The following is a 72,089-nucleotide window of genomic DNA, read 5'->3' as shown; positions in this document are numbered from 1 at the left end:
TCATTATTGTGGCAATTCTGGACATAAAGTATTTACATGCAATTATGCCAAAAGTTATATTAGATCAAAATATGTTTGGATACCTAAACAGTTACATGCATCTTGAATTACACAATCCACTAACCATGAAGGACCCAAAAAGATTTGGGTACCAAAATAAATTAATTTATCCTGCAGGAATTCTGAGTCCAGCCGTACAAAGGGATAAATGACATTTTGCTTAATGGATGGTCAAGGCACATGCTTAAAGATGTTTCAAAGTTCATACATACTCTACAAATGATGAAGGAACTATTACATGTGATGGTAAAGCTTAAGTGATTGGTATCACTAAAGTTTATTCAAATTCCTTCGGATGCTTTATAAGGTGATACGTATCTAGTAATATTTTTTATGATATGTACAATTACATATTGCTTGAGTTGACTAGCTCCAACATACTACTATTATGTTTAGTGTTAATCTTATCCTTCACTTAGAGATTTGAATAAGAACGAATATCTTGCTTAAACCATGCCATTTGTATAAGCATTAGGATAAGCAAGCATGCATGCATGCATGCATGCATTCCTTTCATGTAGTTGTGAGCTTAAGATAATTTGTGAAGAGAATTACTTCTTATATCCATTCTCTTAGTGAAAGTTTCAATATTTCATTCAAATATGAGAAAGTTGTTTAAGCTTGATGCCTCGGTAACTTGTGCATGTGGAGATACTCGACTATTCTTAAGATATAAAATATATATATATATATATATATATATATATATATATATATATATATATATATATATATATATATATATATATATATACATTATTTTTTATTGCAAGAAAATGTCAAATAGATACTATTAAGACACACATCGATGATCACTGCAAATGCATTATTTTCTTATTAAAAAATATGACCTATGCAAAAGTATGGATAATTTATCCATACTTTTGCATAGGTCATATTTTTTAATAAGAAAATAATGCATTTGCAGTGATCATCGATGTGTGTCTTAATAGTATCTATTTGACATTTTCTTGCAACAAGCATGATCTTTCACATTTTTAGTTTGGCGCCTCAGTTGAAAGCAGACTTGAAAAGAAAGCATTATTTTTGCATAAATTGTCATCATTGGCTTATATGTGCTTTAATATTTTCGTTGGATCTTATCTTGAATGAAATTCTGTCTGAGCTATGGGAAGGAAGAAAAATCAATTTTTTGGTTATCTTATTTCCTTTGGTTGCAACTGTCTTGGTGAGACTCTTGACATATTTCTTATTCATTAGTTGTAGAGAAATATCATCATGCGCATTTTTCTTTATACTAATATTTTTCTGATCAAATTGTGAAAAAGGATGGAGAACTTACAGTGGATAGCTTGAAATAAATTGCTAGTGACACATCTATACTAGTTGAACTACAAAGTCATGAAGAAACATTAAACGATGAATGTTGGATTCTAGTAATACAAGATTTGTTGAGCGAAGCTGAAAGAATCAACAGTATGGAAATCCAGTACCAAGCAATAGGCTGCAATCATGGATATCTAAAGATAGATAAGATTAGTAAGATTTTGAAAATTATGTGTAAACTTGTAGCCCAAGGTTTCATAACAAGAAGGTTTGTTTCTGTCACGACCCTAAACACATACCCGGTCGTGATGGCGCCTCTCGTGAAGACAAGGCCAAGCGACACATTCCCAATTCATTTTAAAGCAATTAAAATAATACAAATTAACTCTTTAACATAATAATAATCCCAAAATAAGGTGAAATGGTACAATTGCAGAATAGACATAGCCCGTCATCGGGGTGTCACCAGTCATGAGCATCTAATAACCGATTAAAAGTAGGAACAGTCTACATAGTCTATTACAGAACTAAAACAAGATAAAGTAATATAGAGGAGAAGCACTGGGTTGCGAATGCCAAGCAGCTACCTAGTGAATCTCCGAAACCGCCTGAGCTGGAAGAAATCAACACTCGCTAGTGGGACCTGAAGCGCCCGAATCTGCACACAAGGTGCAAGAAGTAAAGTGAGTACTCCAACTCAGTGAGTAATAACAATAAATGAAGACTGAGCGATAAGAAAACATGTAAAAACACAACAATATGCTATAAAGGAGCAGTGTAAAGCCAATAACAAAGCAATGAGACAGTGAAAACATTTAAAGACACCTTAGTTCAGAATAAGCTTCTTTAAAACACCTTTTTAACCGTTAAAAATTAAATGAAAAATAGCTAGAACAGATAAACACATAAAATTCGCCCCTCGGGCACAATGTCAATAGAATCAGCCCCTCGGGAAATAACATGGAACAACACCAGCCCCTCGGGCTATATCTCATATCATAATGGGTAACTGCGCTCACTAGGGGTGTACAGACTCCGGGAGGGGCCTCATACGGCCCAAGCGCAATATCAAGCCATCGCGTGGCATAATCAATAGGGTCTCGGCCGCATATCAAGCCATCTCGTGGCGTACATCTCAGGCCCTCGGCCTCATAATCATAATCAGTGTATCACTACTGCGACGTGCAGCCCGAACCAAAGTATCCTCACAACACAGGCCCTCGGCCTTACTCGGTCAGAATCTATAAAAAGCCACTCGGGCTCAGTAAAATATGATGCTCAGCCCAAAATATCATTTAAATTACTAAAACATAGTAAATATGGCTGAGTTATGAACGCAGTATAATACTGCATGACTGAGTACAGATATAAAATCAAAGCAGTGAGGAAATAGCAGTAAAAATCCCCTAAGCATCCAAATAGTTGGCACGTGGCCCAAATATAGCATTCAACCCAAAACATGATGATAGCAAATAATTTTCAATCAAATACGCGGTAAAACAGTCATTCAGGATGGACTAAGTCACAATCCCCAATGGTGCACGACCCCACGCTCGTCATCTAGCGTGTGCGCCACCTCAATATAGCATAACGCAGGACAACATTTAAAATCATTACTAACCTCAATCCGGTCCGAACTCTAGCTCGCGATGCCTTTGCCCCTCGAATCGGTCTGAACCCGCGTCGAATCTATCCAAAATCAGAATCACAACGTCAAAATATGCTAAGGAAACGAAGCCCATGCGAAAATAATCAAATTTCAACTAAATCCCGAAATTAAATAAAACCCGAACCCCGGACCCACGTCTCGAATTCAATAAATTTTACATCAATAGATTCCTTATCTCCCCACGAGTTGATACATATCAAAAGTCCCAAAATTTGACCACAAATGGCCCCTCAAATCCTCACTCAAAGGTCTCCAACACCAAGCCCTAATCCCTCAATTTTCTTCCTTAATTTCCACTAATACTATGATTAAACAATGGAAAAATGATCATAAACTCAAATAATGAAGCTCAGGGAACTTACCCAACTGATTCCCTTCGATTTTCCCTTGATTTCACTGCCTTAGCTCGCTTCCCAACTTCAAAATGAAGAACTTAGCAAAATTTCGTGAAGGAAACATTATATACTTTCTGGCCCAGGGATTCCGCACCTGCGGCCCTTTAACCGCTTCTGCGGTCTTGACCACCGCACCTGCGGTTCCAATTAAATGTCCAAAGTCACATCTGCGATCAAATAACCGCACATGCGCCATCGCAGGTGCACTCGGCACTCTGCATCTGCGGCTCCTGCCCTTCGCATCCTTGACCGCATCTGCATTCCTTTCTCCGCATCTGCGGCATTGCACCTGCGGTCCCCAATCCGTTGGTGTAGAAACAACAGAAACAGAAAAATCTGTAGTTTCACCAAACTCCAAACTCTCTGTCAACCATCCAAAATCACCCCGAAGCCCCCGGGACCTCAACCAAAAGCACAAACATATCTCATAACCTTATTCAAACTCGTTCCAACCTTCGCAACGCTCAAAAAACATCAAAACACCAATATCACATCGAATTCAAGCCTAAGATTCCAAAATCTTCCAAAATCTGCTTTTGATCAAAAAGTTTATCAAACCACGTCCGAATGACCTAAAATTTCGCACACACGCCCCCAAATGACATAACGGACCTACTGCAACTCCCGAAATTCCATTCCGACCCCTATATCAAAATCTCACCTATCAACCGGAAAACGCCAAAATTCCAACTTCGCCAATTCAAGCCTAAATCTACTCCGAACCTCCAAAACTCATTCCGATCACACTCCTCAGTCCCAAATCACCTCCCGAAGCTATCCGAACCATCAAAACTCACATCTGAGCCCTCTAACACCTAAGTCAACGTCCGATTGATATTTCCAACTTAAGCTTCCTCAAAAGAGACTAAGTGTCTAAAACGTTACCAGAACCTCTCCGAACCCGAGACAACTAACCCGATAACACAAAATACAACTGAACAAGGCAATAAGAAGCAGAAACGGGGGAAATGGAGTGGTAACTCATGAGACGACTGGCTAGGTCGTCACATCCTCCCCCTCTTAAAAAAATGTTCGTCTTCGAATGAGTCAAGAAACATACCTGAAGCCTCAAATAGGTGAGGGTATCTGCTCCGCATCTCCCGCTCGGTTTTCCAGGTAGCCTCCTCCACGGGCCGACCTCTCCACTGCACTTTCACTGAAGGTATATCTTTTAATCTCAACTTTCGAACCTGACGCTCCAAAATAGCTATTGGCTCTACATCATAAGTCAAATTATCATCCAATTAAACCGTGTTGAAATTCAAAACATGAGATAGATCACCAATATACTTCCAAAGCATAGAAACATGAAATACCGGATTCATACTCGACAAGCTGGGTGGCAAAGCAGGCTCATCAGCCACCTCCCCAATCCTCTGAAGCACCTCAAAAGGCCCAATGAATCAAGGACTCAATTTACCCTTCTTCCCAAATCTCATAACACCCTTTATGGGTGAAACCTTCAACAGAACCTTCTCACCAACTTTGTAGGACACATCCAGACCTTCCTGTCAGCATAACTCTTTTGTCTCAACTGTGTTGTACGAAGCCTCTCCTGAATCACCTTCACCTTGTCTAAAGCATCCTGCACCAATTCTGTCCCCAATAGCCTAGCCTCACCCGGCTCAAACCAACCAACTAGAGATCTACACCGCCTCCCATATAACGGCTCATATGGAGCCATCTGAATACTCGACTGATAGCTGTTGTTATAAGCAAACTTTGTGAGTGGTAGAAATTGATCCCATGACCCTCCGAAATCAATGACATAAGAATGCAACATGTCCTCTAATATCTGAATAGTGCGCTCGGACTGCCTGTCAATTTTAGGGTGAAAATCTGTGCTCAACTTAACTTGAGTACCCAACACTCTCTGTACGGCTCTCCAAAACTGCAAAGTAAACTTAGTACCTCTATCTGAAATGATGGAAACCGGAACACCATGCAAACGAGCAATCTCTTGGATATAGATCCCTGCCAACCGCTTTGAAGAATAGGTACTATACATAGGAATGAAGTGCGCGAACTTGGTCAGTCGATCCACAATCACCCAAATAGCATCGAACTTCTTCAAAGTCCGTGGAAGTCCAACTACAAAATCCATAGTGATCCTCTCCCACTTCCACTTTGGAATATCTATCCGCTGAAGCAAGCCATCCGGCCTCTGATGCTCATATTTCACCTGCTGACAATTGAGACACCGAGCTACAAATCCCACATTGTCTTTCTTCATTCTCCTCCACCAATAATGTTGTCTTAGATTCTAATACATCTTTGCGGCACCCGGATGAATGGAATACCGCAATCTATGGGCCTCTTCCAGAATCAACTCTTGAAGCCCATCCACATTGGGCACACATAACCGGCCATGCATCCTCAACACCCCATCATCACCAATAGTCACATCTCTGGCATTATCGTGCTGAACTCTGTCCTTAAGGACAAGCAAATGCGGATCATCATACTAGCGCTCTCTGATGCAATCATATAAGAAAGACCGAGAAATCACACAAGCCAATACTCGTTTGGGCTCCAAAATATCCAACCTCACCAACCTATTGGCCAAGGCCTGAACATCAACTGCAAGACATCTCTCCCCAACTGGAATATATGCCAAACTCCCCATACTTACCGCCTTTCGGCTCAAAGCATTGGCCACCACATTGGCCTTCCTCGGATGGTACAATATAGTGATATCATAATCCTTTAGCAACTCCAACCATCTCCGCTGCCTCAAATTGAGATCCTTCTGCTTGAACAAGTGCTGGAGGCTACGATGATCAGTAAACACCTCGCAAGACACACCATACAAATAATGCCTCCAAATCTTCAATGTGTGGACTATGGCAGCCAGAGAGGTAGTTCTTCTCATGGGGATTTAACTGGCGGGAAGCATAAGCAATAACTCTACCCTCCTACATCAACACACACCCAATGCCAACTCTCGAAGCATCACAATATACTGCATATGAACCTAAAGTTGATGGTAAAACTAATAGTGGAGCCGTGGTCAAAGCTATCTTGAGCTTCTAAAAGCTTTCCTCACACTCATCCGACCATACAAGTGAAGCACCCTTCTGAGTCAAGTTGGTCAAGGGTGACGCGATAGATGAAAATCCCTGAACAAACCGATGGTAATAACCCGTCAAACCAAGAAAGCTGCGAATCTCTGTAGTTGAGGACGATCTGGGCCAACTCTGGACCGCCTCTATATTCTTCGGATCAACCTGAATACCCTTGCAAGACACCACGTGCCCCAAGAAAGCCACTAAACTGAGCCAGAACTCACATTTGGAGAACTTTGCATAGAGCTTCTCCTCCCTCAATCTCTGCAATACAACTCTAAAATGCTCCGCGTGCCCCTCCTGACTACGCGAGTACACCAGAATATCATCAATGAAGACAATCACGAACGAATCAAAATAAGGCCGAAACACGTAGTTCATCAGATGCATGAACACTGCTGGGGCATTGGTCAGCCCGAAAGACATAACAAGGAACTCATAATGACTGTATCTGGTACTGAAGGTAGTCTTAAGAATATCCGAGTCCCTGATCTTCAACTGGTGATAACCTGAATGGAGATCAATCTTGGAGAACACTCTCGCTCCCTGAAGCTGGTCAAACAAATCATCGATACGAGGCAAAGGATACTTGTTCTTAATTGTTACATTGTTCAACTGCATGTAATCAATGCACATCCTAATCATTCCATCCTTCTTCTTCACGAATAGAACAGGCTCACCCCAAGGAGACACACTAGGCCGAATGAACCCCTTATTAAGGAGTTCCTTAAGCTTCTCCTTTAACTCCTTCAACTTTGCTGGTGCCATACGATACGGTGGAATAGAGATGGGATGAGTGCCCAGCACCAAATCAATACCAAAATCAATATCTATGTCTGGTGGCATGCCCGATAGGTCTGCAAAAAATACATCGGGAAAATCCCTCACAATTGGAACAGAATCAATGTTGGGAGTCTCTGCGCCGACATCCCTCACAAAAGCTAAATATGAAAGACAACCCTTCCCAACCATACACTGAGCCTTGAAGAATGAAATTACCCTACTAGGAACATAATCAGTCAAACCTCGCCACTCGATTCGTGGCACACCCAGTATAGCCAATGTCACTGTCTTAGCATGACAGTCCAGAATAGCACGGCACGGAGATATCCAATCCATGCCCAAATAATATCGAAGTCTACCATACATAATAATAACAGATCCACTCGGGTCTCCAGACCCCCAATAGTCACCATACACGACCGGTACATACGGTCTACAACAATAGTATCACCCACCGGCATAGATACATGAATAGGTAAAACAAGAGACCCACGAGGTGTATCCAAATAACGAGCAAATTATGATGACACATAAGAAAAGGTGGAACCAGGATCAAATAATATAGAGGCATCTATGTGGCAGACTGAGACAATACCTGTAATAACAGCATCAGAAGAAATAGCATCGGGTCTAGCTGGAAGTGCATAGAAACAGGCCTCACCACCACCTGATCGACCTCCCCCTCTAAGGCGGCCCCTAGCTAAATGCGGTACCGCAGAAGTGGCTATTGTGCCGCAGATGCGGAATAACTGGGCAGAACATATAAGTTATTTCATTTTGCGAATTTGAGCTATTTCACCATTTTTGACTTCGGCTTGGGAGCTTCTTGGGCGAATTGAGAGAGGGATTTCAAGAGAACTTCACTGAAGTAAGGAATTTGGACCTAAAACTCGTTCCTATGCTATTATTTCATGGATTAGAGCTAGAAATTATGGAAATCGAAGGTTAAAATTGGGGAAACTAGGGCTTGGGAACTTAGGCCTTTAATTGAGGATTTGAAGGACCATTTGGGGTCGGATTTGAGAACTTTTGATATGTATGAACTCGTGGGGAGATAAGAAATCTATTGATGTAAAAATTATTGAATTCCGAGAGGTGGGCCCGGGTCAGGTTTTGGTAATTTCGGGATTTGTGCCCTTTATTGATTGTTTTCGCTTGGGTTTCGTTCCCTTAGCATATTTTGACGTTCTCGTTCTGATTTTGGATAGATTCGACGCGTGTGGAGGCCAATTCAATGGGAAAAGGCATCGCAAGTAAGAGATTAGACCGGTTCGAGGTGAGTAATGATTGTAAATGATATTCTGAGGGTTTGAAACCCTGGATTACACATCATAGTGCTATCTTGAGGTGAGGCACACGTTTGATGACGATCGTGGGGTCGTGCACTTTTGGGAATTATGACTTGGTCCGTCCCGATTGATGATTTTACCGGCGTATTTGACTGAGATCTATTTGTTATCATTATTATTTGGACTGAATGTCATATTTGGGCCTTGTGCCAACTATTTGAACCCTTTGGGGGTTTTTACTGGTATTTCGTCACTGTTTTGACTTTATACTTGAACTCAGTCATGTTATATTTCACTGTTTTCGTACTCAGCCATGTTTACTCTATTTTAACACTTAAATGATCTTTTAAAGGATATTTCTGGGCTGAGGAATATGTTTTACTACTGCCCGAGTGGCTTGTGAGAATTTTTGACTGAGTAAGGTCGAGGGCCTATGTTATGAGGAAAACACTGATATTGATTTGAGGCCGAGGGCCTAAGATATATATGCTATGAGGTGGCTTGATTGATATGAGGCCGAGGACCTAGTTTTGATGCCACGAGATGGCTTGATATTACGCTTGGGCCGTAAGGGGCCCCTCCAGGAGTCTGCACACCCCCAGTGAGCGCGAGTACCCATTGTGATTTGAGATTGAGTCCGAGGGGCTGGTATTGTTCTATGTGATTGCCCGAGGGGATGGTACTATTCTGATATGTTTCCCGAGGGGCGGATTTATCGATACTGTGCTTGAGGGCGAGCCTTTATGTGTTTACTTTTCATAATTAACTGTCGATTACCTGCTTAATTATTGAAAAAGGCTTTTCATGAAACTACATTGAGTTAAAGGATTTTACCTATCTTTCACTAGTTTACTGTTTTTAAATAGTTTTACTGCTTCATTATGGAATGCTTTGTGCCTTATGTGATTTCTTGCTTTCAGTTTTTATTTACATTTGTTACTCATTGAGTTGGAGTACCCAATTTACTCCCTGCACCCCTGTGTGCAAATTCAGGCGTTGTTGATCCTGCCAGTGCAAGTTGAGAGCTCCCGACGGACATTCGGAGTTCAGAGGTAGTTGCTTGACGTCTGTAGACCCGTGTTTCTCCCACTTTGTAATTTCTATCTCCATATCAGACAGTTTGTAATAGTTTATAGACTTCTCAAACTTGTATTAGAACTTGTAGATGCTCATGACTAGTGACACCTCGGTATCGGGCTGTGTTGGGTTGTTCTTCCGCGTATTTATGATATTATCTGCTACTTTGGATTATTTATTCATGTTTCGACTGTTTCTAAATGCTTAATTGTTAATAAATTAGAAAATGGGAAGTGTCGGCTGGCCTTGTCTTCACGAGAGGAGCCATCACGACCGGGTCCGGGTTTAGGGTCGTGACAAGTTGGTATCAGAGCCTAGGTTACATAGGTCTCACGAGTCATGAGCAAGTTTAGTAGAGTCTTACAGATCGTTACAGAAACGTCTGTATTTATCTTCGAGAGGCTGCAGAACCTTTAATAAAAAAATTCATATTCTTGAAGTTCTTATCGTGTGAACTTGTTGATCCGAGTGTTAAACTTCTTTTGTTCTACTCTCTATCACAGATGGTGAGGATGCGCACTACTGGTTGGGGTGGACGACCCCCAGTACCACCAAATATGTCCACCAGAGGCGAGGACGCAGCCGTGGTCATGGTAGGGGTAAAGTAGCTAGAGCAGCACCTGTAGATCCACCAGCTGCCCTAGTTCAGGATCAGGTCCTAGTTATGGACGCTCCTGCAGCACCAGCTGTGCCCATTGTGATTCCGGGTCTTCAAAAAGCCTTGGCTCAGATCTTATCAGTTTGCACTGGCCTGGCTCAGGTGGTTTCAGCCACTACAGTCGCAACTACTTCTCAGGCCAAGAGAGAAAATTAGACTCTCGCCGCTCACACACCTGAGCAGGTCGTGCAGGGACTTCAAATACCAGGGGCGCATCCAGCCCAGCCGGTTGCAGCTTCTTAGGACTATGTAGTTCCTGCTATGCCGGAGGATGAGCAACGTAGGTTGGAGAGGTTTGGTAGACTGCAGCCTCCGACCTTCAGTAGTGTAGAGGGCGAGGATACCCATTATTTCTTAGATAAGTGCTAGAGGATGCTTCGTACAACGGGTATTCTGGAGACCAGCAAAGCGACTACTTATCAATTTTTGGGAGCTGACTTTACTTGGTGGGAGGCTTTTGAGAGGCGTAGGCCTGTTGGTGTAGCACCCCTTACCCGGCAGCAGTTCTTCGTTCTCTTTCTGGAGAAGTATGTGTCGCAATCTCGCAGAGAGGAGCTGCGTAGGCAGTTTGAGTAGTTGCATCAAGGGGAGATGACCGTGTCGCAATATGAGTTTGAGGTTCTCTGAGTTAGCTCGTCATGCCATCTGGTTGATCTCGACAGATAGGTAAAGGATTAGGAGGTTTGTTGATGGCCTCACTTATCAGCTTCGCATTCTTATGACCAATGAGAGGGTGACTGGTGCTACTTTCGAGAAGGTTGTGGATATTGATCGTGAGATTGAGTCTATTTGTCGCCAGGAGCGAGAGGAGAGGGAGGCCAAGAGGCCTCCAGGATCTGGTAGTTATAGTGGTGCTCCTTCGAGGGGTCAGTTTCAGCACGGCAGAGGCCGTCCATTCAAGCATGCTTAGCCTGCTCGCCTAGGTTATCGTAGGGCATTGTCGGGTCATGGTTATCATGGTTACCAGCAGGGCCAATCGTCACTTAGTACCCTTCCAGCTCAGAGTTCGACCTGTACTCCATTAGTTCAGGGCTCTTCTATGCCGAGTGCATCTGCTAGTCACTCTGGTGCGAGAGGTTGCCTTCATTCCCCTTCTCCAGCACCTAGGAGTTGTTATGAGTGTGGTGAGATGGGTCACATGTGGAGGCAATGTCCTCGTCTTTTTGCTAGTTCGTCCCAGCATAGGGGTCAGTCATTGGCTTCAGTGCCAGTTGCTTCATCACTACCCGCCCAGCCAGCTAAGGGTGGAGGTCAGTCAACAAGGGGTCACCCCAGAAGGGGAGGTCGATTAGGGGGCGGTCAGGTCCGTTTCTATGCACTTCTAGGAGACCCGATGCTATTGCTTCAGATGTTGTCATTCAGGTATTGTTTCAGTCTGCCACAGAGATGCCTCTGTATTATTTGATCCCGGTTCCACCTTTTCTTATGTGTCTTCGTATTTTGCTCGTTATTTGAGTACGCCTTGTGAGTTCCTTGCTTTACCTGTTCATGTATCTACCCTAGTGGGCGGTACTGTTGTTGTAGACTGTGTGTACCGGTCATGTGTAGTGACTATTAGGGGTCTGGAGACTTGAGTGGATCTATTATTATTGAGCATGGTGGATTTAGATGTCATTTTGGGCATAGATTGATTATCTTTGTGTCATGCTATTCTGGACTATCATGCTAAGACAGTTACATTGGCTATACCGGGCATGCCAGGGATCGAGTGGCGAGGTGTGACTGATTATATTCCCAGTAGAGTGATCTAATTCTTGAAAGCCCAGTGTATGGATGGGAAGGGTTGTCTTTCGTATCTAGCCTTCATGAGGGATGTCGGTGTTGAGACTTCCAGTATTGATTATGTTCCAGTTGTAAAGGATTTTCCCGATGTGTTTCCAGCATACCTGTCGGGCATGCCACCAGACAGGGATATTGATTTTGGTATTGACCTGATGCCGGGCACTCAGCCCATTTCTATTCCGACGTATCGTATGGCACCAGCGGAGTTGAAGGAGTTAAAGGATCAGCTTTAGGAACTCCTTGATTAGGGGTTCATTCGGCCTAGTGTGTCACCTTGGGGTGCGCCAGTTCTATTTGTGAAGAAGAAGGATGACACTATGAGAATATGCATTGATTATAGCAATTGAACAAAGTAACAATTAAGAACAAGTATCCTTTGCCTCGCATTAATGATTTGCTCGACCAGCTTCTGGGAGCGAGGGTGTTCTCCAAGATTGATCTCCGTTCCAGTTATCACCAGTTGAAGATCAAGGATTCAGATATTCTTAAGACGGCTTTCAGGACCTGATATGGTCACTATGAGTTCTTGGTGATATCTTTTGGGTTGACCAATGCCCCAGCAGCATTCATGCATTTGATGAACAACGTGTTCCGGCCTTATCTCAATTCATTTGTCATAGTCTTCATTGAAGATATTCTGGTGAATTCCCGTAATCAGGAGGAGCACACGGAGCATTTGAGAGTTGTATTACAGATATTGAGGGATGAGAAGCTTTATGCAAAATTCTCCAAGTGTGAGTTTTGGCTCAGTTCAGTGGCTTTCTTGGGGCACGTGGTGTCCAGTGAGGGTATCCAGGTTTATCCGCAGAAGATCGAGGTGGTTCAGAGTTGGCCCATACCGTCCTCAGACACAGAGATTCACAACTTTCTTGGTTTGGCGGGTTATTATCGCCGTTTTGTTCAGGGATTCTCATCTATCGCATCACCCTTGACCAAGTTGACTCAGAAAGGTGTTTCATTTGTATGGTCGGACGAGTGTGAGGAGAGCTTTCAGAAGCTCAAGACAGCCTTGACCACAGCTCCGGTGTTAGTTTTGCCATCAGCTTTAGATTTATATACCGTGTATTATGATGCTTCAAGGGATGGAATTGGTTGTGTATTGATGCAGGAGGGTAGAGTTATTGCTTATGCTTCTCGTCAGTTGAAGCCCCATGAGAAGAACTACCTCGTTCATGATTTGGAGTTGGTTGCCATAGTTCACACGTTGAAGATTTGGAGGCATTACTGGTATGGTGTGTCTTGTGAGGTGTTTACTGATTATCGTAGCCTCCAGCACTTTTTCAAATAGAAGGATCTTAATTTGAGGCAGTGGAGATGGTTGGAGTTGCTTAAAGAATATGATATCACTATATTGTACCATCCGGGAAAGGCCAATGTGGTGGCCGATGCTTTGAGCCGAAAGGCAATGAGTATGGGGAGTTTGGCATATATTCCGGTTGGGGAGAGACCTCTTGCAGTTGATGTTCAAGCTTTGGCCAATCGGTTCGTGAGATTAGATATTTCGGAGCCCAGTCCGGTATTCACTTGTGTGGTTTCTTGGTCTTCCTTATATGATCGCATCAAAGAGCGCCAGTATGATGATCCGCATTTGCTTGTCCTTAAGGATAGAGTCCAGTGTGATGATGCTAGAGATGTGACCATTGTAGATGATGGGGTGTTGAGGATGCAGGTCCGGATTTGTGCGCCCAATATAGATGGGCTTCGGGAGTTGATCCTTGAGGAGGCCCACAGCTCGCGGTATTCCATTCATCCTGGTACCGTGAAGATGTATCAGGATTTGAGGCAGCACTATTAGTGGTGGAGAATGAAGAAAGATATTGTGGGATTCGTAGCTCGGTGTCTCAATTGCCAGTAGGTGAAATATGAGCATCAGAGACCGGGTGGCTTGCTTCAGCAGATGGATATTCCTGAGTGGAAGTGGGAGAGGATCACTATGGACTTTATTGTTGGACTTCCACGGACTTTGAGGAAGTTTGATGTTATTTGGGTGATTGTGGATCGGCTGACCAAGTCCGCGAACTTTATTCCTGTGTGTACTACTTATTCTTCAGAGCGATTGGCAGAAATCTATATTCGGGAGATTGTTCATTTGCATGGTGTCCCAGTTTCCATCATTTTAGATAGGGGCACTCAGTTTACTTCACAGTTTTGGAGATCGGTGTAGCGAGAATTGGGTACTCAGGTTGAGTTGAGCATAGCTTTTCACCCTCAGACGGACAGGTAGTCTGAGCGCGCTATTCAAATATTGGAGGACATGTTGCGTGCTTGTGTCATTAATTTTGGAGGGTCATGGGATCAGTTTCTGCCGCTTGCAGAGTTTGCTTATAACAACAGCTACCAGTCGAGTATTCAGATGGCTCCATATGAGGCTTTGTATGGGAGGCAGTGTAGATCTCCAGTTGGTTGGTTCGAGCCCGGTGAGGCTAGGCTATTGGGGACCGACTTGGTACAAGATGCTTTAGAAAAGGTGAAGGTGATTCAGGAGAGGTTTCGTACAGCACAGTCGAGGCAAAAGAGTTATGCAGACAGGAAGGTTCAAGATGTGTCCTACATGGTTGGTGAGAAGATCCTGTTGAAGGTTTCGCCCATGAAGGGTGTTATGAGATATGGGAAGAAAGGGAAATTGAGTCTGCGGTTCATTGGACCTTTTGAGGTACTTCGGAGGATTAGGGAGGTGGCTTATGAGCTTGCTTTGCCACCCAGCTTGTCGAGTGTACATCTGGTATTTCATGTTTCTATGCTCCGGAAGTATATTGGGGATCCGTCTCATGTTCTGGATTTCAACACGGTTGAGTTGGATGATGATCTGACTTATGATGTGGAGCCAGTAGCTATTTTGGGTCGTCAGGTTCGAAAGTTGAGGTCAAAGGATATAGCTTCAGTGAAAGTGCAGTGGAGAGGTCGACCCGTAGAGAAGGCCACCTGGGAGACCGAGTGGGAGATGCGGAGCAGATATCCTCACCTGTTTGAGGCTTCAGGTATGTTTCTTGATTCTTTCGTGGATGAACATTTGTTTAAGTTGGGGAGAATGTGACGACCCAGCCAGTCGTCTCATGAGTTACCACTCCATTTTCCCCATTCCTGCTTTTTTATGCCTTGTTTATCCGTGTTTTGTGGTATGGGGTTGGTCGGATCGAATCCGGAATGATTTTGGCAAGGTTTGAGACACTTAGTCTCTTTTAATAAAGCTTAAGTTGGAAAAGTCAATCGGATGTTAACTTATGTGTTGGAGGGCTCGGAAATGAGCTCTAAGGGTTCGCTTAGTTTTGGGAGGTGATTTATGACTTAGGAGCATGATCGGAATGAGTTTTGGAGGTTTGGAGTAGATTTAGGCTTGAATTGGCGAAGTTGATATTTTGATGATTTCCAATTAGTAGGTGAGATTTTGATATAGGGGTCGGAATGGAATTCCGAGAGTTGCATTAGATCAGTTGTGTGATTTGGGATGTGTGTACTAAATTTCAGGTCATTCGGACGTGGTTTGGTTGGGTTTTTGATCGAAAGCGGAATTCGGAAGATTTTAGAAAGTTTGGCTTGAATCCGAGGTGTTTTGGTTGATTTGATGTTGTTTAAGGTGTTTTGAAGATTGGTACAAGTTTAAATAAGGTATTAGGATATGTTTGTACTTTCGGTTGAGGTCCCGAGGGCCTCGGGGTGATTTCGGATGGTTAAAGGGAAGTTTGAAACCTTGTTGCAACTGCTGAACTTTGTTTCTTCTGGTATTTCCGCACCTGCGTATTGGGGACCGTAGGTGCAACTCCGCATATGCGGGAGACGAGTCGCAAAAGTGGATTTTTGAGGAGTTGTCAGGAACCGCAGATACGGCTGGGGACCGCATCTGCGAAGTCGCAGATGCGGGAAAAGTATCGTAGAAGCGAAAATGGCCTGGTGAACAGCAACTGCAGAAACGGTTAGTGTGACCGCATTTGCGATGTCGCAGATGTGGGAATGTGATCGCAAATGCGAGTTTTGCCATTTAAGTGATTTCTGCACAAGAGGAAGAATGAACCACAAATCCGGTACCGTAGAAGCGGCTATTATGCCACAGATGCGGAACAACTGGGCAGAACATATAAGTTATTTCATTTCGCGAATTTGAGCTATTTCACCATTTTTTACTTTGGCTTGGGAGCTTCTTGGGCGATTTGAGAGAGGGATTTCAAGAGAACTTCATTGAGGTAAGGGATTTGGACCTAAAAATCATTCCTATGCTATTATTTCATGGATTAGAGATAGAAATTATGGAAATCAAAGGTTAAAATTGGGGAAACTAGGGCTTGGGAACTTAGGCCTTTAATTGAGGATTTGAAGGATCATTTAGGGTCGGATTTGAGAACTTTTGATATGTATGAACTCGTGGGGAGATAAGTAATCTATTGATGTAAAAATTATTGAATTCCGAGATATGGGCCGGGGGGTCGAGTTTTGGTAATTTCGGGATTTGTGCCCTTTATTCATTGTTTTCACTTGGGCTTCGTTCCCTTAGCATATTTTGACGTTCTCGTTCTGATTGGATAAATTCGACGTGTGTGGAGGCCGATTCGATGGGCAAAGGCCGTGAGTTAGAGATTAGACTGGTTAGAGGTGAGTAATGATTGTAAATGTTGTTCTGAGGGTTTGAAACCCCGGATTGCACATCGTAGTGCTATATTGAGGTGAGGCACACGCTTGATGACGAGCGTGGGGTCGTGCACTTTTGGGGATTGTGACTTGGTCCATCCCGATTGATGATTTTACTGCGTATTTGACTAAGATCTATTTGTTATCATTATTATTTGGGCTGAATGTCATATTTGGGCCTTGTGCCAACTATTTGAACCCTTCGGGGGTTTTTACTGGTATTTCCTCACTTTTTGACTTTATACTTGAACTCAGTCATGTTATATTTCACTGTTTTCGTACTCGGCCATGTTTACTCTGTTTTAACACTTAAATGATCTTTTAAAGGATATTTTTGGGTTGAGGAACATATTTTACTACTGCCCGAGTGGCTTGTGAGGATTTTTGACTGAGTAAGGCCAAGGACCTATATTGTGAGGAAAACACTGATATTGATTTGAGGCCGAGGGCCTGAGATATATATGCCACGAGGTGGCTTGATTGATATGAGGCCGAGGGCCTAGTTTTGATGCCACGAGATGGCTTGATATTGCGCTTGGGCCGTAAGGGGCCCCTCTAGGAGTCTGCACACCCCCAGTGAGTGCGGGTACCCATTGTAATGTGAGATTGAGCCCGAGGGGCTGAAATTGTTCTATGTGATTGCCCGAGTGGCTGGTACTGTTCTGAGATGTTGCCCGAGGGGCGGATTTGTCGATATTGTGCCCGAGGGGCGAGCCTTTATGTGTTTACTTTTCATAATTGACTGTCTATTACCTGCTTAATTATTGAAAACGGCTTTTCATGAAACTACATTGAGTTAAAGGATTTTACCTATCTTTCACTGGTTTACTGTTTTTTAAATGGTTTTACTGCTTCATTATGGAATGTTTTGTGCTTTACGTGATTTCTTGCTTTCAGTCTTTGTTTACATTTGTTACTCTCTGAGTTGGAGTACTCACTTTACTCCCTGCACTCCCATGTGCAGATTCAGGCGTTGTTGATCCTGCCAGTGCGAGTTGAGAGCTCTCGATGAACATTCGAAGTCACGAGGTAGCTGCTTGACGTCCGCAGACCCGTGTTTCTCCCTCTTTGTCATTTCTATCTCCATATCAAATAGTTTGTAATAGTTTATAGACTTCTTTAACTTGTATTAGAACTTGTAGATGCTCATGACTATTGACACCCCGGTATCGGGCTGTGTTGGGTTGTTCTTCCGCGTATTTATGATATTATCTGCTACTTTGGATTATTTATTCATGTTTCAACTGTTTTTAAATGCTTAACTGTTAATAAATTGGAAAATGGGAAGTGTCGACTGGTCTTGTCTTCACGAGAGGCGCCATCATGACCGGGTCCGAGTTTAGGGTCGTGATATAGGATCAAGCCCCTCTTAAATGACAATTATGAGGGCCATTGAAGAATGTGTAACGGAAGGTAGTGATGCCATATTCTCTATAACGGACCGTACACTTAATGCTACAGAATATTTTTCATTGATTGCTTCCAGGTGGCAGGCATTTATTTCGCCTTTATGAATATTGTTCTCTCTGGTAACAAATGAGATAGTTGCTTACGATTCTGAATGTCTCCTGTCTTCGGCCCCACGTGTCGCTTTCTCACATGATCATTTAATATGAACATATTTTACCTTATACAGATAGCCCCCTGCTTTCGGTGGCAAAACTGTGTCACCGAAAAGTTAGTAGAAACATTCCTTTTGGCAAAAATTACTCTGATGCCCTCTGAAAAGCTTCTAACGGTTTATTAGATGCACGTCTCTCTGCATTTAATGCCCCAGACATGCGTCATCACACGATTCAGCATAACCTTTGCCGGTCATCGAGGTAATAATAGACACAAACTTAGCCGCCTAAACCTTTACTTATATGTATCAACTTCTTTCATTCATACTTCTTAATTCTCCAAACTCTCTCATACTTCCTTCATTCTACTGGTATTCTAATCTTTAATTTTCCTTTAACTCTCTTCAGGCGAAATTTTTTTTTCTTACAATGGCTTCTTCTTCAAAGAACAACAGTTCCTCCAAGAACAAGAACAACGCCGAGAACGATGCTGCTCCAACAGTGAATACCATCATCCCTAGAAGTCTTGTTATAACAAAAGACTTTGAAGAGAAATTTCTTTCTGTTAGCCCTCGTACATGGGCCATTAATAGATATCCTTCTTCCATCTGCCCTTCCACCATTCCCGCTGTAAAGGAAGACTATCATTGCTAGGACCTAGACATTATCGCTCCCGACCTGGCGGAGCGGGTAGCCTTACCCAAGAAGGGTTTTACGTATTTCTATATGTATCCCTTCACTTTGGGAACATTCTCTCTGAGTGGGGAGCTTGACTCCATCATTGTGGAGTTCTGCCTCTACTATCAAGTATGTTTGGTGTAGGTGAATCCCTCCGTGTGGAAGACAATTGCTTGCCTTCGGCGCTTGTGCAAGGAAACGGGGGGGAGCTAACTTTAGCTCATGTGATGAACCTTTATTCCCCCAAGATCTTCTGTGAGGAGATGATCAACTTCAGCAAGCGGGGCCATTATGCATTGTTATCTAGCATGCATGATGATAGCAATCGTGGGTGGATGGAACAGTTTGTTTCAATTTCCACCACCAACATCATCCCAGCCTCAGCTCCTTCCTTCCCCGAACTGTGGAGTCGTACTCGTAAGTATAAAGTCTGTTTCTTTCCTTGTCAAAGATCCTTTCCTTCTTATTGTTAAATTTTCTTTCTTTCCTCATCAATTCGGTGGGTTCCCCCTATGGTTAAGGGCTTGGACCGATGGGTCCAGAAAATTTTGGATATTACTATGCCCAAAACCCGCTCATGGAAAGAGATATCCCCGGAATATAGGTGGAAGGCCAAAAATTATGGTAACTTTAACTAATCATGTCCTTATCCTCTTCTTATGAGAAAATTATCTAATTTTTCTCTTATGTTGTATATAGGTCTGCCCAAGGGCTCGATTGTCGTCCCTGAGGAGGTCATTTTGGCTGATCTTGCTGATACGACAAGGTTGCTGCAAAAAGCTTTTTCACAGGAAAGCATCTCCGGGCATGCTTCTATTAAAATGTTTTTTCTTAGAGTTCCCGGCCAGAGAAAAAGCAACAAAAAAGAAGTCGTTCCTCCGTGGCCGAGGGGGAGGAATAAGAGGGCAAAGACTGTTGCCCCGAGTCATCTCCGGAAGTCGTGGTGATGAGCCCTCTACCTGGGATGGCCATCGATACCGTGATGATTAATGATGAGGAAGAAGCTAGCGAGGATGGAGCTTCTATTCATAGAAGACGACAATCATCCTCAACTCAATAGACTTCTCAATCTGTTGAGTTAATTACAGCAGTCGAGGATGATGTCTCGGTGCCCTGGGGAAAATTTGAAATGGCAGAGAATGCCTACTCACGCTTCCAGGTCCCAATCGCCACTTCTAGTACTTTGGGGCTGAGTACCGGGTCCTTTTCGTCCTCAGCTGATGAGTAACCGACAACCAGCATTGTGTTTGTCGCAACTGCATCTCACCCTTTGTTATGCTCAGCTTCATCTCCATCTTCACCAGCACCAGCAACTACTACATCATCTCCACCTTCACCAACTCTTCCACTAGTAACTGCTACATTATCTCCTCTGACCGCATCTTCCGGAGAAGAGGTTGTTCTATTCCCTCAATCCCAAGTTCATGGGAATTTAGGACAAAACTATGCTCCCCCCTCAGAGGATCCGCAAAGGTGGAGGAGTGTTACCCTCTCAGTCTCCACCGGATGCAACTTGTTATCCCGGTCGGTGGAGCTTGCTAATTATTTAAGCCTCTGGATTTAGAGAAAGATTGGGAAAAGATGCAGGCTCTCTCAGGAGAATGTTTGTTGAATAATGCCATGCATAATGCCGCAGTGGTACACTCTTGACTTCCTTTTATATTTATGTACACTCTAGACTTCCTTTGTTATTTCTTCTATTTTTGCCCAAAAATATCCTGAGTTTGTCTCCCTTGATTTGTAGGCCAATATTCTTGCTTCCGAAGGCCTCCAAAGGTTTATTCAGGAAAAAGAAGAACGTACCTTTACCTGGGATCAGCTTTTGGCTGAGCGGGAACAAACTACCATCCACCTCTCAGAATTGGAGGGCTGAGGTTGTTGTTTTGGAGACTCGTTTGCAGTAAAGCGAGCAAGAAGTGGAAACCCTTAGCCAAGATATTGGCCCGCTAAGGGTTAAATTAGATGAAGCCAGGGCCAAATGGGCTGAGGTAGATAGCATCGTTCTTGTTGCAACCGGCTGCAAGGCTGCTTCCGCTGAAAGATTGACCAACTTAGAGGCAGCTTTGAACTCCAAAATTGAAGAGCTTGTTGCCGCGGGAGTGAAATATTCCCAATTGGAGGAGAAGTATAGCAAAACTATCGAGCATAATAGGCTCTTTAGTTCAACTGTCTCTGACCTTGATGTTAGCCTCATGTATGTTAGATCCGCCTAACAAACCCTTTCTGCCGAGGTAACCCAACTCAAAGAAGAACTTAAGAGTCGAGCGGCTTCCCTCGTAGTTGAGAAAACTTACATTATGTAGAGTATGAGAAGAAAAACCTTGGAAGAGGCCAAAGATGGTATCATTGATTTTGATGCTGAAATTGCAAAGGCCCGTGAACTTGAGTTAGCTGCAAAAAATGGTCTCCCGGCAGACATTGATGCTTTAGGTTCTTCCAGTTCTAGTTCCGAAACTTTGGGAACTGAAGAGGAAAATGAAAGCGAAGTTTTACTGTTTGCGTCTTATTATGTTAAGCCTTTGGTGTATTTTTTCCCAAAAGCATTTTAATTCCGGGTATAAGTTGTTACATATCGCATTTTCGTACATTAAAAATTTTGCCTTCAGTTAATTGATGTAGACTCGGGGATGAGATCATCTTGACGTTAACGCATTTACGCTATTTATAACAAGCAATAAAGAAGTGTCATGAAGGATAAAGGGGTACATGAATAAAAGAAAGCGAGTTTCGTTAAAAGTGGCCAATTTAGGATTAAAATACGGGCCGAGCAATAATACCCGATAATTATGAACTAGTACCATGCAAGATACTATATGGCCACGGTAGTATAATGTATAAAGTATATATAAAATATATTAAAATAAGTAGAATTTTAAGTAATTTGTGGTAATTTTTAAATTATGCGGGTAATTGATTAATTACCGAGTAATGAAACATTACCCAGTTAACTAATAAGTGGATAAAAATTTACAAAATTACACTTCAAAAGAAACTTGGCAGCCCCCTTTTAGAGTAAGGTGACTCATTATCCATATTTACATGTGTCACATTAAGGTTTAAGTGGCAAGAAAAGACATTTTATTAGTCTTATCAAAATAAGACTTACTTATAATTAAGCATTATACATAAAGTCATTCTTAAGAATCATTTTGTCTTTGGTTAAGCATTATCCATAAAGTCATTCCTTAAAAAGCATTCTTGGTTCAAACAAAGACGTGAGAAGCAGAAATAATTTCGTTTCAAATTTCAAATAATCCAAGCAAATTTCGTTCAAAATTCAAAGAAACAGAAGCTTCATTCTTTTCGTTCAACATATTTCACCGAAGCAGAAGCTTCATTTCGTTCAAATAATTTAAGGAACATATATGTTAAGGACATCCCATCTTTCTTTTAGCATGGTCCAAATTATACTGAAGAAACGAGCAAACGCACAGTTTCCATAAATTACTCATTCATAGAGATACTAAGGGTGTCTATATTCTTGATTCCCCATGAGAATTATTATTATCTTCTGTTCACGGGTTTCAGAATAATACGTAGTTGAAAAAAAAGTTTATCCGGAAGGAATATTGAAATTTTTACGTATTTTTCATGCATTTCACTCATTTATGCATGTGCATTGACTCATGACCAGATGGTGTTATATACGCGTATATATGTAGATATATGTATATGGGATATGGAAAATGGTTACGGCGTTATATACCACCACCACTTGATCAGCTAGTATATGCTGATGATGTTGCCCACAGTGGCCGAGACGATATGATGGGATGCCCTCAGTGGCTTGATGATATAATGTACACCCGTACCTATGCATGGCACGACATTTATACGCACGTGCATGACATTATAAATGTTTTAGAATTTACAAAGTTATTCAAATTTAAAGACGTGTTTCTATATTCCATGTTTCATCTATATCTTTTACGCACTAATTTTGATGTCTAACATACTCAGTACATTTTTCGTACTGACGCCCTATTTCACGAGGCTTGCGTTTCATGCCCGCAGGTGCAGGTAGGCAAGTTGAGGTCCCCCTTCTTAGGATCCCTGATCAGCGAGAGTTGGCGTGCTCCATTTGATCTAGAGCTACTTTTGATTTTGGTACGATACATTTGTGTGTGTATATATATATATATATATATATAACGTGGCTCAGTCCCGTCTTTGTACAATTATGTTTCTATTAGAGGTCTGTAGACAGTATGTCTAGTTGGGTTGTATGTGGCCATGTCGGTTGTCAGTTTTGGATGTATAGTTGTTTATAGCAGCCTTGCCGGCTCGCCCACTGTATTCTATATGTATCGTACATATGCCTTATTGGCAGGTCTCCTTCATGTATATTATTTTCGTAATTCAGCAAATGTTATTCAGGTTCATATCTTAGACGCATGCTTAGGGGTGTTTGACAGGTAGGACTTAGGCACCCGTCGTGGCCCATCAGTTTGGGTCGTGACATAAGTTCTACCAAAATCAACCCTTTAACATGAGGGTTTTCATAAGAGAGGGCCCTCTTATTTTTATGGTGCTATTGAAGAGGTCTCTTGTTCATTACGGCACTAGCATTTGAAGTGCTTGTTTAACTTTCAAATGATAAAATCAATTTATCGATCAGACAAGAAACAAGATGGAAAATAAAAGGAGTCTACTTCATTCTATTCGTTTTCAAAAAAGTACATAAGCATTCGTTATGTTAAAGAGAAATTGCCATTTCTTGTGGCTAATTTGTGCAACTTATTTCTACGGGGCTGGCTGCGCAGTCCCCGGTCCCGATGACACAATTATTGTCACACCTCCTTTTTTCCGAAGGGGGATAGGGAGTTTTTTCAATTAAAGTGAAAATAGTCGAATGGGATTATATATTGATTCATAGTCGCTACTTGGGATAATTATATGGTATCCTAAGTCAACTTTTTATTTTAAATCCCAAATCGAGGAAAGTTGACTCTTATTTATGGTCTGCGAACACAGAATACCGGGTAAGGAATTCTATTAACCCCGGAGAAGGTGTTAGACATTCCTGAGTTCCGTAGTTTTAGCACGGTTGCTTTAATCATACCTGGCTTAAATAAATTATTTAATTACTCATTTTAGAACCTATGTACATTTTTACCCTTTTACCGCTTGTAATTAAGAAATTATCCGAAACGAATCACGGGTACGTGTACTCATTTCATTTAGCGCGTCAAGAATCATGTCACACATACGTGTACACAATTAATCACGCTTTGTTATTATTAAGAATGTTTGGCGAAGTTGCGCAAACGCATACCTCGATTTATTTTTAAAAAATCATAATTATATCACGCGAGCATATACACAATCATGATGATAGACTAAGTCTCACCTAAAGCATTGTCTACGAATATTTATTTTTAAAATCGTACTCGTATCACGAGAACGTGTACACAATTTGTTTAAGGGTAACTGCGGAGTGTTATTTTTAATTTGCATATTCATATGGAGGTGGTGTTACAAGCCTCTAAATGTTGTTGCATATATGAACAACTTATTGACTTCTGTTAAAATAACCAGAAATTCACTTTGGGAAAAAACTACATACTGAAAGCAAATCTTTCAAAGGACAAAAAAATATCCAACGGCAATCTGGTGTCATTATTGCTTGAGTTTCACCACCTAATTCTACATTCAATTTTAGTACAAATTCATCCATTTGTTGTGTAAGATATTTAATCTAACCAATTCCTCATGGTAAAACAAGATGAGATTATTGAAGCAAGCAAGAAGCCTGCACCCATCGAAAACATTCAAAAGCAAAAAAATATCCGAGTGTACAAGGTGGACAATTCAATGAGTGTAGCAAAGTGTTTCCTTTTGAAACATCCATCCCAATTTCCTGTCATTTGACAGGTTTTCATTGTATTTTTATCAACAATAACAGCATACGAAAAAACTAGTTCATACCAAAAGAAATCAAATTCAAAGAATCAAACAACTAAATGTTAACTCACAAATGCACCATAACAATTATATCACCATATAAACACATGTAAAACAAGATTAATTATGACCCACTAAATACATGAAATAACATGTGAGAGATGAACCTCCAGAAATGAATCTGAGCTTAGCTGATTTGCAGCTCCAGAATCGGATGGGGACGTGATCAAGACCAACGAAACTTCGACTTTGGAGCTTGTCGGAAATCAATGAACCTTAGACAGACCTCGACTCTTCAGCCTCGAAACTCGCCGGGAAGTAAAAAAACAGCCAAATCAGAAATTCTAACAAGAATTAGAAAATCATACACACACACACCGCTATTTCCACGGCGACGAGCAGCGGTGCGAATAAATGAGGCAGCTGCGGCATAGAACAAGGAGAGATCGTCGGAGTTCGGCCAAATATTAAGCTTTCAAGTCAAATCATCCAGATCTGATCGATATGGGGGTTTGAGAATGGTCACCGGCATGGTCTAGGGAAGTAAGGGTAAGGTAGATATGTATATGAGTTAGGGGAGGTGGTTGTCTCTAGGTCTTTGAGTGTTGCAGCTCATTTTTTTGTCTAGTGAATTAGGTTAGCTCTATATAGAGGGAATTAGAGTATATTTTAGAGATGGGGGATATTGGGTGGTGGACTTGGCCGAATTTGGGCCTCTTTTGGGCCAAGTCAATCACAAAATAATAGTCTTCTCACACAAAAACAAAAAAAATTAGTCCAAAATTTTTCTTCTTATCTTGTTTTGGAAAAATATAATATCAATACTATTTTTTGTATTTTTTAATTTTATGAAAGGTAATGTGTAAAACCTCGGGGAGGGTCAAAATTACATGTCTACAATTATATTCCCAGCTTTCGTGCTCCGGTGGCACTTATTATTACTGCATTCTCGTATCCCCATTCCCCCCCAGTGTTCGAATGCAAAGAATGCGAATTGGAACACTAGGAATCTTTCATCTTCGAGGATCCCACTAATGAATTTCTAGACAATCTTCCACTCGGTAACAAACTTCACTTCCCCTTAGGAATTTATTCTATCGAGCAAAAGACTATCTAACAATCCTCTAATGGTTTACACTTATGAGCGGTCGGGTAACCTTTGTTTAATAGCAAACTTATTTTCCCGGTGGGAAATTTGCTATAGAGCCAAAGATTATTTAACTATCACGGAGTGGTTCTTCGCTTGTGTGCATTGCTATTAAAGGTCTTATTGCTGCCATTGAAACTTTCTTTGTAGTATGTTTTTTTGTTACTGCCTCATCAAAAACCTTGCTAGAAAAACCCGATTGGAACAAAAATTGGACGAAGGGAAAAAGAGTGTAGCGCATACTTCTAGTATAAACGATGTTTTCCAGCAATAATATCTTTTGAGGTGTGCCACATTCCAATTGCTTGGTACCTTTTCTCCATTCTGAGTCTCCAACTCGTACGAGCCTTTCCCGGTGATAGCCGAAACTCGGTAGGGGCGTTCCCAGGTTGGACCTAACTTCCCTGCATTGATTTCCCGAGTGTTTTGAGGTACTTTCCTCAAAACCAAATCTCCCACTTTAAAGTAAAGAAGGTTGTCTCTCCGATTATAATATATTTTCATTCTCTGCTTCTGTGTCTCCATCCTTACATGTGCCAAGTCCCTGCGCTCATCGAGCAACTTCAAGTTGGCCAGCATTGTTTCATTGTTCGCTTCTTCGCTTTCCTGGAAATACCTTAAGGTAGGCTCCCCTACTTCAACCATAATTAGGGCTTCTGCTCCGTATACAAGGGAAAAAAGAGTTTCCCTCGTGCTCGATTTGGCCATCGTTCGGTATGCCCGTTAAACTATGGGTAGCTCCTTAGGCCATTTACCTTTAGCCGTTTCCAAACTTTTCTTGAGGTTTTGTATAATCACTTTGTTCGTTGATTTCTCCTGACCATTTGCGCTCGGGTGATATGGTGAAGACGTGATCCTTTTTATTTCAGATCTTCAAGGAACTTTGTGATTTTTGTGCCGATAAATTGTGGCCCATTGTCTCATGCTATTTCTTTTGGTATTCTGAACCTGCAGGTTATGTTTTCCCACAAAAAATCCAGCACTTCGCGTTCGCTAATCTTCTGATAAGGGCCTGCTTCCGCTCCCTTAGAAAATAGTCAATTAAAACCAAAAGAAATCTTACCTTACCGAGAGCTGGCGACAGCGGTCCGACGATGTCCGTCCCCACTTCCTGAACGACCACAGAGATAGGACTGAATGCAATAGTTCTGCCGGTTGATGTACTAGCGGTACATAACATTGGCACTTATCACATTTTTGTATGAAAGCTTTAGCGTCTTGTTCCATACGAGGCCTATAATATCCTGCCCTTACAAGCTTTAACACTAAGGAATCTGCGCCTGAATGGTTTTCGTATATCTTTCGTGGACCTCTCGCATAACGTAATTTGCCTCGGATGCTCCCAAACATCGGGCCAACAGGCCTTGGAAAGATTTTTTGTACAATTGCCCTACTTTGAAGCTATATTGTGCTTTTATGACGTGCATCACCTGAGATGCCTTGGAATCTTCGGGCAATTCCCGGTGCTTGAGATAATCGATGATCTCATTCCTCTAGTCCCAGACCAAATTAGTAGTATTTACCTCGTAATAGCTATCTACATCCAGGATCGAGTGCATCAGTTGTAGTATCGCCCTGGACTCTGATCCCTTCATTCCCATCGATGAGTTGATGTTAGCTAGTGCATCTGCTTCTGCATTTTCTTCCCTCAGAATGTGAGTAATCGACCATTCCCGAAATCGAGCTAGTAGATCCTGAACCTTCACCACATATTGTTGCATGCGTTCTTCTTTAGTTTCAAAGATCTCGTAGACCTGATTTACCACCAACTGTGAATCGCACTTGATTTCTATGACCTCAAAATCTAGTCCCCGGACCAGCTCAAGTCCTGAAATCAAAACCTCATACAATGCTTCATTGTTAGTTAAAGGGGGCATTCTAATGACTTGCCTTAGGGTTTCTCCTGAAGGCGTGGTTAGCACTATGCTAAGCCCGAACCCTTTTACGTTGGAGGCTCTATCCGTAAATAAGGTCCAAACTCCCATCCCAATTCTGACACCATTACAGCCTTTTTGGTTGCTAAAGGCAACAATCCCAGACTGAAATCGGACACAAAATCAGTCAAGACTTGTGACTTAATCGCAGTCCTTAGTTTATATTCAATGTCGAATTCACTCATTTCGACGGCCCATTTGGCCAGCTTAGCCGAAAGTTCGGGTTTGTGAAGTATAATTCCGCAGGGGAAATATTGTCACCAGACCATCGAGTGACATTAGAAGTAGGGCCTCAGCTTCCGAGCGGCGACTACGAGAGCCAAGGCCAGCTTCTCCAAGTGTAGGTAGTGAGTTTCCACTCCCGTTAAAATTTTACTAACGTAATAAATGGGAGATTTTGTACCTTCATCTTCTCAGACCAAACTACACTTACTACTACTTCCGGGACTACGAGATAGACCAACAGTGTTTCACCTTCCTTTGGTTTCGAAAGTAACGGAGGGCTTGAGAAGTATCTTTTCAAAGCCTTCTGGCATTCTGAAGTCCATTCGAAGTCATTTATCTTTTGGAGCAGTGAGAAGAAACGGTGACATTTCTCTGATGATCGAGAAATGAATCTGCTCAAAGCTTCCAATCTCCCCGTGATCCTTTGGATTTCTTTTACACTTGACAGTTGGTCCGGGATGTCTTCGATGGCCTTGATCTTTTTGGGGTTTACCTCAATCCCCCTTTGTGACACCAGAAATACTAGAAACTTACCGGAGCTGACCCCGAATGCGCACTTCTCGGGGTTAAGCTTCATGTTATGCTTCCTTAGGATGTCAAAAGTCTTTTGTAGATGCTTAAGGTGATCACCTGCATTCAAAGAATTAACGAGCATATCGTCTATATAAACTTTCTTAGTTTTCCCTATTTGTTTTTCAAACATCTTGTTTACGAGCCCCTAATAAGTGGCACTGGCGTTCTTGATCCCGAAGAGCATCATATTATAGCAATATGTGCCGAAGTTTGTTATGAACAAGGTCTTTTCCTAATCCTAAGGTTTCATCTTAAATTGATTGTACCCGGAGTAAGCATCGAGGAAACTTATTAATTTGTGCCTAGCCATTGCGTCAATAATTTGATCGGTGTTTGGCAGTGGGAACGAACAATTCGGCTACGCCTTATTCAAGTCCTTATAATCTACGCACATGTGAAATTTATTGTTCTTCTTAGGAACTACCACTACATTAGCTAGTCAATCTGGATACTTTGCCTCTCGGATCAAATCGATATCAAGTAAACGAGTTACCTCTTTTTTGACGAATTTATTGTTGTCCTCCATAATTAGACGTTTTTCTTGTTTTACCGGATGGACATTTGGATCCAAGCTTAGCTTGTGCACGACCACTTCCATTGGGACACCTGTCATATCCGCATGCGATAATGTAAAACAATCAGAATTATACTTAAGAAATTCAATAAATCCAGACCTAAGATCGGCGTGCAGTCTTGTCCCCAAGTGGAATTTCCTCTCTAAGAACATTTCAAACAATGCAACTTGCTCAAGTTCTTCCGCTGTCAATTTGGCTGCATCCGTCTCTTCCAGCACCTGGAAGTACCTTAGCACCTGATAAGATTCCGACGCTTCTTTCCCCTGGTTAATTTCACTTGATTCCGACGCTCTAACTCTGGAATTGTCTAATAAGAACAAAAAGTACAAAAGGGCTAAATACTAGAAAACGGGAATAGAAAGGGACTCCTCGGTTTGCAAACACAACAGATGTACCTCGAAGTCTCTAAGTAGTTGCCTCCCTCAAGGATGGTCGGCCTGAGTAGAAGTACATGGATCTGCACATGAAAAACATGCGCAGAAGGGGCATGAGTACACAACAGCGATACTTAGTAAGTGTCAAGCGTAACCTCGGTTGGGTAGTGACGAGGAAGGTCAGGGCCCTACTGAGATTACATAAGATATAAGGGTTAACATTGTGGAATAAAACAGTATAAATAAGTACAACAGCAAGAAATAACATAGGATTGGAAGAACAACAACAACTAGAACAGGAACAGAATAAATCATATAAGGGAAATACAGCTCAACATAGAGATAACTATCGAGCATCTTCCAGGATACCATCCTGAAGTCCCAATTACAACTATCCAGTGGATTCCCGGAATACCATCCCGTAGTCCATCATATATGTCCGAAGGATCTCCCGGGAACTCGTTCCATAGTCCAACTATCAGTGTGCGGGGATCTACCGGAATTCCGATTCGTAGTCCCAAATGTAAATACCCAGTACTGGGGGAATCTACCGGGTGCATTCTCGGACTTTCATGTACATGGGGATCTATCAGGAATCTAACCCGCAGTCCCAAAGTAAATGTGCAGGGGGATCTATAGAGAATCTAACCCGCAGTCCCAAAGTAAACAGACAAGGGGGAGCTACCGGAATCCCACATCCATAGTCCCAACGTAAATACACAGCAGCCGCAAGAAAATATTCAGAGAAGGGAAATTTCATGTTAAGGCAACAAATAATTCTAGCCTAGCATACTGCACAGAGTTCAGGTAAACAGATTGACCAATTAAAGCAATTAAATCACTTAGACATACTTTCCTAAGCTAACAACGGGCTTAATAGTATAAGTAATAAAAGCAGGAGAGGGAACATACTAATAAGTACTTAAAGAAAACCGAATTTCCAACAATTTGCACAAGTACTCACTCATCACCTCATGTACAAGGAATTTCAATTATCAAATATATCAATCCTAAGGGGAAGGTCCCTCACACAAGGTTAGACAAGACACTTACCTCGAACAAGCGCAAGTCAACCCGAAACCATGTTTTTGCCATGATTATCCGACTCCAAATGGTCCAAATCTAGTCAATTCAATTGCATATTGCAAATAACACCTCAAGAAACTGATTCCACAATTATATTCTAAGCTAATACACGAAACTAGGTAAAATGACCAAAATGCCCCTCGGGCCCACGTCTCAGAATCAGGTAAAATTTATATTTTCAGAATCCTCATACCCTCACGAGTCTAACCATACCAAAATTATCCAATTCTGATACCATTTGATCCTTCAAATCATCATTTTACATTTTTGAAAGATTTCACAAGTTTTCTTCCCAAATTTCATCCCAAATAACGAATTAAATGATGAATTCAATGATGGATTCATGTACTCTAGCCAAATCTGAGTTAGAATCACTTACCCTGATGAATTTCTTGAAAATCCTTCGAAAAAATCGCCAAAATCCGAGCTCTCTAGGTCAAAATATGAAATAAAACCCAAAACCTTGTATTTATAGAGCACCCCCCAAATTTTCACCACTGCGGACCGCACAAAAACGAGTGTTGTCCGCACAAAACCAGTGTTGTCTGTACAAAACCAGTACTGTCCGCACAGGTTTTGACTACAGTGACAGACTTTAGTATTTTGGCCAGAACTTTCTCTACAGATATCCACATTCTGATTTCTTTACCTTTCTGGAAATAAGACATAAAGGGCTACAACTTTCGTTTTTGAATCATCGAAAAATTCCTTGTATATCAAAAGATATGAGCTTCCGAAATAGGACCAGTGAAATTTTCCTCACCGCGGACCGCACTGCATTTTGTGCGGCCGCACAGCCCCCACCGCGGACGCACTGGACTTTGTGCGGACCGCACTGGTGTGTTCCGAGGCCTGCAACTCTTCTGGACCTGCAACAGCTATGATTTTCGGCCTAAAAACATCCCGGAACCTACCCGGAACCTACCCGGAACTCACCCGAGTCCCCGGGACTTCAAACCAATTGTACCAACACATCCCATGACATTGTTCAAACTTGTTCAAAACTTCGGAATGCTCACAACAACATCAAATCACCAATTTAACATGGGATTCAAGCCTAAGAACTCCAAGAACTCTTAACTTATGACATTGAACTCTTAACTCCAAGAACTCCAATTTAACTTGTTCTCGTCCAAATGACCTGAAATTTTGCAAGCATGTCATATTCAACACTACGGAGCTACTCCAACTTTCGGAATTCCATTCAAGCCTAAATTAACTACGGACCGGAAACTTCAAAAATTCGACTCTCGCCATTTCAAGCCTAAATTAGCTACGGACCTCTAAAACACAATCCGATCACGCCCCTAAGCCCGAAATCACCCAACAGAGCTAACGGAAACGTTGGATTTCCATTCTGAGGCCGTCTTCACATTGTTCCGACTACGGTAAACTTTTCAACACTTATGCTCTCATTATAGGGCTAGGTGTCCCAAAATTCCCAGAAACTCAAAACCGAACATCCCAGTAAATCAAAATAGCAGAAATAAACTCGGTAAAGCAATTAATAGGGGATCAGGGCGTTAATTATTAAGATGACCGGCCGGGTCATCACATCCTCCTACACTTAAACATTCGTTCATCCTCGAACGAGCATAGAGACATACCTGAAGTAGTGAAAAGATGAGGGTAACGGCTGCGTATATCCTCCTCGGTCTCCCAGGTCGCCTCCTCGACCGGCTGGCCCCGCCATTGAACCTTCACCGATGCAATGTTCTTTGACCTCAGTTTTTTTACCTGCATGTCCAATATTGCCACTGGCTCCTCAACATAAGATAGATCCTTGTCCAACTAGACTGAACTGAAATCCAAGATGTGCTACGGATCGCTGTGATACCTCCGGAGCATCGAAACATGAAATACCGGATGAACTTCTGCCAAGCTGGGAGGTAAGGCAAGCTCATAAGCAACCTCCCCAACACGCTTCAATATCTCAAAGGGCCAATAAACCTCGGACTCAACTTCCCTTTCTTCCCGAATCTCATAACGCCCTTCATAGGCGAAACCCGAAGCAGAACCCCCTCTCCAACCATATAGGAAACATCATGAACCTTCTGGTCTGCGTAACTCTTTTGTCTGGATTGGGCTGTGCAGAGTCTATCCTGAATCACCTTAACTCTCTCCAAAGCATCCTGAACCAGGTCTGTGCCCAACAATCTAGCCTTACCCGGCTCAAACCAACCCACTGGGGATCTACACCGCCTCCCATATAAAGCCTCATACGGTGCCATCTGAATACTAGATTGGTAGCTATTGTTGTAAGCAAACTCCGCCAATGGCAAGAACTGATCCCAAGACCCTTCAAACTCAATCACACACGCACGGAGCATATCCTCAAGAATCTGAATAGTGCGCTCGGATTGTGCGTCCGTCTGAGGGTGAAATATTGTACTCTACTCCACCTGAGTACCCAACTCATGCTGAACGGCTCTCCAGAACCGTGATGTGAATTGAGTGCCTCTATCTAAAATGATGGACACTGGAATACCATGCAGACGAACAATCTCCCAGATATAGGTCTTCGCCAGCCGCTCCGAGGAATAAGTAGTACACACAGGAATAAAATGAGCGGACTTGGTTAGCCGATCCACAATCACCCAAATAGCATCAAACTTCATCAACGTCCATGGGAGCCCAACTACAAAGTCCATGGTGATCCGCTCCCACTTCCACTCCAGAATCTCTATCTGCTGAAGCAATCCACCCAGTCTCTGGTGCTCATACTTCACCTGCTGACAGTTAAGACATCGAGCTACGAATCCAACTATATCTTTCTTCATCCACCTCCACCAATAGTGCTGTCTCAAATCCTGATACATCTTCAAGGCACCCGGATGAATGGAATACCGCGAGCTATGGGCCTCCTCTAGAATCAACTCTCGAAGCTCATCGACATTGGGTACACAAATCCAACCCTGCATCCTCAATAGCCCATCATCGCCAATAGTCACATCCCTAGCATCACCGTGCTGAACCTTGTCCTTGAGGACAAGCAAATGAGGGTCATCATAATGTCGCTCCCTGATACAATCAAATAAGGAAGACCGAGAAACCACGCAAGCTAGAACCCGACTAGGCTCTGAAAGATCCAATCTCACAAACTGGCTGGCTAAGGCCTGAACATCCATCGCTAGAGGCCTCTCCGATGTTGGTAAATAAGCCAAACTCCCCAAACTCTCTGCCCGGTGACTCAAAGCATCGGTCACCACATTGGCCTTGCCCGGGTGATACAAAATAATGATATTATAGTCCTTTAGCAACTCCAACCACCTCCTCTGGCGCAAATTTAGATCCTTTTGCTTGAACAAGTACTGCAAGCTCTGATGGTCAGTGTAAATCTCACAAGGAACACCGTATAAGTAATGGCGCCAAATCTTCAAGGAGTGAACAATGGCAGTTAACTCAAGGTCGTGAAAAGGGTAGTTCTTCTCATGTATCTTCAACTATCTGGACGCGTAGACAATCACCCTACCATCCTGCATCAACATCGCTTCGAGGTCAACCCTTGAGGTATCACAATAGACCGTATAAGACCCCGAACCTATAGGTAGTATCAAAATTGGGGCTGTGGACAAAGCTGTCTTGAGCTTCTGAAAGCTCGCCTCACACTCCTCCGTCCACTGAAATGGAGCACCCTTCTGGGTCAACCTGGTCATGGGGGCTGCAATCGATGAAAACCCCTCCACAAAACGACGTTAGTAACCCGCCAAACCAAGGAAACTGTGGATCTCTGTAGCTGAGGATGGTCTGGGCCAACTTTGCACGGCCTCTATCTTCTTCGGATCCACTGAATACCCTCACTCGATACCACGTGGCCTAGAAATGCCACTAAATCCACCCAAAACTCACATTTCGAGAATTTAGCATATAATTTCTTCTCTCTCAAAGTTTGAAGCACAGTCCTCAAGTGCTGTTCATGATCTTCCCGACTTCAGGAATACACCAGAATATCATCAATAAAGACAATGACAAACGAGTCAAGATATGGCCGGAACACACTGTGCATCAAATGCATAAAGGCTGCTGGGGCATTGGTTAGCCCAAATGAGATAACAAGGAACTCGTAATGACTATACCGAGTCCTGAAAGCAGTCTTCGGGATATCTGGCTCCCATATTTTCAACTGATGGTAACTTGAGCGCAAGTCAATATTAGAAAAAACCCATGCACCCTGAAGTTGGTCAAACAGATCATTAATACGAGGCAAAGGATAACGGTTCTTTACTGTAACCTTGTTCAACTGGCGATAATCAATACACATACACATAGAACCATCCATTTTCTTCACAAACAAGACAGGAGCACCCCAAGGTGATACACTGGGCCGAATAAAACCCTTATCAAGCAATTCCTGTAACTGATCCTTCAACTCCTTCAACTCAGGAGGAGCCATATGATACGGAGAAATAGAAATGGGTTGAGTGCCCGGCAATAGATCAATGCTAAAATCAATATCTCTATCAGGTGGCATGCCTGGAAGATCAGCTGGAAACACATCGGGAAAATCCCGTACTACTTGGACTGAATCAACTAAAGGGGTATCAATATTGATACCTCTCACATAAGCTAAATATGCATCACCCCCTTCTCAACCATACACTGAGCTTAAAGAAAAGAAATAACTCTACTGGGAGTGTGATCTAAAGTACCACTCCACTCAGCATGCAGTACACCTGGCATAGCCAGCATCACGGTTTTGGCGTGACAATCAAGAATAGCATGATGGGGCGACAACCAGTCCATGCCCAAGATAATATCAAAATCAACCATGCTGAGTAATAACAGATCGGCTCTGGTCTTAAAACCACTAAGAGCAACCAAACACGACCAATCAATGCAGTCTACAATGAGAGAATCTCCTACAAGAGTAGAAACATAAACAGGGGAACTCAAAGAATCACGAGGTTTACCCAAATACGGAGCAAAATAAGAAGACACATAAGAGTAAGTAGAGCCTAGATCGAATAGAACTAATGCATCTCTGTGGCAAACCAATATAATACCTATGATGACAGAATCGGAGGCAATAGCCTCGGTACGGGTAGGAAGGGCATAATATCTGGCCTGGCCTTCCCCTCTAGCTGGCTAATCAGGTGGGGTAGTAACTAGTGTTATGATCATAGCCTAAGAACTCTGCAGAGCGCGTTGTGGCTAAGAAGTCTATGGAGGTGCACTCCTCCCAAGTCTAGGGCAATACCTCACCACATGGCGTATGTCACCACACTCAAAGCAGTCTCGCAGCTGATGTGGCAGTGGGAACTATGCGATACGAGTACTCCAAGACCCCTGAACACCTAACACTGTGTAAAATCTGAGATGCAAACTGAGCTGGCTGACCCACAAAACCTCTACCATGTCATACTCTTCCTCCAAAATAAGGACCAGTGGGTCTCCCCAGACTACAAGGTCTACTCACTCCCCTATACTCTCCCTCCTGACCTCGTCTTCCCTCTCTCTCTTGGACTCACCTATTCTCTACTCGATGAGGGGTCCTCACCACCCGCTGAACTAGGACCATAGGTTGTGTCACTATGACACCTGGAACCTGACCAATGGGAACTCGCTACTCTGGAGTGGGGGTGGCGGGAGTCTGGGTCCCTCTCTCGATCAGTGAAGTAGTTGGTACAACCTGAATCAACCCCGCCTGAACTAATGTATCAAACATGCTCAGGAACTGTGCTAATGTCTCCTGAAGTGCTGGAGTAGTAGTAGTAGTAGGCGTATCCAATGTCTGGGCTCTGATTGGAACTACTGGTGACTCTTCAGTGGTAGCTCACACGGGTGTTCTGGCTGCACCACATGCGAATCCTCGGCCACTACCCCGGCCTCTGACGGCTGCAGTAGGGAGCGCGGGTGCTTGATCGTCTCGGGTAGCACGTGTCCTCACCATCTGTGAGAGAATAGAAGACAAAAGTTTAGAATTGTGATGTCAAAAATACCGCACGACAAGGAAATCAATGAAGTAGAATTTTCCTAACAGTTACATAGCCTCTGGTAGATAAGTACAGACGTCTCCGTACCGATCAGCGAGACTCTAATAAACTGGCTTGTGATCCATAACTCCTATGAACCTAGAGCTCTGATACCAACTTGTCACGATCTCGGTTCGCCCTCCGTGAACTATCGTGACGGCACCTAGTCTCTACGACTAGGTAAGACTAAACTTGCAGAAGATAACCAAAACTTGCGGAAGTAAAACAATTTAAAAACAGAAATAAGGCAATAGCAGTGTTAAATGTGCCGCTCGGCATACACCATATTTATATAGATCTCAAAACCAATATCTAAATCCAAGACCTAGAAACCCACGAATCACAAACTAAGAAAAAGAAATGCTACATAGCTCTAACTCCGGAATTGTCTAATAAGAACAAAAAGTAGATAAGGGCTAAATACTAGAAAACAGGAATAGAAATGGACTCCTCGGTCTGCGAACACGGCAGATGTACCTCGAAGTCTCTAAGTAGTCGCCTCCCTCAAGGATAGTAGGCCTGAGTAGAAGTACCTGGATCTGCATATGAAAAACATGCGCAGAAGGGGTATGAGTACACCACATCGGTACTCAGTAAGTGTCAAGCCTAACCTTGGTTTGGTAGTGACGAGGAAGGTCAGGGCCCTACAGAGATTACATAAGATATAAGGGTTAACAGTGTGGAATAAAATAGCATAAATAAGTGCAACAGCAAGAAATAACATAGAATTGGAAGAACAACAACAACTAGAACAGGAACAGAATAAATCACGGAAGGGAAATACAGCTCATCACAGAGATAACAATCGAGCATCTTCTAAGATACCATCCTGAAGTCCCAATTACAATTGTCCCGGAATATCGTCCCGTAGTCCATCATATATGTCCGAAGGATCTCTCAGGAACCCGTCCTGTAGTCCAACTATCAGTGCGCGGGGATCTACCGGAATTCCAATCTGTAGTCCCAAATGTAAATACCCAGTACTGGGGGAATCTACCGGGTGCATTCCCGGAGTTCCATGTACAGGGGGATCTATCGAGAATCTAACACGCAGTCCTAAAGTAAATATACAGGGAATCTATCGGGAATCTAACCTGCAGTCCCAAAGTAAACAAACAAGGGGGAGCTACCGGAATCTCACATCCGTAGTCATGTTAATACACAGCAACCGCAAGAAAATATTCAGAGAAGGGAAATTTTATGTTAAGGCAACAAATAATTCTAGTCTAGCATGCTGCACAGAGTTCAGGTAAACAGATTGAACAATTAAAGTAATTAAATCACTTATACATGTTTTCCTAAGCTAACAACGGGCTTAATAGTATAAGTAATAAAAGCAGGATAGGGAACATACTAATAAGTACTTAAAGAAAATCGGATTTCTAACAATTTGCACAAATACACACTCGTCACCTCACGTACAAGGTATTTCAATTACCAAATATATCAATCCTAAGGGGAAGGTCCCCACACAAGGTTAGACAAGCCATTTACCTCAAACAAGCGTAAGTCAACCCGAAACCACGCTTTTGCCACGAGTATCCGACTCCAAATGGCTCAAATCTAGTCAATTCAATTGCATATTGTAAATAACACCTCAAGTAACTGATTCCACAATTAAATTCTAAGCTAATACACAAAATTAGGTAAAATGACCAAAATTCCCCTCGGGCCCATGTCTCAGAATCGGGTAAAATTTATATTTTCAGAATCTCCATATCCTCACGAGTCTAACCATACCAAAATTATCCAATTCTGATACCATTTGGTCCTTTAAATCATCATTTTACATTTTTGAAAGATTTCACAAGTTTTCTTCCCAAATTCCATCCCAAATCACGAATTAAATGATGGATTCAATGATGGATTCATGTACTCTAGCTAAATCTGAGTTAGAATCACTTACCCCGATAAATTTCATGAAAAACCTTCGAAAAATCGCCAAAATCCGAGCTCTCTAGGTCAAAATATGAAATAAAACCCAAAACCTCGTATTTATACAGCACCCCCGGATTTCCACCACTGCGGACCGCACAAAAACGAGCGTTATCCGCACAAAACGAGTGTTGTCGGCACAAAACCAGGGTTGTCCGCACAGGTTTTGACTACAGTGAAAGGCTTTAATATTTGGCCATACCTTTCTCTACAGATATCCAAATTGTGATTTCTTTACCTTTTTGGAAACTAGATACGAAGGACTACAATTTTTGTTTTTTAATCATCCCAAAATTTCTTGTAAATCAAAAGATATGAGCTTCCAAAGTAGGACCAGTGAAATTTTCCTCACCGCAGACCGCATTGCATTTTGTGCGGCTGCACAGCCCCCACCACGGATGCACTGGACTTTGTGCGGACCGCACTGGTGTGTTCCGAGGCCTGCAACTCTTCTGGACCTGCAACAGCAATGATTTTCGGCCTAAAAACATCCCGGAACCTACCCGGAACTCACCCGAGTCCCCGGGACTTCAAACCAATTGTACCAACACATCCCATGACATTGTTCAAACTTGTTCAAAACTTCGGAACGCTCACAACAACATCAAATCACCAATTTAACATGGGATTCAAGCCTAAGAACTCCAAGAACTCTTAAGTTATGCTTTCGATCAAAAAGTCTATCAAATCTCATCCGAATGACCTGAAATTTTGCAAGCACGTCACATTCAACACTACGGAGCTACTCCAACTTTCGGAATTCCATTCCGACCCTTAGATCAAAATCTCACTATTGGACCGGAAACTTCAAAAATTCGACTCTCGCCATTTCAAGCCGAAATTAGCTATGGACCTCCAAAACAAATCCGGTCACTCCCCTAAGCCCGAAATCACCCAACGGAGCTAACGGAACCGTCGAATTTCCATTCCGAGGCCATCTTCATATTATTACGACTACGGTCAACTTTTCAACACTTAAGCTCTCATTCTGAGGCTAAGTATCCCAAAACTTCCCGAAACTCAAAACTGAACATCTCTGCAAATTAAAATAGCAGAAATAAACTCGGGAAAGCAATTAATAGGGGATCGGGGCGTTAATTCTTAAGACGACTGGTCGGGTCGTCACACTAGAAGATTAAAATAAATTACCAATGCATCGTTGTGTGCTAGCAACAATCCGTCTGCATCTTCCTCTGTGAAAGTGATGTCGTCATCGGCAGCTTCTCGGAGTCTCTTGCTATATGTTATTTATACCTTTGTCTTCTTTGCTGCTGAGAAAGTAACTCTATTAATCTCGTTCCCTCCGAAAATCATGTTAATTGTCTGGCGTTGGGGATCTTCTACTGCTTTCAAGGATTCTGAATTATCCCGGTTACGACCATAGTTGTTTTTGGCCCGGTTGCTTAAGAATTCTCTCAAATGCCCGTTCTTTAATAATGTCGCCACTTCTTCCCGTAGATGTCGGCAATCCCCAGTCTGGTGGCCATTCTTCCCGTGATACTCACACTACAAGTTGGGATCCTTCTGACTAGGAACGAACCTCATCGATTTAAGGAACCGTGCACTTTTGATGTTTCTCATAGCTAATAGCAACTCCACTGTACTGATGTTTAAATTGTATTCTGATAGCTTCGGATAAGAGGTATCTCGCATACCTGACGTTCCTTTGTCCTGCAATGATCTGTTGCTCCGACCACGATCAGTGATTCTGTCGGTGGTGAACCTGTCTGCCGATCAAAAACCTCTATCGTGTCCTTCTGCTCGTTCATAGGGCAAAATTCGGCTCCTTGAAGGCCGTCTATCTATGTTGAAATCATCTTTTAACATTTTCCTATTCTTCTCCCGACCTTTTACTGATGCCGAAAAGCCAACCTGATCATCTTCAATCCTTATCTTAGATTCTTACCGGTTGTGAACATCCACCGAGGTTGTCACTTGGAACTCAAGTAGGCTTTCTTTCAGTTTTCAGGAAGCATCTAAACTTCTCATATTCAAACCTTTGGTGAATGCATCAGTCACCCATTCGTCCGGAACAGCCGGAAGAAACATCATTTCCTTTTAGAACCGGGTAATGAACTCCCGCAACAACTCGGACTGTCCTCGTGTCGTCACACTAGAAGATTAAAATAAATTACCAATGCATCGTTGTGTGCTAGCAACAATCCGTCTGCATCTTCCTCTGTGAAAGTGATGTCGTCATCGGCAGCTTCTCGGAGTCTCTTGCTATATGTTATTTATACCTTTGTCTTCTTTGCTGCTGAGAAAGTAACTCTATTAATCTCGTTCCCTCCGAAAATCATGTTAATTGTCTGGCGTTGGGGATCTTCTACTGCTTTCAAGGATTCTGAATTATCCCGGTTACGACCATAGTTGTTTTTGGCCCGGTTGCTTAAGAATTCTCTCAAATGCCCGTTCTTTAATAATGTCGCCACTTCTTCCCGTAGATGTCGGCAATCCCCAGTCTGGTGGCCATTCTTCCCGTGATACTCACACTACAAGTTGGGATCCTTCTGACTAGGAACGAACCTCATCGATTTAAGGAACCGTGCACTTTTGATGTTTCTCATAGCTAATAGCAACTCCACTGTACTGATGTTTAAATTGTATTCTGATAGCTTCGGATAAGAGGTATCTCGCATACCTGACGTTCCTTTGTCCTGCAATGATCTGTTGCTCCGACCACGATCAGTGATTCTGTCGGTGGTGAACCTGTCTGCCGATCAAAAACCTCTATCGTGTCCTTCTGCTCGTTCATAGGGCAAAATTCGGCTCCTTGAAGGCCGTCTATCTATGTTGAAATCATCTTTTAACATTTTCCTATTCTTCTCCCGACCTTTTACTGATGCCGAAAAGCCAACCTGATCATCTTCAATCCTTATCTTAGATTCTTACCGGTTGTGAACATCCACCGAGGTTGTCACTTGGAACTCAAGTAGGCTTTCTTTCAGTTTTCAGGAAGCATCTAAACTTCTCATATTCAAACCTTTGGTGAATGCATCAGTCACCCATTCGTCCGGAACAGCCGGAAGAAACATCATTTCCTTTTAGAACCGGGTAATGAACTCCCGCAACAACTCGGACTGTCCTCGTGAAATTCTAAAGATGTCGGCCTTTCGGGCCTGCACCTTCCTGGCCCCGGCATGAGCCTTAATAAAAGAATTCGCAAACATCTCAAAGAAATCTATTGAATGCTCGGGTAACAGCGAATACCACGTCAAAGCTCCCCTCGTGAGGGTCTCCCCAAATTTTTTTAACAAAATAGATTCAATCTTGTGAGGAGCTAAATCATTTCCCTGCACCAACATTGTATAGGTGGTAATATGCTCCTGAAGGTCCGAAGTTCCATCGTACTTTGGCACATCGGGCATTTTAAATCGCGTCGTGATTAATTCAGGTGATGCGCTTGGTTTGTACGAAAACTGAGTATATTTTTTTGAGTCCGGACCTTTTAGCACCAGCGGCGCGCCTGAGATTTGATTCATGCGAGCATTCACTTCTCTCATAAACCATAAGAGTTCATTCTTGAAAGGACTATTTTCGTTATTGGTGCCGGATCCGCTCCCCCTAACTCCATCGGAACTAGCCCCGCCCCTCAGGGTGTTGTTGTCGACCCTCTGCATTGTTTGATTTACGGAAGCGCCGGGAGGAATTAAATCCCGCCTATTCGTCTTATTGGAAGCCCCCGACAACGCTTGTTTCAACTCCGACATAACTTGATTGTCGTGTGAGTATCCTAGAATGATTGTTTATTGCTCTTGTAGGACCCCCACCGCATCAACAACATGCTCCTCTTCTGCATCATCCGGAGTCGCCTCCCGAACATATCGTGGATACCGTCTGACGTGGATCGGAGAGGCGGCATTTTCTTCATTGTGGGTGTTACTGACTGAATCCTCATGATGAGGCTGGTCTCCTTGAACCTCAGGATTGTGCGTGTTGTTAACACCATTATCTACCATTTTGTGATCGTTTGCTAAGACAAATAATCAGAATATGTTAGTAAAAGAGGAAAGGATCAACTTAATTACATGGCTGTTTAGGCCCCACGGTGGGCACCAAACGGTTTACCCATAAAATGGTACAGTTGAATTTATACATGGTTTCTAGACAAGTAAACTAATTCGATCCTGAAATAATAAAATATTGAAGAAAAATGTAATACTTAGCCTTGGAATGAAGATAAAATAACAGAAACGAAGATTCCGGGAGCGAGGCTTCCGGGCACAACAACAATCCAATCGAGTAATAAGGAGATAAAAATATAAAGCTTCGGATTGATTATAGTATAAGTTTGCCAGAAAACTCGTTTCTTTTACAATGATAACAGAGCTCACTATTTATAGCGAACAAAGTCCTAGGATCAAGCCCCTCTTAAATGAAAATTATGAGGGCCATTGAAGAATGTGTAGCGGAAGGTAGTGAATGTCATATTCTCTGTAATGAACCGTACACTTAATGCTACAGAATATTCTTCATTGATTGCTACTGGGTGGCAAGCATTTATTTCGCCTTTATGAATATTGTTCTCTCTGGTAACAAATGAGACAGTTGCTTACGATTTTGACCGTCTCCTGTCTTTGGCTCCACGTATCGCTTTCTCACACGATCATTTAATATGAACATATTTTACCTTATACAACTATCAATATCATTAAACTTGTGATAGTAGGTCAAGTAGTAATTTTTACTAAATTTATCAATTATTGATTATAAAAATTTAGCTATTATTACCTTGTAAGTGATTTCTGATTGTTAAATATTTTTTACATGTTGCACAATACTTAAATCAGTTTGTTGTCCGTGCACTACATATGAGAAATGACCCATTAATTTAAAGATAAATTGAAATTGTAGGTGCACGTATATCTTACAACTGCCAATATGTTAGCTTAACGTGAATTGTACTTCCCAAATATTCTCTTCTGACACATGTAAACTAATTTTTATCTTTCTTTGTTTTTTTCCCTTGGCCAAAGCGATGAAACTGTTTGATGTTAAAGACTGTAAAGTTTCTCTTTCGAATAGAGAAGAAATCAATAAGGAGATAAAGGAAATCAGACCAGTGACTCTCAGTATCCAAACTATATTGAGCAAATCTATTTTGCATTACACGTACTAGGAACTTGACAAGCAAAGAGAGAGCCTTTCATCATTTTTTTTGTCTCCAGTTCGATATTTGTATACTAAATCCAAATTCTAAGAAAAAGTCTCTCGCAAGATGGTAATGGTAAAGATTCTCTAATAAAAGCAATTATATACTTAGGAATCCAACCCAAAATTTATAATTAAAAATAAAAAAATAGTAATCACCCCATCATAATCTTTGTTGGTGCTTTTCATCATTTCATGTTGATTGAGATTGAACTCATTATTAACTGGGAAAAGTGGTATTCACCAAATTGTGTAGGTAAAAAGGTCTCAAGTCTTTGTAAAATCGTTATTTGTAAACCATATATTCATTACTTTTTGCTACGTGTACTTCCAACCCTTTTCTCTTTTTTGAAATATCTGCTCTTTCTCAAATCATTTCTTGATTCCTAGTACACACACCAAATCTTCACTGTCTTCCCAGCTATTAACTAGACCATGTTGTTTGATATTCCACCAAAGAAGAATCTGATATAGGATCAGATTTTTTGTTTGTTTCTTAATTAAAAAATTGGTAGATGGGTCCCAGATATCACTAAGTATTTATAACCATGATGCATAAACATTAGGAGTAATATATATTATCTTTTGATACCCAAAAAACGTATTTTACTGATAGCTCTTTTAAAGCCTACCTCAAGAGTAAAAAGTGGCTGTCAACATTTACGCTGATTCAAGTAATTGTTAATAAGAAAGTATTAACAACGATTTGTTGTAGAAAACTGAAAACCATATCTTCCATGTCATTAGTTAATTCTTTGGCTTTTCCACGGAATACACTTGGTCTTTTTGTAAGTGATCCTGCAAGATTCTGTGCACAAACACAAATCCTTTTGGTGCTTCGACTTAGTATTTAGTTAACTAATTCCCATTTGGTTGAGATTCTAAAGATATTACGTCTATTGGATCGAATACTTTTTATTAAAGGCGTAATATAATTGATTGGTGAGCTCAAGATAGTCTGGTCAGAGGGACTTCGAATTTAAACTTTATGAGTTCAGCTTCTAAGATTTTTAGTATTGAATCCATTATATTTTTAAAGTTATGGGTTCATATCTACTCGTTATTGCAATGTTAGTAAATTTTTACACATAAATTCATGCTCAGTTTATGGGTTCGAATGAACCCGTCGGTAGTATGTTACATCCGCCCCCAAGTCTGGTGGCTAAAAAAATTACCAAATATTTGCTTGTTTTAAATTTGTCCAACAGCATAAGAAGCCCCCTTTTTTAAAATTTAATTTTTCAGCAATTTCCAGTTTCTCTTGTTTCTTTACACTTTGCATAAGAAAGTAGTTCAGCTACGCCATTTATCTAAAAGATTAGACTTGTCAAGGATGGACAACTGGAATTACAACTAACTAAAGAGCAAAAGAGAAACATATAAAAATGAAACAAGGGTCAGGTCGATTTTGACATATACTTTTCAAGCCTAACTTTGAGATGATGTTTAGACGCAAAGTAACAACTTAAAGGACTAATCAACTTCTTTGTATATCCTACGAGCTGTGCTTTTTGCTGTAGACAAGAAGCAAGCAAAAAACGGTTGTCAGCATTTCAAGATGATTGAACTTAAAATTATTGAGAAAATAACATTTTTCCTTTTGTGGAAAACGTATATGTTTATATATTCCCAACCTAACTTGCCTTTTGCAAGTGTACCCAATTGATTTCTCCTTTTGTATTGCTCTACTGCTGCTGCTGCTACTACTAGTCATTTTCTAAGTAATCCTTTAGATTGCTAGCACACAGCCGAAGATGAGTTGATTGGTAATTTAAGATGTAATTCTCAAGTGGCTAGTTATAAGAGATGGAACACGAATCAAATGAACCATCTCGTGCATAGTTTAATGCAACAGTTCTTCTTCAGTTATAAGAAATGGATCATGAATCAAATGAGCCATTTTCTTCGGGTTTGAATTTTGAACTACCAAAGACTAATAGCTTGTTTGGCCAATCTTATTTTTGGCCAAAAGTGCTTCTTTTTTTTTTTGCCAAAAGCACTTTTGGCCAAAAATTGAGGTGTTCGGCCAAGTTTAAGAAAAAAATGTTTTTGAGGAGAAGCAGAAGCAGTTTTGAAGAAGCAGAAAAAAGTAGCTTCTCTCCAAAAACACTTTTTTGAAAAGCACTTTTGAGAAAAATACACTTAGAAGCAATTTTTTAAAGTTTGGCCAAACACCAATTGCTGCTCAGAAGTGTTTTTCAAACTAATTAGCCAAACACAAACTGCTTCTCACCAAAAGTACTTTTGAGAAAAGCACATTTGAAAAAAAAACTTCTCAAAATAAGCTTATTTTTGCAGTTTGGCCAAACGGACTATAACTTTATACCCGAAGGTCTGAAGTTAGGGTCTGTCAGAGCCTACTTCCGCCAACAGGTCTGAATTTGAACTGTGTGAAGATCTGAAGTTTGATTATGAGGCGACTAAACTTTAAGAACTTTAAATAATGATAAAAAAATGGCCATCTGTACTTGTACCTCGGTATGGTCAAGTTATAAATTGTAAGCAAAACCAAGAACCAATCAATTTCGCATCAGATCAATTAAAGATGTATCTAGCACCAATCAAGATATACTTCTTGTCAATTTTGATTCCACAGTATCACCAAGATAATTCATTCTTACTACCATCTGTAAAGAAATTATAAGAATATTCCTGCTATGTACGACTGCATTGAAATCCTTGACATACTCGGAAAAGAGGGGAAAATTTTGTAGACAGTACTTAATGAATGGCTGCTATAACATCCCACTGTATCCAAGGAAAATTAAAGCAAAGAAAAGAAGATAATGCACATGCCATGCCAAATATCAATTGTAATTCACCAACTTAACAAAAAGAAAACTGCTCAATGCCCATCGAACATGCACAGTCCACAGGGGACAGCAGTCCAAAAATATTGCTCATCACCACATACAGCACACAAAAATAACTGCTCAATGCCTCAATTGCCCATCCTTCACTTCACTTGCCAATTGCCAAACCTAACTCCATACAGTTATTTAGTAGATCCAACAAAATTTTAAAATGCAATTCGCCTCTTGGTTTTGTAACTTGGACAGAAGTTGCGGCAGTGCGAATAGAATTAGAAGGGAAGCAGGGATTCCTATTGTCACTTACAAGAGAGAACCAAAGCAGAAAGAGACTATTGAAAGGGTGACTGTGATTTTACAGGGTTGAGACTTGAGTCCTACTTGAGATGAACTGAGACTTGCTGGTACATAAGGAAAGAAACTGAAGCTGTCTGCATTAGAGCTGATTGAAGATATTACTAATGTTGAAGTGCCGACAATTTTTTGCAAAAACTACTTGCAATTCTAAAATATAAGACATGTCACCTCTTCTTCAGTGTGCCTATTTGCCTTTCCTCTTTAAACTTTGAGTATGGACTGTAACTTGTAAGTGTACATTTAAATCTAAAGATTCAAATATGATATGTAAATAACCAGTGAAATGAAAGAAATCAAAATTAGTTAAAAATTATAGTGAACTACAGTGTTTCAAGAAGAAACTTCATTAAGAAGATCTTGAAGTTTGCAACTCAGTAGTTGCAATTTCATCTTGTACCACTTAGGTGCAAGGTTTCAATCCTACCAAAAGTCCTTTAATACTTCTACCTTACACTCTCCTACTATATCTCCACAAACACCATCACCCAATAACTTTTCTATGAGAAAGTTACTTTGTTACTGATTTCTTCCCATCTGTCCAAGCCTTGGTGGATAGAATTATCGGTACTTGTGTTGGTGGGAGATCGTCGAATTAATTGAGGTGGGTGAAAGCTGACACACCATGGTTATTAAAAAAAAGTCACTTTATTACAAAAGAAAGTTTTTTTACACTTTCCTCTCCCACGCTATGCACGAACGACCATCACCCAGAGGAAAAAGGCACTTTATTACAAATATATATTTCTTCATCTACACAAAATCACTCAGAGACTTAATCTATATCGTCAAACGGGATGAGATATCTAGTGTTTACTACTCATTTTCTAACTATCTCTGAGAACCCTAGTAAGAAATAAAAAACTTGCTGATGCTTCCTACGCTATAGCTAATCCCATTGAGGCTTGTTGAATTGGAGAAATTGCTCCAGGATAATCCTCTTCGCTAAAAGTTAAGATGGACCAATGATCACATTCGGTGTACGTCGTATGATACAACAGACAGAATCAATTTGGGAATCAAGTTTAAGTTTAAGTAATATTTTCGTGGCTTGTATTAAAGCAAGATAATCTTCTTAGATGCTACCATATCTTTGTTAAGTAGTACTACTATTTTAAAAGATAGTAGTACTACAACAATTGTATGACAGAAGACTCGAAAGGTATAGTACTGATTACGATTGTTTTCAGTCTCACCATTTAGAACTTTACTTTTGTATGAAGAGCTGTCTTCCCTTTTTGTTTAACTTCAATTATTTTTAATATTTGTGATAATTAAATTAGTTAATTCCTTATCTTTGATCATAAAGTAGGTACTTATAACCACTTCTATACTATGTCCCTATCTAGCTGTGGGCTGGACTACTTTTGTAAATTGTGAATTGTTGACCATGAGGACCCAATATCTCAAAAAATAAAGAAAGAAATCAAGTAGACCTTAATAACAAGTATTCCGGTGCTAATCTGTTAATAATGGAAGTTCAAGGGCAAGAGAAGAACATAAAAAATAAAAAAATAAAAAAAAATAAAAAAAATTTACAGCAATAGGTTAATTACTCACATTTATCCTACTCATATGGATAGAAGTAGATAAACATGAAAGACTAAGTGTGAATTCCCCTTTTACAACTGATAGGTTCAAGTTTCACTCAATTTGGTGTTGAACCAAATACTCAAAACTTAAAAAAAGGAAAGAAAAAAAAAAAGAAGAAAGAACAACTAAATGGACTAACTCGAACAGTTCTGAGCAGCAGGTGAATGCCCTTAAGCAGTTTACTCAACTCATGATCCGATTATAATCCAGAACTTTAGTTTAATTTGCGGCTTGCAGGTTGGTTTCTTGTGCTTCGTTCTACTCTTGGGTAGTTGCAAAAGTTTCAAGATATGCAGATCTGAAAAGGGGCAAATTTCCAACCCCTTGTACATGAATATGAAGAGTTTGGAGAGATCCAAAATCCTCATCCAAGAGGAAGCCAAAACTAAGATGCGATCAGTCTAATTGGCAAATTCCTCCACAACCATTCTAAACCCACATACATTTTCTTTCCTGACACAAGATTAATAGCATAGACCTTTGGTAGGATACAGTAGATGACAGCTCCAATAATTGCCACGGATGGATCCATGGATATGGCTAGATACTGCTGGATATTCAGAATTTGATCAAGCAAACTTCCGTTCTGAAAGCTTCTAAGCTCTCTGCCTAGTTTTACCCGCTTTCCAGTTCTTTGGCAATAAGTTCTTTTTCTGTTGGTTCACCCTCTTGTCTTCTTCCAGTGTGGTGTTTGCAATTCTGTATTTTTACATCCTAACTTGCTAAGGTTTTTAAGACAAATATGCCTTCATATTCACAATTGATAAAACCAAACAATTCCAACGACCTACATGACAAGTTTATGTCTTTCATTAGATTTAGTTTACAAACTAAAATATTTAAACTATTATATCACAAAAAGTCAGTGGTAGTCTGGTAGATAAGTGTACTACACTTCTTGAAGAAAAAAATAACATCAGTCACTTCTAGTTGACTCTTAAGTCTTAACAGCATAAGGTCTCCACGATCACTGATAAAACATCAACTATGCCAAATATAACACTTAAAAAGTTTCTAAAATTAAGCAAATGTATAATTGAAGAAGACATTTCAGGCGGGCATGGTAAACACATTTTTTGAAGCCAGCGAGTATGCGTCATACTTCAAAAATTAACCAAGCATGCAAATATATTGACGTTATGGGTAAGTTGTTACTAACTTGGTATGTTCATCAAACAAATTATCATTCTCCTGAAATAAGTAATGTCGGAGGCTGGACATTGGAGTGTTGAGCTAATAACAATTCTTTTAGCTGCTTCAGTTCTTTCACATCATTTTCGATGGTAGACAAGCAATCTTTCAAAGATTGGTTTTCCTCTCGTGTTGAACATAGCTCAGACCGTAATTCAGCCTTTGAGGAAGTGCCCCCTTTCAAGTCTTTCGCCTTTACTCCACCCCCAAATCCAAATACATGGCTGCGAATTTGAGGTCCAAAGCATTTTTCTACAAGCTCTATGCTAGGAAGAGACGGTTCAGACTGCACCAATTCTTGGATTTGAGCCTACAAAATATATTGAGAGATTTCTGTCAGAACCCATAATAACTAAAAGTAACATGTCCAATTAACAACACGCACATGTTTTTCGATTGTTTCAGAATCAACAAGCGTGTTATTCTTCTTGCGAGTCTCAAAGAAAATAGTTGCCAAATCTGGTGGTTTGCCATCTTTTCCGCCCTTTATATCAAAGTAAACATGTCAAATAACGCCTCACCAATATTTTTTTTAAAAAAAGAAAAAGAACTGAGATCTTATGGTAACACCTTTTGATAAATAATCTCTCTAATTGGCTTGCTACCAATATGATGAGGCATCTTCAACTTAGCTCTATTTGCTGCGTTCCTATTGCTTCTCGCCTAGCATAACAACATTTAGTTTATATGTCATAAATAAATTCTCGATTAAAAGATAATAGGAGCAGTATGTCAATGAAATTGCATAACTAGGTCTTATGTCAAACCTGAAAACTTTCGGTAGAAAAATGTTTGGTTACCAACCACTCTCATTGTTTCTTGTCTATCCCCTTTGGCATATTCTTAAGAGCCTCTTGGACTGGCTTACCCTTCACATACATTGCATGCAATTGTCCTCTCCATTTGTTCCATAATTCTTTCATCCATCCCAAGATATGATTGCGATGAATATCCATGTCATCACTCTCAAATTTATCCTACAATATATCAAACACAGGTTGAACTCCAAATGCGATGAAATTAGAGTTGGTGTTTGTCCTTTTCTTTCTTTAATCCTAGATCTTTAATACACTCTTCTAGGAAAACTTTTTTGCTTTTAAAATTACTTAAGAAGAAGTGCTTTATAGAAGTTCTTTGTTAACCAATGAGGTAAAAGTATTTTTGTCTCGAAAAGTACAGAGTATGTGGAAGCCCTTTGGAGCAAAGGGAATTAGTAATTCAATGACATGACAAAAAGAAGACATTAGTAATTCTGAAATAACTTACGAATTATCTACAAAATTGAAGGACCAAAGATGCACTAATTTTAAACACTTCAAGTTTAGGAAATGATAATAGGAATAAACCCACACATCTGAGTGAAGCTTCCTCAGATATGAGACCATAGTGCTATGCTACAAGAAGCCACTTGATCCATCACTCCATCCTTCTAATTACTTTCTGTTAGAATAGTTATGTGAATGTATGTAATTAGTCCTAGTCCCTTATGTAACAAGAGTAGGTTATGTGTTATGTATACATATAAACAGGGTTTATTGTAACATTGAACATTAATCAATAATATTTTTTCCCGTGCTTTCTCACATGGTATCAGAGCTTTGGTGAGAATAGATTGTTGTGTCATTCCAGTGACATCCAGGAAGAAAGAACTCAGTCACCGTTAGATTTTCCGGTGACCTAAGTGACTATTTGCATCAAAGTCACTAATTATCAGTGACGTGCGAAATCAAACAACACCAAAAGGTTCCCAAGAGATAGGCGAACCAACCCCAGAAAAAAAACTACCTGAAAACACTCACCCATGCGCCCTCACGCGCCTGCCAGAGTTCTGCCGCCGGTGGCGTGTCTGTCCCACGCGCCGGCGCGTGAGGGCTGTTTCGGCCAGAATTTAAAATAGTTTCTTTTGGACAGTGTAATCGTCTTGCAATTCCGATCCTACCCATCCAATTTAAACCTAATTCCGACAACTTTTATATTTTTCAGGTGTGAACAGTGATTTCCAGCGTGAACAGGGATTTTCAGAAAATTTTCGGATTTTTCCGTTAATAGTAATTTCCAGAAGGGTTTCTGATTTTTTTCCGGCGTGAACATTATAATGTCATTCTTATTAGAAGCCTTAAACACACAATCCGTTGGATCGAATGCATTGAATCCAATCCAAATGGTTTCTTTACAGGATTATATTGAGTTCCTTCAGTACAAAGCACGTAAGCAGGCATCTTCAGGATTAGCCTCCGTTATTCCAACAGATAGTAGCATGACTTGTATCTCCCAATCTTCAACTTCTGAGTCTTGGGTCATTAATTCAGGTGCATCTGATCATATTTTTGGAAATAAATCTCTTTTTACTAGTATTTCATATTCTCAATCTCTTTCAACAGTCACAATGGCCAATGGGTCTCAAACCATGGAAACTGCAATAGGTCAAGCAAGTCCACTCTAGAGTGTGAGTCATGTCAGCTCGGTAAGCATACCTGCTCCCATTTCCCACGGCGTCTTGATAATCGAGCAGAGTCAGATTTTTACTTTAGTCCATTCAGATGTTTGGGGTCCTAGTCGAGCCAGTTCTACCTTGGAATTCCGCTACTTTGTCAGTTTCATTGATGATTATTCCAGGTGCACTTGGATATTTTTGATGAAAAATCGATCTAAGTTGTTTTCTATTTTCCAGACCTTCCACGCTGAAATTCAAAATCAATTTGGGGTTTCCACCCGCACATTTCGTAGTGATAATTCCCTAGAGTAGCATTCCCTATTTCAGCAGTTTATGAACTCATATGGGATTATTCATCAAACATCTTGTTCGTACACGTCCCAACAAAATGAGGTAGCTGAAAGAAAGAATAGGCATCTTATTGAAACTGCTCGTACCCTACTCATTTAATCTCATGTTCCGCTGCGTTTTTGGGGGGATGCAGTTCTTACATCTTGCTATCTTATTAATCATATGTCATCTTCAGCTATCCAGAATCAAGTACCATTCATGTTTTCCCACTTACCTTTGTTCTCTCTTCCACCCCGTGTCTTTGGTAGTATGTGTTTTGTTCATGACCTTACTCCAGGAAAAGATAAGTTAGCTCCTTGTGCTCTTCTCCTGACCTCCAGCGATTTCTTATGTCTGTTGATGTTACTTTCTTTGAAACTCAATCATACTTCACGGGTCCAGTTAATCACTTAGATATTTCTGAGGTGCTACCAGTTCCGTCTTTTGGAGATTCAATCACTATCTCCCATTCATTTTCCTCCATAGCTCCAGTTGCACCTCCACCACCTACAGCTCCAGTTGCACCTCCACCACCTATAGCTCTAGTGTCACCACCTAGTCCAGTTCCACCAACTATAGCTCCAGTGCCACCACCTAGTCCAATTCAACCTTCTACAGCTCCACCACTCCTGACTTATCATCGTCGCCTGCATCAGGATCAGGATCAGGCCCAGCTGATTCACATCCTGCACCTGACCTTGCTAAAACTACGGACTTGTCTCCTCTTGATCAACCAATTGCACTACGAAAAGGTATACGGTCCACACTTAATCCTAATCCTCACTATGTCGGTTTAAGTTACCATCGTCTGTCATCATCCCATTGTGCATTTGTGTCATCTTAGTCCTTTGTTTCCATTCCTAAGTCTATAGGTGAAGCAATGTCTCATCCCGGGTGGCGACAGGCTATGATTGACGAGATGTTTATTTTACATACGAGTGGTACTTGGGAGCTTGTTCCTCTTCCTTTGGGTAAATCGACTGTTGGTTGTCGTTGGGTGTATGCAGTCAAAGTTGGTCCAGATGGCCAGGTTGATCGACTTAAGGCTCGTCTTGTTGCCAAAGGGTATACTCAGATATTTGGACTCGATTATAGTTGTCACACCTCCTTTTTCCGCGCCCGCGGGGCGCATGGGAGTTTTTTCCAATTAAAGGACAATCGAAACGGGATTTATTTGTTTATTTCAGAGTCGCCACTTGGGAGATTTAGGGTGTCCCAAGTCACCAATTTTAATCCCGAATCGAGGAAAATAATGACTCTATATTACAGTCTGCGTACCAGAAATCTAGATAAGGAATTCTGTTAACCCGGGAGAAGGTGTTAGGCATTCCCGAGTTCCGTGGTTCTAGCACGGTCGCTCAACTGTTATATTTGGCTTATTTATCTGATTTTTTAATACACTATGAACTTATGTGCAAATTTATCTTTTAACCGCTTTACTATTATTGTTTTTAGGAGAATGTGAACATCGCTTAAAACACGTCTTTGGACTGCGTCACATGAAATGCACCCACAATCCGGAACGCGTTTTATTTGATGTTTTGAGATTTGGATTTGGGTCGCATGAAATGCACACCCGAGCTTAAGAAAGTAAATTATTAAACACGCGCCTAAAGAGACTATCGCGTTATTATTTTTTGCGGAGGCCGCGAAATTCGCTAAACGGCCCTCCTGAATTCTAAGTAATTTTAAACAAGTATTTACTGAGGGCCCCGCAATTTGTATTTTTATTCGGCGAGGCTCATCTCATTCTTATTTTTTAAAGAATTTGTAACGTCATGGAAATGCATCTCGGGCCACGCCACAATCAATGCGCCCGTGACTAGAGACATATTTCGACTCCGTTGAGATTTGGATTTGGGTCACATAAATGTGCACCCGAATTTAGGGAGATAACATTATTAAAGGCGCGCCTAAAGCAACTAGCGCATTATTATTTTTGGGGAGGGCCGTGAAATTTGTTAAACGGCCCATCCCGGAATCTAAGTATTTAATACATATATTTTGTGAGGGCCCCGCAATTTGTCCCTTTTATTCGGCGAGGCTTGTCCCGTTTTTTATATTTTTTTTTTTTTTTTGCGAGGCTCGTCTCATTTTTACTATTTAAGGGCAAATTTAAAACAACTACGATTTCCTACCAGTGAAGCCATCCGAGATTAAACAAAAAAAAACGATTCTAACAGGTAACAATATCCATGGAAAAAATGAAAAATAGGATAACCTCGTTCATATGCTCACATTTACTTTAAACATGCAGTAACTAAACATAACATAAACATTTTTAACACAACAACAAAAATTGCATTGTTGACATTCATATATATCGAATATTCTCATTTATTGCCTTGAACCATAATATGCAAAACATGAATGAAACGAAACAAAGGACGAAGAACACCAACCTTCGAACCTCGACAATCCTAGAACGACAAACACGATTCCGACGGAACTCAAGCCGGACCTCTCTGAACGAAGAACAACGACGGAACCTCGGACAACAACCTCGACGTACTGGACCTCGACGAACGAAACGACCTCAAAAGAAACTGAAAGCTCGGCCCGAAAATGCTAACAACCTGCCATGTTCGCTGCTACTGGCTTTTCTCGACACAGCAGATCAGTGCGAAAGATGAAGCAAAAGGGGTCGAGGGACAGTGACGACTCGACGGGGGCTCCGGTGGTCGTTTGGCTTGAGGAAGGAGCCGCTATGGAGTGTCGTTTGTGCAGTGACGACGCAGCAATAATGGTGGGTCGTTTGTGCAGTGACGACGGGGTGCGAGGATGGTTTGACGTGAGGGAGTGGAGGTTTCACGTTATGGCGTCGGGGGTGTGGTGGTGTTTGGACGATGGGAGGAGCTGGGCTGGTGGTTTTGACGTGAGGGAGTGGAGGTTTCACGTTATGGCGTCGGGGGTGTGGTGGTGTTTGGACGATGGGAGGAGCTGGGCTGGTGGTTTTGACGGGCAGCTGGGAAGGTCGTCGTCCGGTGCTGGGGAAGGTGTTGGTCGTAGTGTTGGTGAAGCTGATGGCGACGCTAGATGGGTAACAATGGTGGTTTGTTGATGGTGGTGATGGAGGAGGCAGAAACAGTGGTGGGTCTCGACGGGGCTCCGGTGGTTCCGGTAGCTGGGGCAACGAACGGGCTAGTGGTTATGGTCGTTTGGTTGTCGTCGGGAAATGACGACGAGGGGGAGGGGGGCTGGTTACTCGGTGGGAAGCTTAGGAGGAGGAGGGGTCTGCTTGGTAATGGAGGGAAGTCCGGCCTCCCTAGGGTTTTGCTTCTTCTTCTTTTATGAAGAAGAAGCGTGAACAGTGATTCCTTTTCAAAAAATTCCCCGTCCCTTTTCCAGTCCAAGTCTCGTGCATTTGTATGGGTTTGCCCCAAAAAATGAGCCCCACGCGTGGTGGGGTTCGAGACTTATGTCCCCCGCGCGTGGTGGGGTTCCCCATGTGTCCTGGACACGGTTTATTGTGGGCTAGGTCCGAAAATTAGGCCTAAAACCGGGTAGTTTAAACCCGAATATTATTCTTTTGCCCGGACCCGAGAAATAGGAACACGTTGCTTAACTAGTCCTATGTAAGCAAAATAACTACCAAAAATAAGACTAGTATTTAAACAAAACTATATCTTTTTAAATATTTTTCAAGGTTTAAAATAGCTACAAAATATTAATAAAACTATTTTTTTTGTAATTTTCGTTTTAAAATATTAAGATAAAATATGAGGTAATATTTTTGTATTTTTTCAAAGTTAAAAATGCCTATAAAACTTTAATAGAATTATTATTTTTGTATTTTTTCGAAATTATATAAGGTACAAAAATAAAGTGCAATTTTTTGTATTTTTCAAGTTTATGAGAAATACATAAACTAAAATTTATATATATATTTTTTGAAATTTTCTTTTTGCAACGAAATAAAGTAAAAATAGTTAAAATAGCTATACTAGACCCAGTTTCACATATTCACGCTAAAAATGTGAAAATTCTCGGGGAGGGTCAAAAATCACGTGCTTACAATAGTGATACTTTCTCTCCCGTGACTAAAATAGCATCAGTCCGCCTTTTTCTATCTGTGGATGTTGTTCGTCATTGGCCTCTCTATCAGTTGGACATTAAGAATGTTTTTCTTCACGATGACCTTGAAGATGAGGTTTATATGGAGCAACCACCTGGTTTGTTGCTCAGGGGGAGTCTAGTGGCCTTATATGTCGGTTGCACCGGTCCCTCTATGGTTTAAAGCAGTCTCCTCGAGCCTGGTTTGGTAAGTTCAGCACAGTTATTCAACATTTTACTACCAGCATCTTCCCCTATAACTTCAGCATCCATGTCACAGAACAATTTACTAAAAATGCCTAAAACTTCAGCTTTAATGAAAGCAAGTGAAAGCTGGTTCTTATGATAGTGATCAAGTCCAAAAGAAAAGGAATTCATATTCTGCCACTTCCAAGCTAGATCTCTTGCAACTTGCAATGCATGAACTACATTTGTCTTAGCATTATCAACCATATTTGTGGTTTCAGCTTCAGTCCTTGCACTAGCTGCAACAACAACTAAAGGTTAAATATGTCCACCTCTCATCCTTGCTAAAGCTATCAAACTGGTAATGTCCTTGTAATAGTTTCTAAGTGTGACACTGATGTGCAGTGTCTTCCTAAATTTGGAGAAGATCCCTTTTAATAACCAGGTGTGCAAAAGCTTACAATGTCTAAATAGCAGATCAATCTCGTTATCATTCTCAGAGTGTACTACAACAAAAGTCATACGAGATAGACTTTTATGAAGAAGATCCTCACAGTCTAGACCCAACCATGAGTGACAATCACCAGCTTCTCCACCTAAAAGTTGCCACATCCCATTTTTCAATGGAACATCTATTTCACAATTTTCTCCGGCAGTGCACACCAACACAAAAATATCAAGAGATGTTAATTTTCTCTGGTGAAGTTGCTCGAAGTGAAGCTGATCACTCTGTATTTTATCGACATTCTGCTTCAAATCTCTGTATTTATCTCGTCGTTTATGTTGACGATATTGTTATTACTAGCAATAATTAGGATGGTATTAGTAAGTTGAAGCAACATCTCTTTCAGCACTTTCAGACTAAGGATCTGGGTAGATTAAAGTATTTTCTGGGTATTGAGGTCGCTCAATCTAGCTCAGGTATTGTGATCTCACAAGGAAGTATGCCTTAGATATTCTTGAGGAGACAGGAATGACAGGTTGTAGACCTGTTTACACTCCGATGGATCCGAATTCTAAACTTCTGCCAGGACAGGGGAGCCTCTTAGCGATCCTGCAAGATATAGGCGGTTGGTTGGTAAATTAAATTACCTCACAGTGACTAGACCTGACATTTCCTTTCTTGTGAGTCAGTTTATGAATTCTCCCTGTGATAGTCATTGGGATGCAGTTGTCCGCATTCTTCGGTATATAAAATCAGCTCCAGGCAAAGGCTTATTGTTTGAGGATCAAATGCCATGAGCAGATTGTTGGATACTCAGATGCTGATTGGGCAGGATCACCTTTGATAGACGTTTTACGTCTGGATATTGTGTCTTAGTAGGAGGAAATTTGGTGTCTTGGAAGAGCAAAAAACAGAATGTGGTTGCTCGGTCTAGTCCAGAAGCAGAATATCGAGCAATGGCTATGGCAACATGTGAGCTAATTTGGATCAAACAGTTGCTCAAAGAGTTGAAATTTGGTGAGATTAGTCAGATGAGACTTGTGTGTGATAATCAAATTGCTTTTTATATTGCGTCAAATCCAGTGTTCCATAAGAGAACTAAACACATTAAGATTGACTGTCACTTTTTTAGAGAAAAGATACTCTCGGGAGATATTGCTACAAAGTTTGTGAAGTCGAATGATCAGCTTGCAGATATTTTCACCAAGTCACTCACTGGTCCTAGTATTAACTACATATGTAACAAGCTCGGCACATATGATTTATATGCACCAACTTGAGGGGGAGTGTTAGAATAGTTATGTGAATGTATGTAATTAGTCCTAGTCCCTTATGTAATAGGAGTAGGTTATGTGTTATGTATACATATAAATAGGGCTTATTGTAACATAGAACATTAATAACGATTAATATTTTCTCTCGTGCTTTCTCACACTTTCTCTCCTCTTGCTATTATTTTATTTCTGGCTACGACAATCATGCTCCTCTTCTCTTGCCAGCATTAGAAATCCCAGTAACTTTTCCCGTGCATTTATTTTTCCTTATTGTTTCCCCTTTCCCGTTTTAAAAGAGCTTTGTGCCACTTAACAAAAAAGAATCTTTTTGTTTTCTATACAAAGCCCAAATTACAGTAAATCAATAGCAGATATTTCTTAACACTCATTTATAATAAATAAAAATCACTAGCAGAACTCCTATTTGCAAAAAGAAAATAGAAAAGAGAAACCTTTTCAGGGGTTAAGGATCTAATTAGGAGCTACAGGATTTAGTAGAGCAAGTTAAGGCCACATGTATAAATCCCAAGTAATAAATGAAAACATATTTTCCAAGTGGACTTTAGCAAATAGCCCATTGGCAAATTGGATGCATTACCTTAATAGCTGCCCACATGTGATTTAACTGTTCTTCCTTAATGTCATGCCACGATGATACTCCCAACGGACACAAATTACGGTCACGAACTAATTTTCCCAAGTGCCTCGAAAAGAGATTGTTATTCTTTCCGAGCGTTCGATTGTTGTAAAAATGTTACTTTCAGCTTCTGTCCAAATTTAAGCAATGCAACTTCTTTGCACTTATTCTTTCCTCGAACTTTTTTTACCTTTTCAGTAGTACATGAACCTACATTTGCATACTTTAGAAATGTCTGAAAATATCATACAAATAAATAAATTTATGGTCATATAGTAGCCAAACTTCATACTTGAAATCATTTAGTAAAACTTTAGCATTAAAATTCAATTCTGCAAATTAATAACACAGTAGATTTGAAAATCATACTTGTTTCAGTTGTTTGATGTATTGCATACCTTGATTAGTAGATGGAGGCAATTGAATATCAGTTTGCATATGCTCTTTCTCGAGTAGATGGCGGCAATGGGCTATCAGTTCACAGTCCGACTGCGGCTCACCTAAAATTTCACCATGGTGATACCAAAAAGTATAATTTTGAATTATTCCATATACTTTCAAATGTGACTCGACTGTCTCATGTGTTCCTAAAGTTGTGTTACAACATTTGACACATGGACATCGTATTTCATACAGTTCCCTTGTTCTTCTAAAAGCATAATCCAAAAACTTTTGCACCCCGATTGAGTAGGCTTCATCAAGTCGATTATCAACAAGTTGCATCCATTCCTTACTAGGTGCCATAACCTTGAACGATACATTAAAATGTGATTAGAAAAAAGATATAGGATAATAAAAGTACTATGATGCACATAACTTTTTATGAAATCCCAAAAACACGTAAAATTATTCAAAAGATATATAAATTTCATATTCTTGAGTTTAAGACCTAAGATGCATGTAACTTTTTATGCAATCTCAAAAAGGCGTATAATTATTCAAAAGGTATATATAGTTCAGAATCTTGAGTTTTAGTACAAAGGTTCCAGTGTCAGTAAGGTCAGTTATCTTTCTTGTACAAAGTGATTCACTTACTGTGAACATCCTTTCGAAAAGATAGAAAGGAAAGCGGAAAAAAGTCGAAATCTCTTTCTTCTCACCATTTTTTGTGGGCTTTATGCGTATTCGAAGGATTAAAGATTGATGGAGGAATATTTGTAAAAACTAAAAACACTGACGCTTCCCTTAAGTTTTTTGGAGTCCATTCAAGTTATGATGGTATTTTTATTGATAGAGAAGCAACAGGGACTTAACAAATGAAAAAACTAAATGACTCTTCATTCATAAACATTCGTTCACGCAAAAGTGTAAAAATTTGAAATTGATTTGTTAGGTAACTTGTAAACTATTATTTTCCTTCCATAAATTTTAAACTGAGTAGCTTATGAGCATCTCATTATGAGGATTGCACAATGCGTCTCCTGGTCTATATTTCAGGCTTGATAAAGTCACTATTAGAAGATATCCCGGTTAAAGAGATTTCTTCCACATATTTCAATATAGTTAGACACGTTAAGTGAAGCAGATCTGCCATATAGATTAGTCCATTTCCGTTTACATGAATAAATAATCCAATAAACAACTGTCCATTTTCTCTTTTTTTATAATAGTGGTGTCTGGACCAGCTTGTGCATACCTCGACTATTCAACCGGTACTTGTTATCTTCCACCAGGCAGAGGCGGAGCCAGAATTCGAAGCTTATGGGTTTCGGAATTTTAATTATATTAAGTTACTGGGTTCTAAATTAATAATTTACACAAATTCAATGGATTTTTTAAGATAAATACAGGATTTGAACCAAAGTTACTAGGTCTGTCGAAACCCGTAACTTATACATTGGCTCCGCCCCTGAGCACAAGTAATGCATAACTTTGCCAACCAACGCTTAGGCCGAAGAAATCACTTAGAGGGCGTTTGGATTGGCTTTTCAAAAGTAGCTTATAAGCTAAAAGCCAAAAGCCATAAGTTAGTGATACCCAACTTTTGGCTTTTGACTTATTTTTGTACTTTTCATGCCTAAAAAGTAAGTGTTTTAATCACTTTTTATCATTGTCAAACATCACAAAAACTAGAAAAGTGCTTAAAAGACAATAAGCAATTAAAATAAGCCAATCCAAACACCCTCTTAGTGATTTTTGCTTTCCGTTAGGACATTTTACTTTACATGAATAAATTCAAACCCTAAGACAAGGAAGAGAACATGAAAGTCATAAGAAATAAGGTTTTAGGTTTCACCTACAAGACACATATACAATACATATATCACTTTAGCAAGCGATTTCACTTTGGAATTTACTGGACCTGTCCATTGCTTGAAGATTAGAGTAACATGCTTAACTTTAGTCAATAACTCAGACTATTTGGCCGGCACTTCGGACTCAAATTTACGATTTTGAGCATTTCGCAGTGAAAATGGTAAAGCTAAAAATTCTTAACCCACTAAAATTTATCAGATGCGTCGTAGGAACCTGCCTACTGAGAGAGTGGAAGAGTAGCAAAATTATAAGATGTTTTGTAGTACACACACCTTCGATTCCCAGAAACACATTTTAATTCAGCATTTGAGAGAAATACGGAAGAGTGAATTATTAGATTGAAAGATTAGGGTTTAGGGATTTTACCTGCCTTCGCCCTTCAGAGAGATGAGCGGGAATTTGAGGAAAATAACGGAGAGTTTTCTCTTTTTCCGAAAAAAGAGTAAAGTAATTTCTCTCTGGCGCTCAATTCATTATGTTAGGGGCCAGATATGGAATTTAGGGACCAGTTTTTTAATCAAGTACAAAATATTGATAACAATTAATCCTGTTTCTTGTAACTGAGCTGGCCCATGTCCGGACCGGTCCGATCCAGTAAAAGAGAGAACTGAAACAAGGGGTTTTTACCTAGCTATACTATAATAGAAATCTATTTACCACATTTATTTAGGTTTCTTATCAATTATTTTGTATACCTATATTTACTAATTATATACAAAATCATAAAAAGAAGAAATTCAAGATCCTTTAAATCTAGCCTATAAGTTACATGATACACAACCCCCATTTCCAATAATTTCCCATACATTTAAGATTCTTTCCTTTTCCAAAGGATTACAAAAACATCTTCTCTCTTTCTTAACAATTATCCAAAATTAATCTTACCCACAGTAAGAAATTTTATTTACCTATTGTTATCCAAAATCTTACTTACCATTTTTATCCTCCCCCCCTCCCCCCCCCAACCAAAAAAAAATTGCAGATTTTTTTCTCTTCCAAAGCTTTTGAAATTCAATTTCTCTCTTTCTTACTAATCACCCAAAATATCTATTTGTATTGATGTAATGCAAATGAAATTCAAAAATATTGCTCTAGAATTAAGTTGTGGGTAAGCTTTGAATCTTGTTTTCTTTCTTTCTAAAATCTTTATTATATGTGACTTGTATATGATATATCAATACCCAAAATAATACTTGATACAACATTAATACAATCATAATACGATTATTTTAAATTTTCAATGTATGGTTGTGATTGAAACTTGAAGAAGATGAAGATCATAATTCTTTCATAATTTTTTAGAAATGTATCGCGATTGTATTATAATTGTATATGTATCATAATTGTTGCAAGAATTGTATTACAAATATATGATAGTCGTATATTCATTGTATATTGTTACGAGCAGTTGTGCCTTCGTGACGAATTTCACAGTTTATATCACAAGTATGATAATTGTATATTACTTTATTAGTATTGTATCATGTATTATTCTGGGTATTAATATACCAGATACAAGTTAAATATAATTATGATACATTTATGTTTTAGGCGTTGATGTATCTGATGCAATTCAAATATAATTATGATACAGTTATCATACAATTATCATAAAAAAATTAGAATATTTTTTAATAATATAAAGCTATCGATGATGGTGGAAAGAGAGAAGATGGAGATTCTGGGATTAGATTAACGAATTTTGATGTAAAAAAAAGGAGAGAGAAGAGGAGAGTGGAAAAAAAGTGGAAAAGATATAATTGAATCCCTTAATTGAAGGCCCTAATAATGGGGTGAGATTCTTTTAAGAAGCAATGCATATAATTTGTAAGAAAAACTTAAATATTTATTAAAAACTTCAAAACATAGAGAACATAAGTAAATAAATTTCTAATATAATATAACTAGATAAAAATCTCCTGAAACAACCCATAATAGACCGGTTGGGATTGGGCTGGGGATATCATGGAGGGGGGCTGGGCCGACCAAGGTATTAGACCTGGTAGACCGGCGAGGTGGTAGCCAAGGTCTCGGTCCACCAGGGCAAGGTCAGTAGCTAATTTTTTATTTTATTTTTAGCCTCATATAATATTAGTAAATTAGTTTAATCCAATTCAAAGTTTTAAATAGTAATAAATTAGCAGTAGAAAATAAAGCTAGTTGTGAATGGTTGAAGCTTTAAACAGTTACAATTTGCGATTATATATATATATATATATATAATATGTATTTTTTCGAGTTCTACTCCTTTTGCTTACTATATACCATTTCGTGACAGTAAATTAATCAAGCCTAAAACTTTTGAATTCAGATTCATTACCTTTTCCTTAGGAGGGGTGCACTGATTGCAAGGTTATCCCGAGTAAGTGTGTGTCAACGCAACATAGGTTCTTGGTAATGGACTTGGAGATCAAGAGAGTAAGAAAGAAGAGAGCGGTGTACGGCCAGCCTAAGATTAATACCTTGACTAAGGAAAATGCTCACGAGTTGGGGGAGAAGTTGTGGCCATGGGGGGTTGGAGGAGTAGTGGGGACGCGAGTAGTATGTGGACAACGACAGCGAACTGCATTAAGGAAGCTGCTAGAGAGGTGTTAGAGGTAACGAAGGGTTATTCAGGATGCTACAAAGGGGATTAGAGGTGGAATGAGGAGGTCAAAGGAATGGAAGCTAAGAAAGAGGCATATCTGAAGCTAGTGGGGAGCACGGATGAGGAAGGGAAGAAGACATGTAGAGAGTGTTATAAGAAAGAAAGGAAAGAGGCAAAATTGGCAGTCACAGTAACTAAGACTGCAACTTTTCAGCGATTGTATGAGGGTCTTGGGGGCAAAGGAGGAGACATGAAGTTGTACATGTTAGGCAGGATTAGGGAGAGGATGGCTCGGGACCTGGACCAAGTGTGGTGCATCAAAGACGAAGATGGTAAGGTTCTGATGAAAAAGGCGTGTATCAGACGTAGATGGCAGGAGTACTTTCATAGACTCTTGAACGAGGGAGGAGACAGGAACATCGTACTGGGTGAGTTGGAAAACTCAGGAGTCAGAGGGATTTTAGATTTTGTAGGCGTATTAGGAGCAAGGAGATTAAGGGGACAATGCAGAAGATGAGCAAGGATAAGGCAACTAGGTCTGACAAGATCCCAGTAGAATTTTAGAAGGAAGTGGGTCGGGTAGGCTTGGAGTGGCTTACTAGTTTGTTTAATGTCATTTTCAAGACGAAAAAGATTCCTGAAGATCTACGGTGGAGTTTTATGATCCCGTTGTATAAAAATAAGGTGATATCCAGGACTGCTGAGTCATACTATAAAAATTTAGGAGGTGGTGGTTGAGAGGAGGGTGCGACATAGTGTGACTATTTCCGAGAAACAGTTCAAATTTATGCTGGGATAGTCTACTACATAAGCCGAATACCTTGTGAGATTGGTGGAGTAGTATAAGAAGAGGAAGAAGGACTTGCATATGGTATTCATAGACCTAGAGAAGGCCGATGATAAAGTCCCCAGAGAGGTCTTATGGAGATGTATGGAGGCTAGCGGTATCCTGGTAGCGTACATTAGGATGATTAAGGACATGTATGAAAGAGCGAAGACTCGGGTAAGGACTGCGAGAGGAGACTCAGATCATTTTTCAATGGAGATGGGTTCGCATCAAGAGTCGACTCTTAGCCCATTTTTATTTGTCTTAGCGCTAGAGGTGCTGACGCGATACTTACAAGGGAAAGTGCCATTGTGTATGTTATTCGCTGATGACATAGTTCTGAGTGATGAGACGCGAAATGGAGTTGATGCTAGGTTCGAAGTTTGGAGACAGACGCTGGAGCCTAAGGGTTTCAAATTGAGTAGGTCAAAAACTGAGTATTTGGAGTACAAGTTTAGTGATGGGATGCGTGAAGAAGGAGTGGAAGTGAAGATTGATACTCAAGTCATCTGCAAAAGAGAGAGTTTCATGGATCTATTATTCAAGGCAACGGGGAGATTGACGAGGATGTTACTCATCGTATTGGTGCGGGGTGGATGAGATGGAGGCTCGCCTCGGGGGTTTTGTGCGATAAGAATGTGCCACACGAACTTAAGGGCAAGTTCTACAGAGTGGTAGTTAGACCGACTATGTTGTATGGGTTGAGTGTTGGCCCGTTAAGAAGTCCCATATCCAGAAGATAAAAGTAGCTTAAATAAGGATGTTGAGATGAATGTGTGGGCATACTAGGAAGGACAAGATTAGGAATGAATTTGTTAGGGACAAGGTAGGAGTGATATCTGTGGAGGACAAGTTACGTGAATCAAGGTTAAGATGGTTCGGGCATGTGAAGAGGAGAGACATAGATGCTCTAATCAGGAGGTGTGAGAGGTTATCCATGGCGGGGCTGAGGAAGGGAAGGGATAGGCTTAAGAAGTATTGGGGAGAGGTAGTTAGGCAGGACATGACATTGCTCCAGCTTACAGAGGATATGACTCATGATAGAAAGGTGTGGAGGTCTAGGATTAAGATTGTAGGTTGCCAAATAGTAGTGTGTTCCTCCTAGGCTTACCAGTAGTACTAGAACTATTTCTGTATTATCTTATTCATGGTTCTTTATTATTACATGTTGTGTTTTTTGCTCCCGTTACCACAATACATTGTTGTTATTATTGTTTGCTACTTGTTGCATTATCTCTATTGTTCCTTGAGTCAAGGGTCTATCGGAAACAACCTCTCTATCTCTATATGGTAGAGGTAATGTCTACGTACACACTACCCTCCACAGATCCCATTTATGAGAATACACTAAGTTTGTTGTTATTGTCGTCAACCAAATAAGATGTCCAGAAAACTTGTTTACCTGGGATCTTGGAATAGCGCTGAGGTCCAAAATTGTCTCCATTGAAATACACTCTTGTTATGAAGACATTATCCGACTTTGAAATTGAACCCATTTAGTTTTAATATCTGAAGCAATACCTTATCAGCGTTCTCACATTTGTGTCTTAAACTAGGATATAAAAATGGATAGCTTAACTTACTTGGATGAAAATATCACGACCTAAACCTATGGCATTGTCCGTTTTGGCCCAACAGACCTCACAGATTAATTGTCCCTTAGGCTATGCCATCATCGAGTCCAAAAGCGCAGCATATCATGTGAACTTGTATTATGTCGTATAAAGCTACAAGCCTGTAAGTTTTACTTGACCCACCCTCATCCGTCCGCGCTCTGTCATGGGTGCAGAGAAAATATCTAAGAAACCATGTTGGTTAGTGGGTTCCCGAGGAGACAACAAACCCAAAAGCAAAAAGAAACATCGAATTAATTTAGAAAGAAGAACAAAAAAAGACAGTGAATAATACAACTATCAGGTACATGGGTCCTTAAACTCCTTATCAGAAATCCCACATGGTATGTGGAGCAAGAATAAAGGGGCATTGGCACTTCTTCTTAGTGATAAGAAAAGGTTTAAATAAAATTAATCAATACTAAGTGCAGAGGCTGACTGTTAAGCACTTTATGAAAACAGGTGGGATTTCTATATAAATTCAGTGAAAGCTAACTAAAAGACCTGCAGTATATTGCAATAGATTCAGCTGTTGTGAACCAGGTGGAGTCAAATGCTGATAAGGATGCTGATCAAGTTGCCACGAGGGATGACAGCAAGCAGTGGCAAAATAACACCACGCGTAAAAGCACACGCGTGAGGAAGATTCCAACAAAGCTAACAGATTTCGTAGTGGGCAAGGGCTGAACACGTGATTAAGAATTTGCTGGAAAAGAGAGTTAGTTAAATAGGCAATACCACTAAGGAATAAGCAGGCAATATGTGGTGTGAACCTTCTGATTTTCTCATCTCAATATTCTTCTAATTTCTCATCCCCTTCTTCTCTGTTGTTCTAGTTTCCAGTTATTGTTATTTTCCAATTTGAGTCGTTCATGTTGCTTTCATTCTAATCACTTAGTTCCTTGTTTATCAATACAATTTGCTGGTGCTGAAGTAATACTGTTACATTGGTGCTTTCATTTCCTCGACTACTATGTCGGCTGATTCCAAACTCAAAGCCTCCAATGGTCTACTCGCACCGTCTTGATCGGATGCTGATATTTGTGCTGCCATGGCTAGCCAGCAGTTGGTGATTCAGGATCTAGTCACTCAGGTGGCTACTCTCACCGCTGGATTACTGTTACTTGATGTTTCTCGCTCCAAAGGTGTGCAGGATGATGATGTCCATCTCATTGAAGAAGTATTAGGCATGTGCCTAATAAGAGTTTTCTTTGGTTTGGTAGCCAACCTTGTTGACTTGGTTTGGTTGGTAGCCAACCTTGTTGAATTAGTTTGGTTTGGTAGCCAACCTTGTTGAATTTCTTTGGTTTGGTAGCCAACTTTGTTGAATTGTGAAAAGTGTGTGTAAATTGTCAAATATTGTAGGCTTTAGAGGGTGAAGCTTTGGCTATAAAAGGAGAGCTTCAACTCTCATTTCTTCACACCAACAAAGAGAGAAAGAAAGAGTGAGGTTTCACAGACAAGGTATAAGAAAATAGTCTGTGAAGAAAATAGAGAGTGAGCGATATTGTAGTGAGGTGGGAATATCAAAAGAGGGTTATTTCTTTTGAGTGTTGTAGTGGTCTTTGGAGTATTTACCTCCGACCTACAAAGTGTAAAATTCCTTACTATAGTGATATCAGTTGCTCCTCTCGGGGTCGTGGTTTTTTCCCTTATTCAGAAGGGTTTTCCACGTAAAAATTTTGGTGTCATTGTTACTCTTTTATTCTTGTTAATTACCGTATCTCGGTGCTACATTATTATTCCGCTTTATTACCGTGAATATTATTTTGGTAAGGGGTTTATTCCCAACAACTGGTATCAGAGCACAGGTTCTGCTCATTCACTGAAATACTATTCACTGTCGGTAGTACTATACTTGGTGAAAAATAAAAATGTCCGGAGTAAAGTACGAGGTAGCAAAATTCAACGGAGATAACGGTTTCTCAACATGGCAAAGAAGGATGAGAGATCTGCTCATCCAACAAGGATTACACAAGGTTCTAGATGTTGATTCCAAAAAGCCTGATACCATGAAAGCTGAGGATTGGGCTGACTTGGATGAAAGAGCTGCTAGTGCAATCAGGTTGCACTTATCAGATGATGTGGTAAATAACATCATTGATGAAGACACTGCACGTGGAATTTGGACAAGGTTGGAAAGCCTATACATGTCCAAAACGCTGACAAATAAATTGTACCTGAAGAAGCAGTTATACGCCCTACACATGAGTGAAGGTACGAATTTTTTGTCACATTTAAATGTGTTTAACGGACTAATCACACAGCTTGCCAACCTCGGAGTGAAAATCGAGGAAGAAGATAAAGCCATCTTGCTATTGAACTCGTTGCCATCTTCGTACGATAATTTGGCAACAACCATCCTGCACGGTAAGACTACTATTGAGTTGAAAGATGTCACATCGGCTCTTCTACTCAATGAGAAGATGAGAAAGAAGCCTGAAAATCAAGGACAGGCTCTCATCACAGAAGGTAGAGGCAGGAGTTATCAAAGGAGTTCGAACAACTATGGTAGATCCGGAGCTCGTGGGAAGTCAAAGAACCGATCCAAATCAAGAGTCAGAAATTGCTACAACTGTAATCAACCAGGTCACTTCAAAAGAGATTGCCCAAATCCAAGGAAGGGCAAAGGTGAAACCAGTGGCCAGAAGAATGACGACAACACAGCCGCCATGGTGCAAAATAATGATAATGTTGTCCTCTTTATAAATGAGGAAGAGGAATGCATGCACCTGTCAGGTTCAGAGTCGGAATGGGTGGTTGACACAGCGGCATCTCACCATGCCACACCGGTAAGAGATCTTTTTTGCAGATATGTAGCAGGTGATTTCGGCACAGTGAAAATGGGTAACACAAGTTACTCAAAGATTGCAGGGATTGGTGACATTTGTATCAAGACAAATGTCGGATGCACATTGGTTCTAAAGGATGTGCGGCATGTACCTGATTTACGGATGAACTTGATCTCGGGAATTGCTTTAGACCGAGATGGATACGAGAGCTATTTTGCAAATCAAAAGTGGAGACTCACTAAGGGATCATTGGTGATTGCAAAGGGAGTTGCTCGTGGCACGTTGTACAGGACAAATGCAGAAATATGCCAAGGTGAATTGAACGCGGCACAAGATGAGATTTCTGTAGATTTGTGGCACAAAAGAATGGGTCATATGAGCGAGAAGGGATTGCAGATTCTTGCCAAGAAATCACTCATTTCTTATGCCAAAGGTACAACGGTAAAACCTTGTGACTACTGTTTATTTGGTAAGCAGCATAGAGTCTCATTTCAGACATCGTCTGAAAGAAAATTGAATATACTTGATTTAGTATATTCTGATGTTTGCGGCCCAATGGAAATTGAATCAATGGGCGGTAACAAATATTTTGTTACTTTTATTGATGATGCTTCACGAAAATTATGGGTTTATATTTTGAAAACCAAAGATCAGGTGTTTCAAGTTTTCCAGAAATTTCATGCTCTAGTAGAAAGGGAGACGGGTCGAAAGCTAAAGCGCCTCCGAAGTGACAATGGAGGTGAGTACACTTCAAGGGAATTTGAAGAGTATTGTTCAAGTCATGGGATCAGACATGAAAAGACAGTTCCTGGAACCCCACAACACAATGGTGTAGCCGAGAGGATGAACCGCACCATTGTGGAGAAGGTGAGAAGCATGCTCAGAATGGCTAAACTGCCTAAGTCATTCTGGGGTGAAGCAGTTCAGACAGCCTGTTACCTGATCAATAGGAGTCCATCAGTTCCGTTGGCGTTTGAAATCCCAGAGAGAGTTTGGACCAACAAGGAGGTGTCCTACTCGCATCTGAAGGTGTTCGGTTGCAGAGCTTTTGCACATGTACCAAAAGAGCAGAGAACAAAGCTGGATGATAAATCTGTTCCCTGCATATTTATCGGATATGGAGATGAAGAGTTCGGGTACAGACTGTGGGATCCTGTAAAGAAGAAGGTCATCAGAAGCAGAGATGTAGTCTTCCGAGAAAGTGAAGTTGGAACTGCTGCTGATATGTTAGAAAAGGCGAAAAATGGTATAATTCCTAACTTTGTTACTATTCCTTCTACTTCTAACAATCCCACAAGTGCAGAAAGTACAACCGACGAGGTTGTCGAGCAGGGGGAGCAACCTGGTGAGGTTATTGAGCAGGGGGAGCAACTTGATGAAGGTGTCGAGGAAGTGGAGCACCCCACTCAGGGAGAAGAACAACCTCAACCTCTGAGGAGATCAGAGAGGCCAAGGGTAGAGTCACGCAGGTACCCTTCCACAGAGTATGTCCTCATCAGTGATGAGGGGGAGCCAGAAAGTCTTAAGGAGGTGTTGTCCCATCCAGAAAAGAACCAGTGGATGAAAGCTATGCAAGAAGAGATGGAATCTCTCCAGAAAAATGGCACATACAAGTTGGTTGAACTTCCAAAGGGTAAAAGACCACTCAAATGCAAATGGGTCTTTAAACTCAAGAAAGATGGAAATGGCAAGCTGGTCAGATACAAAGCTCGATTGGTGGTTAAAGGCTTCGAACAAAAGAAAGGTATTGATTTTGACGAAATTTTCTCACCTGTTGTCAAAATGACTTCTATTCGAACAATTTTGAGCTTAGCAGCTAGCCTAGATCTTGAAGTGGAGCAGTTAGATGTGAAAACTGCATTTCTTCATGGAGATTTGGAAGAGGAGATTTATATGGAGCAGCCAGAAGGATTTGAAGTAGCTGGAAAGAAACACATGGTGTGCAAATTGAATAAGAGTCTTTATGGATTGAAGCAGGCACCAAGGCAGTGGTACATGAAGTTTGACTCATTCATGAAAAGTCAAACATACCTAAAGACCTATTCTGATCCATGTGTATACTTCAAAAGATTTTCTGAGAATAACTTTATTATATTGTTGTTGTATGTGGATGACATGTTAATTGTAGGAAAAGACAAGGGGTTGATAGCAAAGTTGAAAGGAGATCTGTCCAAGTCATTTGATATGAAGGACTTGGGCCCAGCACAACAAATTCTAGGGATGAAGATAGTTCGAGAGAGAACAAGTAGAAAGTTGTGGCTATCTCAGGAGAAGTACATTGAACGTGTACTAGAACGCTTCAACATGAAGAATGCTAAGCCAGTCAGCACACCTCTTGCTGGTCATCTAAAGTTGAGTAAGAAGATGTGTCCTACAACAGTGGAGGAGAAAGGAAACATGGCTAAAGTTCCTTATTCTTCAGCAGTCGGAAGCTTAATGTATGCAATGGTATGTACTAGACCTGATATTGCTCACGCAGTTGGTGTTGTCAGTAGGTTTCTTGAAAATCCTGGAAAGGAACATTGGGAAGCAGTCAAGTGGATACTCAGGTACCTGAGAGGTACCACGGGAGATTGTTTGTGCTTTGGAGGATCTGATCCAATCTTGAAGGGCTATACAGATGCTGATATGGCGGGTGACATTGACAACAGAAAATCCACTACTGGATATTTGTTTACATTTTCAGGGGGAGCTATATCATGGCAGTCTAAGTTGCAGAAGTGCGTTGCACTTTCAACAACTGAAGCAGAGTACATTGCCGCTACAGAAACTGGCAAGGAGATGGTATGGCTCAAACGATTCCTTCAAGAGCTTGGATTGCATCAGAAGGAGTATGTCGTCTATTGTGACAGTCAAAGTGCAATAGACCTTAGCAAGAACTCTATGTACCATGCAAGGACCAAACAC

General features: G+C 40.7%; 2 protein-coding genes across 6 annotated transcripts; one reads left to right on the top strand and one right to left on the bottom strand.

Annotated features, from left to right (window-relative positions):
• Positions 1 to 48,415: 48,415 nt before the first annotated feature.
• On the bottom strand, positions 48,416 to 61,842 carry LOC104236570 (uncharacterized). Of its 5 annotated transcripts, XM_070174705.1 has the most exons (8): positions 61,731 to 61,842; positions 59,507 to 59,855; positions 59,070 to 59,318; positions 50,517 to 50,726; positions 50,320 to 50,412; positions 50,135 to 50,233; positions 49,718 to 50,059; positions 48,416 to 49,345 (listed from the first exon to the last, which is right to left on the bottom strand). In XM_070174705.1, exons 5-7 carry the CDS (start codon positions 50,368 to 50,370, stop codon positions 49,742 to 49,744), a joined length of 468 nt encoding a protein of 155 aa, XP_070030806.1. In that variant the 5' UTR covers positions 50,371 to 50,412; positions 50,517 to 50,726; positions 59,070 to 59,318; positions 59,507 to 59,855; positions 61,731 to 61,842; the 3' UTR covers positions 48,416 to 49,345; positions 49,718 to 49,741. The 5 variants fall into 5 exon arrangements, 4 of the variants coding, with proteins under 4 accessions (XP_070030806.1, XP_070030805.1, XP_070030804.1 ...); XR_011407705.1 differs by lacking the exons at positions 48,416 to 49,345; positions 61,731 to 61,842 and adding an exon at positions 61,637 to 61,684 and having other exon boundaries at positions 49,658 to 50,059; XM_070174704.1 differs by lacking the exon at positions 48,416 to 49,345 and having other exon boundaries at positions 49,658 to 50,059; positions 59,070 to 59,343.
• A 2,182-nt stretch (positions 61,843 to 64,024) lies between these two features.
• LOC138869469 (uncharacterized) lies at positions 64,025 to 64,468 on the top strand. Its single transcript, XM_070147089.1, has one exon. It carries the CDS (start codon positions 64,025 to 64,027, stop codon positions 64,466 to 64,468), a length of 444 nt encoding a protein of 147 aa, XP_070003190.1.
• Positions 64,469 to 72,089: the final 7,621 nt, after the last annotated feature.

This window comes from Nicotiana sylvestris, chromosome 5, assembly GCF_000393655.2.
Source record: "Nicotiana sylvestris chromosome 5, ASM39365v2, whole genome shotgun sequence".
Classification (NCBI taxonomy): domain Eukaryota; kingdom Viridiplantae; phylum Streptophyta; class Magnoliopsida; order Solanales; family Solanaceae; genus Nicotiana; species Nicotiana sylvestris.
Note: the sequence above shows the minus strand (reverse complement) of the source record. Positions and strands in the feature narration are given on the sequence as shown.

What these genes read in the sequence shown, in the direction of transcription:
- LOC138869469 (XM_070147089.1), top strand. Translation starts at nt 64,025, where the DNA reads ATGGAAGCTAAGAAAGAGGCATATCTGAAGCTAGTGGGGAGCACGGAT.
- LOC104236570 (XM_070174705.1), bottom strand. Translation starts at nt 50,370, where the DNA reads ATGCCTCATCATATTGGTAGCAAGCCAATTAGAGAGATTATTTATCAA. An exon ending in GAGAGATTATTTATCAAAAG is followed by an intron (nt 50,234 to 50,319) that starts GTGTTACCATAA and finishes TTTGATATAAAG; the next exon opens with GGCGGAAAAGATGGCAAACC. An exon ending in CTGAAACAATCGAAAAACAT is followed by an intron (nt 50,060 to 50,134) that starts GTGCGTGTTGTT and finishes TATATTTTGTAG; the next exon opens with GCTCAAATCCAAGAATTGGT.